This window comes from Neltuma alba, unplaced genomic scaffold (genome assembly GCF_004799145.2).
Source record: "Neltuma alba isolate B1F8T4 unplaced genomic scaffold, ASM479914v2 tig00011498_pilon, whole genome shotgun sequence".
In the NCBI taxonomy this organism is placed as follows: Eukaryota; Viridiplantae; Streptophyta; class Magnoliopsida; order Fabales; family Fabaceae; genus Neltuma; species Neltuma alba.
In genome coordinates this window covers 1-71050 of record NW_021636166.1, presented here as the reverse complement: position 1 = coordinate 71050, position 71050 = coordinate 1, and the positions used below count along the sequence as shown (strand labels likewise).

The following is a 71050-nucleotide window of genomic DNA, read 5'->3' as shown; positions in this document are numbered from 1 at the left end:
TTTGATGGACTTGATGACACTCAGAAGAACGTATTTCTTGATCTTGCATTTTTGGTGAGTGACGTAAGGTCAATTTCTGTGGATTGTGCAAGATGTTTATACGGTTCTCTGGCAGATATTGACATGAGTGAACTTAAAGACAGATCCCTCATCTTTGTTTCTGGATGTGGTAATATTCAGATGCATGCTCTACTAACGAATATGGGTCTTGAAATTTCAAAGCAACAATTAAAATCTGATCCTGAAAATCCCATTCGGCTGTCGGGGCATGAGAATATTTATCGTTATTTTTCCAACAATGACAAGGTAATAATTTGTTTTTTAGACTTCATCATATTTTTATTCTCTTAACATTTAATTTCGTTGTCATTTATTTTCCTAAAAGTTATTTGCTTATCCATTAAAATCTTCAGTAAGTCTCAATGTGTGCCGAATCAGACTTTTTTAATATATGAAAAGGTCCTTTCTTCGACTAAGATTGTTTGGGGAAATAGTCTTTCTATTAGGTATGATTCATTATATTAATCTTCTTAAACTTTTGAAATATTTGTTGTCTTGAAGTTTTGAGATCGAATATGACTAGCATGATATGAGGCTTTTTTTTTTTTTTAAAGTTACGGCATGAATGATCTTCAGTAAATTATAAAGTTATCCACAAAGGTTGACCTTTTTTATATTTCTCCTCTACTCGTTAATAATTGTTAAGTTGATTTTGGTTCTAAATATAAGACCTATTTATCATATTTATCAGTTTTTTCTAAATTACCTCTATTAATACTCCGCCAATCATAATCAATTAAAAGAGGGAAGAAGGATATTAAGGAAGATAATTACGGTGTTTTAAGGAAAAAAATATCATATTTCTTATAATTAACTAACTTACCTAATTTCCTTAATCCAATCAAATTAGTTAAATAGGTCTTATATTAAGGATCGGAGGAGTAATTGATAACTGATATAGCATAAAAGTGATTGGGGGTATACTTACTGCACATGCATACTCTCACCCTCACGCGTTTTGTAATAAAAATTTAAATTTAATTTACTTATTATGAAATCTGAACAATTTTATATATGCGGGGGGTTTTATATACACTAGTTTTTCTTTAAGAAGTAGCAATTATATGAAGAGTTAATATAACTTTTGGAACTTCAAATTTGCATGAATTTTAATTTTAATTCCTCAAGTTTTAAATAATGAGTTTTGGTCTTTTAAGGAGCAAAATATTCCAAGTTTTTGTTAAATCACAAGAAGCAAATATTTTAAATAGAAAGAAATTTGAGAGATTAAAACGTATGATTTAAAATTTAAGAGATTTAAAAATAAAATGAGAATAAACTTAAAAGACAAAAAATTATGTTAATCCTTATATGGAATATAAACGTGTGCATGTAAGCCTGTTGGTATGATTGTACCCGCCAGCCTGCGTGTGTATCTCCAATTTATTTATTGGAAGATAAAAATTGTTTGAATAATGTGCACAAAAACATATTCATTTAGAAATTTCTAAAACAAATATATTTAATTGTTCTATTTATTATTTGATCACCGCTGACATTTTTTTTTTTGGGTGGTTGCCTGAGATCACCTTTGACATATTACGTATTTTTTCCTACAATTTGATCAGTAGGCGGCTGCGGCCATTCAATGCTTATCCTTAGACATGAGGAAGATAAAGAGGATTACATTAACAACTAGTAATTTTCAGAAGAATTATATTTTAAAAGTAGCTGGGACTTTTTTGACAAATGTTATTTTATAAGATAAAATTAGTCCACAGAGAATTTTTGTTAAGTGATATATGCATACGCACGTGTGAGCCGGCCTAACTAACTGTTATTTGAAGTACAATGTGAAAATCGGGGGGGGGGGGGGAACACTTTTTGCCTTTGTAGTTATGCTATAAATATGTGCATATGCATGTAGGTATATGCATCGGTGTGTCAGCATATTTATGATTTTTGAGAAATTCACATATTAAGAGAAAAACATGAATTGCAAGCAATTTTGAATAAAATGCGTATCATGGTGTTAATTTGGATACTTTTAAAAGTTGATATATTTGATTGTTCTATGGTATTTATGGTTATTTTCTAAGGAAATGATAATCATGTGTTCCATTGATTTGATATTATTATTAGGGAATTGAGGCAATTCGATGCATGTCATTGGATGCAAGCAAGATAGAAAGCATTACATTAACGGCTAGTCATTTTCGAAAGATGCATTATTTAATGTCCCTTAAAGTTTACAAGTCAGATAAGGGAAAGCGTTCAAAGTTAAATATTTGTGAAGATTTGGATTATCTCTCAAAAGAATTAAGGTTTCTTAGTTGGGAAGGATATCCACTACCATCAGTGCCATTACAATTTTGTGCTGAGAATCTTATTAAGCTTAATTTGCCAAAGAGTAATATCCAACAGCTTTGGAATGGATACCGGGTACGGATAGTTTTTCATACGTCATAAATTTTTTTGCTGTGATTCTAAGAAACATTAACTAAAATAATTAACAGTGCAAATGTTTGCTCTATTACTATCATTGAATTGATGGTTGAGTAGTAATTGTACTATTTGCGGGAGAGTCCAACTGCTGTTGTAATTGGCATGAGAAAAATTCTTGAGTAAATTGTACGTATGAATAGTTATGTAATTTATTTAACACTACTGCTTTTTTTTTCCTTCCCCTAGCAATTTCCAAACCTGGAGGAAATAAGTCTATGGGATTCAAAAAATCTTAGGGCACTCCCGGATTTGTCTCAAGCCCCTAAGATTGAACGGATAATTCTTCGTGGTTGTGTGAATTTGGGTCAAATCCATTCTTCAACTGTCCCAGAAAAGGATATCAATTTATTTATAAAAGATTGTGGGCCAATGCAAATAAATGTTGGGGGCAGTATGCACGAGAGAAGTTCATCAGGGTTAGTGATTGTGCACAATTCTTTGGATCTTGCCGATTTGGCATTCAATAAAGTGACAATGAAGGTGATGTTATACGGCAAGATGATATGTGGTGTTGGATTTAAGCATGTGAGAATGCCATTGAAAGAGACGGCAGAATTCATGAGAATGGGAATACAAAGTTTGGCGACTTTACTTCCATTTGTGAGGAGAGTTAAATGGTTAGAGAGTCCAATTGAGTTTGGGCATGATTTCAAGCAACATTATACCTATGATGTTAATCATTATTACAATGGAAATACATACTTTAGTATTGCTGTGTGGGTGAGAAGTGATGGAGAAGAAAGGGGGTAGAAGATGATGAAGAAGAGGATGAGGATGAGAGAGAAATGATTAGTGAGAATGAAAGAGAAATGAACAGTAAAGGTGATCAAGTAGTAGAGACGCCATTATTATTAATGGAAGATGAACAAGAAGAGGATGATGATGAGAATGATAGTAAGAGTGCTACCACATTAATAATAACAACACTTATTCTCAACACCATCCCTTGCTGGTCATTATTGGTTCGAGTGACATTAAAAGAGAGTGATATTATTATTGGGAATAATGCAAGTTGCAGCAGCATCCCTCAAGTTTCAATTATCCTCAAATCACTTATTGAAGATTGTAGAAGGCGGATTCAGCCTCTCTTAGTAGTACAACTCTCTTCACCAATATCCCCTTTACGTCATCATTCTTTCGGAGTCTTTTATAACTACTTGGAGAGGATGCCACACGATCCTCGTTTTCTTTGTTTCCACAGCGAATACTTGTCAAACAATCATTTCGATGATCATGATCTAGTTGTTTACTATGCGGAGCATTATTGATGACATTAATTATCATTTAAATTTTTCTGGCCATAAAATTATTATTTGAATCAGTCTCATTTATCTTTTCATCGCACATTCACATTATGTTATTATGATACATTACTTTTTTGTTTTTTTTCATATGTAATTCATGGAGGGCCTCCTTACAACTTTAGAACATAAAAATTGTCACTCTTATTTTGGCTTCACAATGACTGCGCTTGTTATGCATGTTACTCTCCTTGTGATGTAAATATAATATCTAGTGTGACAAACAATTTCCATACTAAGCTATTTTATTATAAGAAAGTAGAATGATTACTTATGAATTAATTAACTCAACTTGTAAATGTCAAAATGTTATAATATTTAAATTGTAAATTGTGAACTACCTTAAAATAAAATATATTTGTTTGACTGGCCACTGGTCGATCATTCCAAGTTGATCAACGTGGTTAATAGGCAACGTGGTCATTTATATTTTTTTTTTCAAAATAAAAAAATCCAATTATACTTGGTTTTCTTGCCTGAGGTCTAGTAGTAATTTTCCCTTTACATTATGTGACATTAAAGATATATTTTTTTTAAGTGAGATCCATAAAGCGTTTCCTCACAACTTTGGAAAATACTCTTGAAATTATTAATCTTAATGTTGCTTTTCAATAATTGTTCTATTGCTCGTTACTTTCCGCATGTGTATGTTCCATAACTTATTTAATAATTGTTGATAAAATTTAGGGTCATCTAGAAGTTTGGGATCGCCATCAATATGAGTTTCCTGAATAAATTTGAATTCATAACTGTCATGTTGGAAACAAATATTGATCTACGTTGCTAAGCACAAGCAAACAGAACAGGTAAAAAGGATACTAAAATAATAATCAATAACAAAATGCCAAGCATTAAGAGTATGAAGACATAAATTCTATGATTGAAACACTTGATTGGCTTCCTTTAAAACTATTACATAGTACATACCAAAATGACTTGCTTTTGTCTGCACGATTCAACATGGAGAAAAACATAAAGGTTCTGTTTTAACTCAATCAGCAATGAATTTGACTAACCTCTTCCTTAAAGTTATCCTTGGTCTCAAGAATCTGAAGACAATGCTAGTGACGGTGCATGCAGAAATGAGAAAAAAAGTTGGTGGTTATTAAACATATTCTTGATGTCAGTATACATAGACCGAAAGGCACTCAAAAATTAGAAAAGAACCAAAAAAGCCTGAATGGGTCTGACTTTATGATTGTGAGAAAACTGTAAACTGAATCATGTTTCAAAAACAAAAAAGACAACATTGTCTTGCATTTCCAAATATACTAACAGCAGATGTTCTCAGCCTCATTTGCTTGATCATTCTACTGGCATCCCTCATGTAAGTAGCAACTTGGTAGCTTATATCCTGTAACGTACATGTTAAAGGTAGCAGCATCAGTTGTCACTTGCATCATCCTCTGCCATTTGTTGATCGACCTATCTCTGAAAAGTGCCAGTCTGCAAAAAGCAATCATGAATAACATCAATTAGGTCATAGTGTCTATCTAATCAATTTTATGCACATGCACGCGGGTATAAGAAATTTAAAATGTCAAAAGGGTAGCTGGAACCCAAAATCTTAAGTTGCTAAGTGAAGACCAATAATCAGCTTTAGTAATATTTTCTAGCACGTCCCCTAACACAAAAGATGAAAACAGGAACAACAAAAAGGTTCGATCATGACCGAAGTCTAATATAGAGATCACTGTTGCTTAGAAGGATGACTAATGCATCATCAGGTTGCACCCTAACAATAATTTCTCACATACAAAATCATCAATGAGTGTGGTTTATTCTGTTTCTTGGCCATATCAAAGCACATAAATATGCGACAAAAAAAGAACTTTTTGCCAAAAAGATACATTTTCAAAGAACACCATAAAAGCACCAAAGCAAACAATCACCCCAATACCTTGAGAGCTCTCAAAGAAGAAAGAGATGTTGGTAAATAACGCTCCCTCTGTTTTATGTAAATCATCTCTACTTCTTTCTTTTGAAGTGATTTTTGTGTGCACAGTTTTTCTCTTTTGTCTTTCAGGGTGTTACATGGCAATACTAGTAGCTGGTTAGTTGCAATAGAAGAGTTATAACTCTATTCGTCAGTTAAAACAGAGCAAACATGAGAGAAACAATATAAGCATCTCATATGTTCTCATTCTATATAAGGTGTGGAATACGAAATTACTACAATTATATAAAAGCTATTTTAGGAGAATTTACGCATTGGTTGCGCATATTAAGAATCCTTTTTCACAAATAATTATCTGAACTAATTTTTTAATCTTTTAAAATTAATATTAGACATGTAGTTCTTATATTTAATACGGGACAGAGTAATAAGAAGGTTGGGTATTATAATAAACATTGGAAAGAGGTGGGATATTAGAGCCTCCAAAATATGTATTTGTATAGTCATCAAACAGTGCAGTGCGCATAAAGAACATAACGCTATGTCTGCCACAATAGCAATAGCTTGGAAATTTCTTTGTAAAAGAAATAATAAAGAAATTAAAGCACCATAACCATTAAAACAACTTTAACACGCATACTTATACTCCCTATAACTAGTTTTAAAATAAATAACGTTGTTGTTGATTAAAAAAAAAGCATGAAATAAATAAGTAAAGTTTAGTTGTCTCGCAACCTCGTGCCACTTTTGAAATATTTATAAAGAGAAAAAGAAAGGAAAAGAGAAAAGAAGACACACCCTCACCCTCCGAACGAGCAAATGGCCAAATGATAATACAATGAAGCAACAGGGCAATCCACAAAAGTGACAAAACGCGGCACGACTTGACTTCACTTGTTGCCTAGAAGGGCTGGGACCAATGTTTTTATTGGACTATAAGGACATTGTTGATGTTCTGATGTTGAGTTTTGATCGACTCGATGACAAACAGAAAAATCTTTTTCTTGACCTGGCATTCATAATCAATGCAAGAGTTTATAAGTCTTTTGATCTGATAAGACAATTACACGGCTCTTCTGTGCGTACTGAGATGGGTGTTCTTAGAGAGAGCTCACTCATTTCGGTGCCTCAAAAACGCAAGATTGGGATGCACGATCTTGTGTTGGAAATGGGCTTTGAAATTGTTAGGTAGCAGTTATTCCTCAGTCCTAAAACCCCTATTCGATTATGAAGGCATGAGGACATTTATGATTTTTCAATTTGTGACAAAGTGATGATTTATTATGTTTATTATTATTTTATCTTTTTGTCTTTGTCATTTTAGTTGTTAGATTCCATGTGATATTTGTTTTTCTTTATTTTTTTACTCGTTAAGATCTTTGGTGATGGTAAGTGTCAACATTTATCTCGAGGTACCTCTGTTTTATTTTTATTAATTAGATTATTCCTATAAGAAAATCTTTCTTGATTTAAATGACTAAGGTTGCATTAGAAATATTGTGACGTGTTATTTTAAAAGATAAAATTGGTGTTCATAGAATATTCACTAAATGATAAACGAAATGATTCCCAAGATTGATTTTTCTCTTGCTAATTGGTATAGTACGTGTAAGTGTGTATATCCATACACATGCGAGTACAAGCTATTACCATAGCATATGAAAATTGAAAACGAAGAAAGTGTATCTATTAAAGGCTATAAAATGGTCTACATTCATCCCGGCTCCAAATCTTTTACTTTTCGTACTGATTTTTTGGCGCATGAGATTAAAGGGGTGTTTGGATAGAAATCAAATCATGGTTTCAGAAGTGCTTTTACGGTTTACGAAGTAAATATGTGGAGGAGTTTGTCTCCTTTTACGGAAAAGTACTTCTGAAACCATAGTTTCATATTGCCAAACACCCCTAATTCTTAGGGATACTCGTTTTTTTGTATTAACTGGTCTTCTCGTACTGTTTCCTTTGATTTGACGTTAATAGGGGATTGAGGCAATTCCATGCATGTCATCGGATGTGAGCAAGATAAAAGGGATTACACCGAGAGCTAGTAATTTTGAAAGATGTATAATTTGGTATTTCTTAAAGTTTACAAGTCTGATCAGGAAAGGCCTTCAAAGTAGAATAGTATTTGTGAAGACTTGGATTATCTTTTAGAAGGAATGAGGTTTTTCAGTTGGGAAGAATATCCACTACTATGCGTCCCATTACATTTATGTGCCAAGAATCTTATTACACTTGAAATGCCTTATAGTAATATCTAACAACTTTGGGATGGAAATAAGGTACATACCATGTTTTACATGTCATAATTTTTTTCACGAGGTGATTCTAAGATCTCACCTCAAACACTGATCAAGTCATTTACAATGCAAATATTTGCTTCACGCCTTTTAAATTGATGGTTAAACAGTAGTTGAATTTTTTTTTTTCCATGGGAAATCCAATTCATCTTGTAATTGGCATGTGAGAAATTATTGATTAAATTATATGCGCGTGTAGTTATCTAATTTATTTAACTTTGTTTTTTTTTCTCCTTCCCAACTTTTTCCAAATCTAAAGGAAATCTTTCTATCACATTTGAAAGACCTCATTGCACTCCCAGATCTCTCTCACATTCCTAACATAGAATTTATGTCTCTTCTTGGTTGTGTGAATTTGGCTGAGGTTCATTCTTCAACGATCCCAAAAAAGAATGTCCAATTATGTATTGGTGGCAACACTGAAATTCTCCAAAATCCAACAGATCTTCCACCTCCTCTATAATGCTAGGCAAACCCTGTTGACAGCAACACTTGCAGAGAAATGGTAAATTCGAGTCGTGTCTCACAGACACTGTCCTTAAGAGCTATTCCGCAACTACTAGCAAAATAAGAAGCGGCACTCCCCAGGATTAAATGGATTCTTCCTATAAGAATAGGGTGAGCAGAATAGCGAAAGATAAAAGAACTGAGCAAGGTAGAATACTAGAGGAGGGAAGAAAGTTACCCGAAAGCTCAAAGCTCAATCGTGGTGAACTTTAGTTTCATGTCCCATTTCTAGGCCGCGGATCACAAGGGAGCATTGGACACTTAAACAAAATTAAGTTTCGGTTTCAATATCATTAACTCACTTAATGAGGATTTGCAATTATTAAAGACGTCAGTTATAAATATTGAAGAGGCATAATGGTGATTAAAGAGGTGTATTAATTAGACAAATATTTTTCATAAAAAATGCCCAATATCGCGTTTGACTCATGCACAGGTGCCGAGGGGAAATTGCCGGATTTGTCTCCAGTGGCCCATTGTGCATACGAGTCCACTCCTCCTCTTGGCCCATTTAGCAACCCAAAACCTCTTATTACTTGGACCCCCCACAATCCCAAGCAATGTGGGACTCTTTCTTTGACACACCCACACACATTATTTACAACATTATGTATAGATGATGGTGGGCCAATGCAGACAAACACTAGGGGAACTATTAAAGGGACAAGCTCCGGATTATTGTTTGGGTACAATTATTTGGATCTTCGCAAGTTGTCATTTAATAAAGTGACAACGAAACTCTTCGCACGTGGTAAGATCATATTTGGTGTTAGATTTAAACATGTGGTAATACCGTTGGCGAAGATAGCAAAATTGAGATTGGGAACACAAAGTTTGGCGTCTTTACTTCTATTTACTGGGAAACTTCTTTGGTTAGAGAATCCAGTTGACTTTGGGAATGATTTCAAGCAACACTATACCTATGACCCTCATTATGCTTACTATCAATGTCGTGGTCCTGACTTTAGTCTTAATATGAAGGTAAGGGGTGATAGAGGAGAAAGGGATGTGGTGGGGCCATTGATGACAAGACAAATGATTACTGATGATGAAGAGTGGATGCCATTAACGGAACTTGAAGAAGAAGAAAGGTACAGTAAGAGTACAACATTATTAATGTAGAAATGAAGAAGAGGATCGGATGAGGTAATGGAAGAAAAGAGTGCAATATTATTAACCAGACTTCCCAACATTATCACTTTTTCGTCATTTTTGACGCATCTGGCATTGAACAACACTGATATTATTGGGAACGCAGGTTGCAGCATTCCGCAAGTTTCAATCTTGAAATCACTTTCATCACTCTGATGATTATTGCTAAAGGATTCAGCTTAACTTAGATGTAAAACTCTCTTTCAACATTCCACCATTGGCTTTACATGTGATCTATTGTCATTCAAAGGTCAAATTTAATACTCTAGATTAGGGAGGAGATGAGTCAACTAGAGGTCGATCTCAAGAAGCCTTAATATCTTCTGGAATTTAACTAATTAGTAGTTACAAATTAAATTAACAAACAAGGATGTACCTTCTGGAATTAGTTTCTGTCATGAGTTGTTTATGAAAACTGATTTTCAAAAAGAATGAGAGAAGAACAAGATGCAAAAAAGAGTTTGAAGAGATATTAATGAAGTAAATTCCCTTTGATTTGCGATTTCACCTTCCTTGCAACTTAAAATCAGATTTTTATTTCTCTTAGGCAATTCATCAAACAGTAGGTCTGCAATAAACTCTAATGATGTAATTAGATAATTTTCAGGATGAAAATTAACCAATTCACCTCAGATTCATCACAACAAATAAGTTCCAGGCTTAACCAAATCAGAAACTGAATTAAAGCTACTCAGAAAAAGGAAATTATAACCTCTTAAACACATCACAACTCAGAAATAGCTGAACCTAATGAAATCTCAGATGAGTTATATATCTAAATCTCAAACATTGATTTATAACAAGATCCAGATATGAAAAACAAATACAAACTCAAGAGAAAAACGAAATCTCCTTGACAAATCAGTGCTCTGGATCCATCACAGCTCCTCCAGAATCAATAGCTTAGCTGCTCATGTTGATGGAGGAAATCTGGCCAAATCTCCTCTGAATCTTTATGGCAGAGTGCAAAAAAAGAGAAGAAGATGAAATCTGGAAGTTGAGAGAATCTGGAGAGGTGAAGAAAAGAAGAGAAAAGATGAGAATGATGGACTTCAGTGTTCAGATGCGTTTTTCTTCTCCTTCTCCACGTTTCTGGATTTCTACCCGCGTTTCAGTCATTCAAAAACACCATTTGAAAGTCTTCCACTGCTGCGTTTTAGTCTCCCTACTGATTACCTTGAGCTATGCGTTTTGACAAGCAGAATTTCTCCCTCCTTATTTGCCAAAACTATGCGTTTCACGAAACTAAGTTTCCCTCTCCAAAGCTGTGCGTTTTGGTTCACTCCCTCAGCCCCTTAAAACACCGTGTTTTGATTCATTTTTTTGAACCTTCAAACGCTGCCTTTTGGCTCATTTAAATCAGAATCCACAAGAGCTTTGCTGCATTTCTTCAACTTTGACTTGACTCTCATTGCTATTTCCAGGAATTGATGAGAACTCCTTCACATATGTATTAATTCATCAAATTTTCACAGTATCATTTCTTATCAAATATTGAAAATCTGAAGTTAATTCCACATAAGAACATTTTAAATCCAATGGAAAATCACATTATTTAACTGTTTGAAATGTGGTTCATCAATGTGATTTTGCTCTCTATATCCGTTATAACTTGGACGTGAAGCGACAATGTTCCTATATTGGCACTCTTTGGTTCAACTGTTATGTTGATAATTATAGGCCTCTTTATCCTTATTATGACTTGGTCGTTGAGTATGATGACTGGTCCTAATCTCAATTAGGCTCATTTACTTTTGGTGAATACATTAACATAATGTTTTATGAAATATTAATTTTTCCCTTTTTTATTTGTAGTTTATGGAGGGCCTGTTCACAACTTTATACCGTGGGTGATGCAGAAGTACGTGGGGGCCCTAGCTTTATAAGGGTTAAGTTGTTCTCTGATTTTATGGGAGCCATTGAAAGAAAACATTCAAATATTATAGACTGCATTACAATTATGGGCCACCACCTTAGTAATGGGCTAATTGACCCGGAATGTGTGCAAGAAAAAAATTGTAAACGGCAAATGCCCCAAACTATGATACAGAAGTACGTGGGGCCCCAGTAGTGTAGTTTTTTATTTTCCCCAAAAATAAAATAAAGCATCGCGGCGACGCGCAACAGTGACAAACGCAGGATGACTTGACTTTTTGACCGCAATGGCATGCATGATATAAGAGGAGGGACTGGGGTCTCAAAAAAGTCAAATCCATTTTCATCAAAAGCCTCTCATGTTTATATATTCTTCATTTTTTTATTAAATTAAGGTGTTTAAGTATCTGAAAATATCCACAAAGGAACATCCAATATTTATAAATTTTTTCTGGCTTTTATATGTTCTAAAAGTTTATTTTAGTAGCAAATATACCTTAGATGTTATTCACCGATAAATTTGATGGATAAATTATATGGTTTAACTCACATTTTTACCGGTCAAACTTAACTGTAGATAACAATTTTAAGTAAAAATGCTATGAAATAAAACTTTTCAGGTGTATTAAAGCAAAACAAAACTTCTAGATGCTTGATACTTTTTGGTGATATTTAAGGGTATTTAAAAACCTTAATCTTTTTTAATTCTCCTATATAAAAAAACTTCTTATTTTTTATTTCCTATTCTTAAGGATGGTCACAAACGCGGGACGACTTGACTTGTTGACTGCAATGCAATGGCACGCAGTTACACATGACAAAGGAGGGTCTATCTGGAGTTCCAAAGAGTAAAATCCATTTTCATCAAAAGCCTTTCATGTTTACATATTCATATCATTTGTTTTTTTCCTCAATTCTTTTTATGCTTCGCGTAAAAAATAAAATCTTTTTATGCTTAAATATTCTTTATTTTTCATTCACCTATATAAAAAATATTTTCTTTATTTCCTATTTATTTTATACTTTTTTTTTTAAATTTCATGCCATTTGCTTTTTCTCGATATGTTATCTCCTCCTTGGCCTTTAAATGCATTTTTCAATCCGCAGAGGGTAATGGAATTAATACAGAAAAATTGAGAAACAAAATAAAAGAAAGTATATATGCTAAATTCAAAACTGAGAAAAATAAATAAATATCAGCAGAAAGATTTCCTTTATTGAATTTGAGGAAGAAACCTGTGAATTGCCTTTCGAGTATTACACTTTTAAAAAACGACATCATTGTTTGTTGATTTTTATGGTAAATTATTCTACTCCCTCTCTCTAATTCTAATTATAAAAGCTAATAGATTGGTTTATATTAGTTTTTTTTGGAAATAGGTTTATATTAGTTTTAAATATAACATATCAATAATTTATCATGTCTTCTAAATTTATAATTTTTTTTCTTAAACTCATTTTATTCATGTTTATATTAAGAGTATTTTCCATTTAAAAAGTAATATCCAATGAAATTAATTGATAAAGAGGTATTGAAGAGAAATTAACATACTACTTTTTTTAATAAATAAGTAATTTAACTATTTTTTAATATTTATAAATCAATCATTTAGTTTTTATATTTAAAATTGAAGGAAGTAATTTGTACCAAGCGGCAGGTCTTGGAGCCCTACTCAATACTAGGCGTGTCATCTTACTCATGCTAATTTTTAGCCAAATCCCCTCATAATTTAGAGAGAAAATGTTGTGCAATATAAAATCATTTAAAATATCCGTTATTATTCAGAAAACTTTTACGAACTGTGGGACGCTAAAAGAGAAATTTTTTCGACAGCCGTCCAAGACGAAGCGGCATATTATAATGCAACAAGGCAGCACCGTCCACAAGCGACCTTCCAAGAAACAGGAATAAGGGACTGAAACAAAGAGATAAACATTAATATGTGAAAAAGAGGCACTTGTTGATCTCTGAATCTGAAGAAACTCGTTTGAGGAGAAAGCAAAATTCTGCAAATTCTCAGGCTGCCATTTTTGAGGCCTTTGCTTGAGACCTATTTCTTTCTTTCGCTTCCCTCCGCATATCCAGGTCAATCTCTTCTCTTTTACTTGTTTCATCCCATGTCAATCGCTCCATCTACTGTTTTGCAAGCCTTTTTTCCAGAATTTTCACAAAAAATCTGCATAAGATTTGCTGTTTTGTTCTTCTTGTGCTAGCTGTTGATTATATATTCAATCTCTTCCTTAGCTACCTTACTCTCGTAGATCTTATAAAACTTGAACGTTTTGAAATTTTTATACTTTAACTTCTGAAAAAGAAAGTCCCAAAACCTTCGAACATATGGGTGGCCTTGATCTATTAACTACTTCATTTATTTTAAGAACTTGTTTGAAGAGGAGGAAGTCTGCAGATCTTTGCCATCTTTGCGAACTATCTTCCCTTCAGATCCAGGTTAATACTTACATTCTTCTCTTTTTTCTTCCACTTGCTTCATCCCATCGATTTAGTCCTTTGCAAGAATTTTTATCTGAGGTTCTAGGAAAGAACAAAAAAGGGAGCAGGATATTAAACCGATTAAGACACTGATTTAAGGGTTAGTGGGTCAAATCGGGATCAGACCGGTAATAATTAAAATAATATAATTTAGTTAAAATTAATAAAAATATTCATATTCTAATTATAAAAAATAATATTTAATTTTTAAATGGGTAATCATCTTACAAAATATTTATGTATATAAATATTTTTTATTTCTCTTTCTTATTTTTTTTCTTTGTTCTTTCCTGTGACCTTTTTTTCTAAAAAAAAATTTTATCGTTTCTTTTCTCTTCCTCTTTCTTCTCTCTCCCATGTGCACTCCTCTTTTTCATTTTCCTCCTTATATCACGCATCACGAAGCAGTTTTTCTATTTTCTTTTTGCCTCGGACAGTGAACAAGCAAAGTAGGATAGACTATCAGCTATGGGTCTTGCCTCACACGCATCATCATTGTCCCTTCTCTCTCAAATTGCTCCCTGCCTTCTTCGCTTCTCTTTCTTTCTTAAATGGAGAAACAACAAACTCTAGCACCATTTTTTCTCTGTACACTTCATCCATTCCTCCTACTCTATTATATTTTTGCTTGTCTTCCTATTTGCTATGGTTATGCTTCGAAGCGGTGCAAACAAAGTTCTATCTTCCTCCACCTTCATGATCTGCTCTATTTCTACCACTTGTCTCTGCAGTATTCATCTTCTCCGCAAACGGTAAGGCATCCGGCGAACAGTGAGAGATAAAAAGAAGGGGGAAAAAACAATTGGCCAGCCCAATCAAACCAGCGGTTTGCCCTATTTTTTCGGTTCATTCCGGGTTGATTGGGGGCCAGTTTTAAGTTAAACTAGACCGGACCTCAGACCAGTTCACTGGTTTTCCGATTGACTCGGCAGTCCGGTCCAGTTTTTTTCTCCTTGGGTCTTAGAGTTTGTTTACAGAAAAAATTCTGCAAATTAAAATCTTGCTTGATTTTCTTTTTTTGCAAAAATTATGCAACTACCTTGTGGTTATCTAACGAAAGTTAAGTCTATTTGGTTTGTGTTTTTAAGACAGTTTTCTGTTTTTAAAAAAAGCATATTTGCAAACACATTTTTTAAAATTTATTATAAAAACAAAAAATACAACATGTTTTTTTCAATGTTATGTTATTTTTGAAAAAATCACAAATAAAGACTCCCGAATTTCCAAAATTACATAAAGGTCACCTGTATAAGCAAAATTATCATGAAGGACCCGTTCCCATATTGCAAATATGAAATCTTAGTGAAATGTCTGAAATACCCCTCAGTCAAGTGACAAGTTGACTATAAGAAATGACAAGTTCACTTTAGTGAACGACAATTTCAATAGACTAAATCACAACTTGATTGAAAGGATGTCATCAAATAACAAGTTGACTATGAGAAATATCAAGTTTATTTTAGCGAATGACAACTTCAATAGATCAAATTACAACTTGGCTAAGGGGCATTTCAGACATTTTACCAAGATTTCATATTTACAATGTGAGACTAGATCCTTCATTGTAATTTTGCTTATTCAGGTGACCTCTGTGTAATTTTGGTAATCCGGGGATCTTTATTTGTCATTTTTCCTATTTTTTTTCTAAATATAAAATTAGAGAAGAGCCTGATAATATTGTACTTTCATTAATAACAATCATACAAATAAAACAAACTATTCTTTTACCCTTCGCTTTATCATTTTAAATATTTCAAAATAATGATTCAGATATATCTATATATATTTTAAATTTTTTATTTTAAAAATTTATTTTACATGATTGTTTTTAAAATATTAAAATAAATTGAGCTAAAGGTTATTTTTGTCCAACTAGTTTTGATGGAAGTTATGAATATCTGCAACCCAAACGGTCAGCTAATCACTGTGGCAATGTGGAACTTGCCCGAGTAAACCCAAACTGTGAACTGATCAAACTCGATCTGGCTTCTGCCTTTCTCGGGTCTAGGGGATTTAGATTTTCTTGAGTAGCTTTCGTTGGGGCAAAGGCTAGGTCTCTTTATCCTTCGCTGCTTCCATTCTTGGCACCTCCGTCGGCAGCGTCTCGGCCACTCGCTTCTCTTTTGCTTCAATCGGTGCCTCTTCGACACTGACTGCCGTTGTTTCTCTTGCTCGTAATTGAGAAATGGGCACCTTCTTCTCGCTAGATCTGACAGCTTAGGCATTCCCATTGAGGGAAATTGAGGAGAGAGAAGCCCTTTCGGAAAAACTGAGCAATGGAGGTCTCGGGTTTTGTTATTGAACTCTTCATTGTGGCAAAACGATCCCTTCTTGTTTAAGATGCATTAAGATCTTCTCTCGAGTTTTCATCTGTTCCTATGGTTTGAAACGGAGGAATCGACACCGGCAGAAATCCTACGCGTTTCCCCCGTTTTGAAGAGCTTCGACATTCCGTTTCTCTCTCTCAACATGACTACATGAGGGGGACGCGATAGATTCAAATTGGAAATAGGTTCGGTGTCCATCATTTTGACTATAATCAGAATTTAATTTTTTTATTTATTCATAATAATTATTTTAATATGTATAGAATCTAAAATAGAGATAACCTTTTAATTATTATTTTTTTAAAAAATAATTAATTAAAGATGTTAAATTTAGAATATTAAAATTAATTATAAATTATCTAGATTTAATGAATTTAGGATGTTGATCAAGACGATCAATACTGAAAGTGGTTCTAATTCAAACTCCATTCTTATCTTGCCGACGACGATCTCATTGGATGGCTCTTTGATGGCACGTTTGGTATTTTATATTTATTACGTGGCATAATATGTGAAATACATGTGGCATGCTATGAGAGAGTCAACTCAGCATTTTTGTCCCTTTGCATCTGTTTGGGTATTTGGGTAAGACTGACATTGGAAAACTTGTCGCAAAGTACAGGAAAAGGAATATAATTATTTAAAAATTTTAGTAACTATAAAATAATAACAAATTTTAGTATAAGAAATAAGAACTGCTCATTTATTATTAAAATTTATTAGTAATTCTCCTATTAAGATTTCTACGGTTTTACTACTTTCAGCACAGTATTGTTGGGGGGAAAAAAATTTTCGAGTACTCAACTCTTTTGGAAAAATTTGTGAAAATCCCTGGAACAAAAATGTTGTTTAACCCAAATAAAAAAAATAAAATCAAACTAGATTTTTTTTTTGGCCAGAAAAATCAAACACTTCAGGTTTGAAAACTATATTTCTATTTATGTTGTATATTGCTCAAAAACTATGTGACTTGTTTTTTAAAATAATGATCCAAACAATTTTTTAATTTTTTATTTTTAAAGTATGTTGTAAAAAAATTACTGTACAAAATTGTTCTAGAAACATAAAGAATAAAATCAAACAAGCCTATTTTCATGTCCTTTTCCGTACTGTTAAGTTCTTATAATTCAACAGGCATTTTCATTTTCACGATGTTGGTTTCGTTCATCTACGCATTTCATGCTCAGATAACAATCTAACATTATTCTAATTATAAGATCTAGTTCGTAGGAGCGAAGATAGTATATGTTAGCGCGCATGTTACAAATTTATAGGCGTTTGATCTTTATTGGCGGGTAACGAATGAAAGGAAGTTATCGTATAATGATTTCTTATTTACAAAACTTCGAACAATATTTTAATTTAAAAAATAAAAAACCGAATCTGTAATTATCGTTACTCATGATGCTCGCATTTTGTTGTGAAATGAAGCAGAAGACGGGGAAAAAAATAGATGCAGTGAGAAATGCTACTCTCTGTACTTTTTAATAAATTCATATTCATAACAAATATAATAATTATCATTCAACAATATATTTTTATTAATGGGTATATCTGAAGAACTTGTTTGAAGTGGAGGAAGTCTGCAAAGCTTGAAGCTGACATTTTTGAGAGCTTGTGAGCTACCTTTTGCTTCCCACCACATCCGCCAGGTTAATACTACCCATTATATTCTTTTCTTTTTCTCTTCCACTTGCTTCTTCCCATTGATATACTTTTTTGCAATTATTTTCTTTTCACAGGAAAAATTCTGCAAAAAATTTTGTCATTTTCTTCTTCCTTCTGGTGTCGAGTCCCGCCTCTGGCTACCTTACTGGCATAGATCTAATCAACTGGCACAGATCTAATCAACTTTTTGGTAGTTTCAGGTTACTGAAGGTTGAAGCTAGAAATTGCTATCACATGGATGGAACCATTGCTTTAACCCTCATAGAAGCTTTGTTGATCCTATTGGCTTTATCAATTTCCCAAGCTATCAGATACATCTCTCCTTCGCTTTATGGTAGCCAACCTGATGCTGTTGATGATAGGTAGCTAGCTTCTTCTAAATAACTTCATCAAACTCTATTTTCTTGTTTGATTTTTTCCTAAGCTACAACCGAATATTTGTTCACGGTTCGTTTCCATCTGTAGTTTTAAAGATGATGTGATTTTAACTCAAACGGTTTCCCCTCCTGCTACCAAGTATGATGTGTTCCTCAGTTTTAGAGGAGAAGACACTCGCCACACTTTTGCAAGTCATCTCTACAGAGGACTTCATAATGCAGGCATTCACACTTTTATGGATCATGAACTCCGCAAAGGAGAACAAATCTCACCAGTTCTTTTGAGAACAATAGAAGAATCTCAAATATCTATGATTATTTTCTCTGAGAATTATTCTTCTTCGAGATGGTGTATGGATGAGCTTGTTCACATATTAGAATGCAAGAAAAACTTTGGAAGGGTTGTGATACCTATCTTCTATAACATTGACCCTTCACACATACGCAAACAAAATGGGAGTTTTGGAAATGGATTTGATGTGTTGAAGCAAAGATTTAAAGACAGCCAACAAAAATTGCAAAAGTGGAGAAATGCTTTAATCCAATCTACAAGTCTCTCTGGATGGCATTCCAATGCTACCAGGTAGCTTCGAAAATGTTCCCTTTGTGTTGGTTTTGGAGATATATTTAATTAATTCTAACATTCTAACAAATTATTGTAGTTTTTTTTTAATTTTCTACCTATTAAATATTCCTTTTTTCTTGTTTAACATATTTGCTAGACCTGAATTCAAACTTGTTGAAGAGATTGTTAGAGACACTTTGAGCAAGTTAAGGTACAATTCATCATCTCATCTTGAAAGACTTGTTGGCATTGCTGTTCATATTGAAAATATTGTAAAACTTCTACCAAAGGCTGGCATTGTAGGAATATGGGGCATGGGTGGTGTTGGTAAGACTACACTTGCTAAAGCCATATTTCAAGAGTTAAAAGCTCAATTTGATGCTTTCTCCTTTATTGAAAATGTCAAAGAGCAATTAAAAAGAATTAGTTTGGATGAGCTACAGAAAAATTGCCTCAGAGAATTATTAGAAGATGAGGACATTAGTATCTATGACATAAAATCTACTTTTGTGAAAAGTAGGCTTCGACGCAAAAAGATTCTTCTTATACTTGATGATGTGGACAATTCAAAAATAGCTGACAATTTAAGCAAAGTGTGTGATTGGTTTGGGGAAGGAAGTAGAATTATTATCACATCAAGAGACATGCAAGTGCTTAAGAATGCTTCTGCATTTTCAACATATCATGTTCCGGATTTAGATTTTGATGATGCCTTTCATCTCTTTAGTTTGAAAGCATTCAAACGAATTGAGCCGTCTAAGGATCATCTGGAGTTATCAAAATCAATAGTGAAATATTGTCAAGGAAATCCATTAGCCTTGGTAGTACTAGGTTGCTTTCTCTACGGCAGAGGGAAAGAAGAGTGGAAAAGTGCTTTGGAAAAAATAAATCAAGCTCCACCCAAGGACATCGTTGATGTTTTGAAGTTAAGTTTAGATGGACTTGATGACAAACAGCAAAATCTGTTTCTTGACCTAACATTCTTAATCAAGGAAAGGGTTTATATTTCTTTGAATCTAATAACACAGTTATATGGCTCTTCTGTGCACATTGAGATGAGTGTTCTTAAAGAGAAATCCCTCATTTCATTTAATAATCATAATGATTTCATTGTGATGCACGATCTTGTCAGAGAAATGGGCCTTGAAATTTCTAGCCAACAATTATACTCTAAACGTAAAACTGCTATTCGACTATGGAGGCACGAGGACATTTATGATTTTTTCATTTCTGACAAGGTAAGGATATATTTAATTATTATGTTTATTATTATTTTATCTCATTTTCTTTATCGTCCCAATTGTCATATTCATATATCATGCTTTTTACTCTTTTAAAATCTTTGGTGGCAAGTGTCAACATTTATCTTGAAGTTCTTCTGTTTTATTTTCTCTGATTAGAATATTCCCATAAGAAAATCTTTCTCGATTTAAATGACTGAAGTTGCATTGGGATGTAATATAATCTATTCGATCATCTATCCAAACTTTAAATATAAATTAGGACTATTGTAACATGTGTTATTTTAAATGATAAAATTGGTCTACAAAGGATTTTCATGAACTGATAAATGAAATATATCCTCACAAGACTGATTTTTCTTACTGATTAATTGGAGTAGTTTAAGTGTGTATATCCACACGCCTGCGTGTGCATGCTATTACCAAAGTGTATGAAAAATGAAAACAAACAAAGTGTATATTAAGGCGAGGCTATAAGGTGGTCCCATGCTATAAAGTGTAAGTATGTTTATGATTTTTGAGAAATTCACCAGGAAAACATAAATTGTAAGAATTCCGGAATAAAATACACATAATATCGTTATTAAGTTGGATGTTTCGAAGAGTAGAAATATTTAATTGTTCTACAGTATTTTTGATCATTTTTTAATTTAGGCCAATGATAATTCTGATTCGTCCCTTGATTTTCTATTACTAGGGGACCGAGGCAATTCGATGCATGTCATTGGATGCAAGCAAGATAAAAAGGATTACATTGAGGGCTAATAATTTTCGAAAGATGCATAATTTGATATTCCTTAAAGTTTACAAGTCTGATCATAGAAAGCCTTCAAAGTTGAATATTTGTGAAGATATGGATTATCTTCCAGAAGAATTACGTTTTGTTAGTTGGGAAGAATATCCATTGCCATATGTCCCATTGCATTTCTGTGCTGAGAATCTTCTGACACTTGAGATGCGTAATAGTAATATCCGACAACTTTGGGGTGAAAATCAGGTACCTATCATTTTTCACATGTCTTAATTATTTTGTTCTTGTCTGATTGTAAGATCTCGCATCAAATATTGACCAAATGCTTGACAATGCAAATGTTTGCTTTGCGCCCTATAAATTGATTGTTAAATATACTGGTTGTACTTTTTGTTGGGAATATCCAATTGATCTTAGAACCGGTTTGGAGCATCCAAAGCTCATCTTCTCTAGACTGTTTAGATCTAATTTGTACGATCCTGATTTAATATTTTTAATTAATTATTTTTAAAAAACAAAAATTATTTATTAAAAAAGTGATAGTTAAAATATTTTCTATACCCATTAAAATATTTATTTTAAAAAAATAAAAATGAAAAAGAAATTAAATTTGGATTGTCCTGATGAGATGAGCTTTGGATGCTCATTTTAACTTGTTCCATTGATCTTGTAATTGGCAGGCGAGAAATTCTTGATTAAATTGTACGTACGTGTAGTTATCTAATTTATTTAACACTATCTGCTTTTTCCCAGCATTTTCCAAATCTGAAGCAAATCAATCTGTCCGATTCAAAAAATCTCAGTGCACTCCCAGATCTGTCTCAGGCCCCTAAGATTGAAGTCATGGATCTTGAGGGTTGTGTGAATTTACGTCTAATCCATTCTTCAACTGCCCTGGAAAAGAATGTCCGATTAGGCATAGATGATAGTGGGCCAGAGCAGATAAACTTTGGGGGCAGTATTAAAGGAACAAGTTCAGGGTTAGTGATTGTGTACAATTATTTGGATCTTCCTAGTTTGTCATTCCATAAAGTGACAATGAAGCTGTTCGTATGTGGCAAGATCATCTCTGGTGTTCGATACAAACATGTGGTAATGCCATTGGCAGAGATAGCAGAATTGAGGATGGGGATACGAAGTGTGGCGTCTTTACTTCCATTTGTGAGGAAACTTGAATGGTTAGAGAGTCCAATTGAGTATGGGGATGATTTCAAGCAACACCATGCATACGATGTTGCTTATTCTTCCCGTTATAATCTTTTCGCCCCTGACTTTTCGCTTTATTTGAAGCTGAGAGGTGACAGAGGAGAAAGGGGTGTGATGATGGGGCCATTAAGAAGAAAAATGATTACTGATAACGGCTATATAGTGATCGCGACGACATTAATGGAAGATGAAGAAGAGGATGATGATGGTAATGAGTTAATGGAATATGGTTGTCACATCAGTGCTATAAGGGTTCCCAACAACATCACTCGCTGGTCATTATTGACGAGACTGACATTAAAAGAGAGTGATATTATTATTGGAAATAATAATGCAGATTGCAGCATTCCTCAGCTTTCAATCCTCAAATCACTAATTGCACTCTCTCATGATTCTTGCAGAAGGACGATTCAGCCTCATTTAGATGTAAAGCTCTCTTTACGTGATGATCATTCTTTCTTTGTCTTATATAATTGCTGGGAGATGACGCCACAACATCCCTATACATATCCTTATAATCACTGGTTCAGCTGTCGATCTAATAATTTCAGGTCAAACCACAATTCTGATTATTGTGACTTAATCGTTGACTTTGGAGAGTGGTGGTGATTTTTTAATTATTATTATTTAAATCAGTCTCTCATTTAGTTTTTCATTATTGTATATTAACATTTTGTTTTATCAAAACTTTGTTTTGTTTTTTTTATATAAATAGTTGGAGTGATGATATGAATTGTCAGGCCAATATATATATGTGTGTGTGAGAAAATACATTTCCAAAAACACTTGCCTTAAATTCCTTATATCCATTATATTAAACTTTCCAATATAAAACACATGGTGATGTGTGATCGAAAAATTCAACATAATAAATATTAGAAACTTGGCATAACTATTTTTCTTTTCAAAACATATTAGTAGGATAACATATAATGTTACGAAATTAGTTGGATCATTAAATTAGTCAACACACGACATTGTAGCAACCTCATAAATAATTGAATTATTGGCTATTTTAACTTTTATTGAACCGTTTCCTATTACATTTCAATTTCTCGAGTACAGGGCATATTTTTCTTCCTCTTTTTTTTTTTTTTTGGGTGGGGGCCTTTCATTTCTTTGTTGTGTTTTGTACACGATTCCATGTTTTGAGCTCCACCCATGAAAACCATCATAGCCCAGTTCTACTTAATTATATTCTTAGGACCAAAATTCATATTTAAGCTGAAGTAGCATTAGTACTAGCAGCAATTTTTGAAACTTAATCACAAGATATTAAAAGTCGAACTCGATTACAGCAGATGGAGACATTGACTTAAGGATTGATAGTTAGATCATGATTGAACCAAGGTCAGATCAGTCCTACTCAAGTATATTTTAGAATTGGATAGAGTAAATATATAAATTATTGGGAAGTCCAATCGGATAGAGTACTGTATTAATTATTAGGAACTCAGATTATCATATGACGTGACTGTGAAGAGTAGTTTTCATGTTATGTCATTCTGTTAGCTGTGCGTGATCAGGTGATTGATAAGTACCTTTCTCAAGCTATTTATATTGATAAGATTTTTTTTAATCTAAAGCAAATTATTTTTTTAAGTATCCTCACTGTAACATTTCTCAAATAACTAAAGGAATCTCCTAATTAACCAAGTAATCTCTTGTAATTAATGAGCTCCAGCTGACTAAATGAAAGCGAAAACTATCTCATGGCGTATTCTCTTTTTTCATAATCCACTTGCATTGCTTGATCCCATTGATCTCCAGTTTTATAATTACCAGCATTTTCTGGAACTTTTATGGTTTTATTTTTTTCGTACAGAAGAATTCTGCAAAATTTCTGCTAGCTAGCTTCTTGTTGTTGTGTTGAATCTCTCTGTCTTGCCGTCATTTAGCTAACTACTTTGTAGATCTATTGAAACATAGGCGCGTGAGATCTATAATAACCATACTTAGCTTGAGCATCTATAATTTTATGTAAAATATAATGATTAAAAGAAAAAGAATAACCAAGAGGTTGGGGTATTATAAGGAGTATTAGAAAGAGGTGAGACAATAGAAACACCAAAATGTATATGTTGTATAATCCCCAAAAGTTTCATTATATTGAATTATTAACAACTCATTCTGATTCTAAATAGAAGAGCTTATACATCTTGGTGTTACTCTTTAGTTTGCTTTTTTGTTTTTTTGGTTCTGTTCTATTTTCAGTTCAGTTGTTGTGTTTCTTGCTTAAGCATGGCTGTTTTTCTTGGGTGATTTTATTTTGCTGTTGTGGTTTTTTCATTTTTCAGGGTCGTCATCTTCCATTTGCACGAACTATGGTGAGTCATGGGGAGGCAACTAGTTTTTTGTGAGTGTATGAAGATACTTATAGACTTCCTACTAACAAGAGCCTCACATCAACAACGGAATTTGAACTCATGACTCTATGGGTTATGAGCCAACTCTTTACTCCCTTCGGTTCAAAATATAAGCTAAACGTTATCTATTTACGTTTATCAAGAACTAGTTAAAATTAATTTGAAACAATAAATATGTAAGCCATGTTTTTTTTCCCTGGATATGCCCTTATTAATGAAAAGAATAAATAATGTAACAAATGAATCAAAGAGGAAAGAGAATGTATGGGGATAAAATTGGAAAAAACTCATTAATACTTAGACAAAAGTAAATGTTATCTTATAAAAAAAAAATCAAATCTCTCTAACAAAGTTTAGTTTATATTTTGAACCAGAAGGAGTATTAAACTAGATCAACCTTTGTTGTCAACTCATCTTTACTCCATTTGGTCTTTAGTTTTTCTTTTATTTCTGGAATGTTTTATACGCATTGGGCCTTCTTATTCTGTCATGTAATACCACTATGCAGAGACCCACTTAACTATGTATTTTGTTGTTTAGGAAAAATAACAGAAAAACACCTATTAAATTTTGAAAAGATAAATAGGTCATACTGACTATTCTTGGAATGACTTTGACTACTCTTGTAATAGATTTCAAAATCTGTCAAAATCACTTATTTATCATTTTAAAATTTAATAGTTATTTTGTCATTTTCTCTTTTATTTAGTTTTGATAAAAGTTGTCTTGGAAAACAGAGGAAAAAAAGGTGGGAAAGAGAAAAGGAGAAACGCCCTCACCCTCTAAACAAGAAAATGGTCAAATGATGATACAATGAAGCAAAGAGGTGGTGCGGTATAAATTATATACAATGAAGCAACACGCCGGCAATCCACACAGCACGACTTCACTTGACTTGTTGACTACAAATATGTGAGGGAGGCATTTGTTGATCTTTGAAGAACCTGAATAACTTGTTTGAAGAGAAACCAATTCTCTGCAAATTCTGGAGCTGATGATCGATGTTGCCATTTTTGAGACTCAAGTTTGTGAGAGCTATTTCTTTCGCTTCCCTCCACAATCCACATCCAGGTTATTTCTTTCTCTTTATCCCATTGATCCATCATTCTTCTACTGTTTTGCCTGCAAGCCATTTGATCTCCCCCCCCCCTCCTAATGCTGTTGATTCAATCTCCTCCTTAGCTACCTTACTTTAACTTCTGAAGAACGAAGTCCTAAAACCTTCAAACATATGGTTGCACTTTATCTATTGACTAAGCTCTTCGTTTATTCTATTCAGATTTCTTTTTTAATGAAGTAAACGACATATTTATTTATTTTATCAAAAAAGCAAATTTCGTTATTATCACTCCCATTTCGTTATTATGCATAAAATTCTTCCAGTTTTTTATACTTTTACTGTAATTGCAGATATTGAAACATAAAGGCGTGAGATCTGATAACCATATTTACAACACTATGTATGGGCATGCAGCATATGAAATCTGATAAAATTAAAGCACAATTTTAGGGTATTTTTATAGAAAATTGTAAAACAATTTTAGGCTATGGTGCCACAATAGCAAAAGCGCAGCTCCTATCTACAGGTAAGTCGCTATAATTCAGGTGGCAAAGAAGAAAGTCCCTATAATTCAACTAGATATTTTAAAAAAAACAAAAAAAGAAAATCATACACACACACACACACATCAATTTATTTAGCCCAACTTCTTTTGATAAAAAAAAGAAAGAAAAGAAATTAAAGCATAACAACCGTTAACACATGGCCTACTACACCTTCAACACATGTACTTTTTTTAAAAATAAAGTTGGTGATAAAAAACGTCAAATAAATAAGTAAACTTGGCGACGAGATAGTTGACCACGTAATGAAATCTTTCGCACTGTTCGTTCCATAAAGAAGACACGTTCTTCATTTTAGCACATCAATCATCCATCAAAATGCTGTTGATCGTTTGAGTTCAGTAACTTGGTCCCCCTTGCTAAATATTTTTCCTGCTCTTTTTATCACGTTAATCATCAAGAGCTAAACCTTACCAGCCCCGGAGAAGGTAAAGCCCAAAAAGAAGCATTAGTTTAAGGTTGAAGCAAGAAACTAGAATCACTCACATGGATGCAACCGTTGCTTTAATGCTCATAGAAGCTGTATTGATTTTGCTGGCCGTAGCAATTTCTAAAGCCATCAGACTAATCTCTTCACTTGATGATAGGTAACATCTTCTATAAATGTTCACATTTTTTTGGGTTAAAAATAAAAATGTTCACTTTATATGGCTTGTTGATTGCCCAATTAATATTTATTATTCATGAATTCTTTCTATCTGTAGTTGTAAAGATGTTGTTGATTCGATTTCCACCGTTTCTTCTACTTCTCATATCATTTTTGCTCCTCCTACAACCAAGTATGACGTCTTTCTTAGCTTTAGAGGACACCCGTGAGACTTTCTCAAGTTATCTCTATGAAGCACTTTGCAAAGCAAACATTCAAACTTTTATGGATCACAAGCTCCAAAAAGGAGATCATGTCTCACCAATTCTCTTGAAAACAATAGAAGAATCAGAGATATCTTTAATTATTTTCTCCAAAGATTATGCTTCTTCAACTTGGTGTATGGACGAGCTTGTTCACATTATGAAATGTAGGGATAAATACCAAAGGATTGTCATCCCTATTTTCTACAACGTAGATCCATCAAATGTTCGGAAACAAAATGGGAGTTTTGGAGATGGATTTGCTAAGCTTAAGCAGAGATCAAAGCACAACCAAGAAAGAGTGCAGGAGTGGAGAAATGCTTTGATCAAATCAACAAGTCTATCTGGGTGGGATTCAAAGAATATCAGGTAGCTAATTCTTTTCATTTTTCACTCATTGTTTTCTTTCTTTGGATTAAACATAATCATTCTGTTAATTTATATTTGTGCCAGGCCCGAATATGAACTTATCAAAAAGATTGTCAAAGATATTTTGAGAAAACTGAATAACAAGTTATCCTTACATGTGGAAGGATTAGTTGGGGTTGATCATCAGACTTAGAAAATTGAAGAGTTACTAAGTGAAGTTCGCATTCTAGGAATATGGGGTATGGGCAGTATGGACAAGACCACTCTTACTAGAGCCGTATTTGACAGGCTGAAAGCTGAATTTGGAGCTTTCTGTTTTGTTAAAGATGTGAGACAAAAACTAACAAGGAATGGATCGGATGAGTTACTGGAAACATGCCTCAAAGAATTATTAAAAGATGAGGGCATTAACACTTACAATTTAAGATCCACTTTTGTAAGAAGGAGGCTCCACCATAAAAAAATTCTTCTCGTACTTGATGATGTGGACAATTTTATAACAGCTGAAGATTTAATCAAAGCAAGTGCATGGTTTGGGGAAGGAAGTAGACTTATTATCACATCAAGAGACATGCAAGTGCTTAACAATACTTCTGCATCCACAACATATCGTGTTCTAAAATGGGATCCCCGCCATGCCCTTCATCTCTTTAGTTTGAAAGCTTTCAAGCAAAAAGAGCCAATAAAAAGCTATTTGGAGTTATCAAAGTGGGTAGTAGATTATTATCAAGGAAATCCATTAGCCCTAATTGTGTTGGGTTGCTTTCTTGAAGGGAGAGGAAAAGAAGTATGGGAAAGTGTGGTGGCAAAACTAAATCAAACTCTTCATGGTGACATTTTTAATGTGTTGAGATTGAGATTTGATGGAATTGATGACACGAAAAAAGTTTATTTCTTGATCTTGCAATTTTTATGAACGAAGCATGGTTGATTTCTCTAGATTGTACAAGACACATATATAGTTCTTTTGCGTATATTGAGATAAGTGTACTTAAAGAGAGATCCCTCGTTTCAGTGCATGAAAATGGTTATATTGATACGCATGCTCTTCTAGTGGACATGTGGCTTGAAATTTCTAGGCAACAATTAACATCTAATTCTAAAAGGCCCATTCGACTAGGGAGGGATGAGGATATTTATCATTTTCTTGACAATGACAAGGTAATACTTTTTTTTTTATTTTTATTACATTCTTTATTCTCTTAATATTCCAAAAAAAAAAAGAATCTAATTATCAAAAGGTCTCAATAATAAATGATCAGCATAAACCAGTTGTCATTTCCTACATTGAAACTTGTCATACATGCTTCCTCAGTTGTCAATAAATTTTAGGATAATTAAATCTGTTTTTTGGATCTAATTACAATTCCCCCTTTATAAAATTATCCATAGAGGTTGACATTTTTTTATGTTAATTGATAATTGATGTAGTAAAAAAGTTATTGTGTGTATACTTATACACTGCATGTTTATGATAAATGAATAATTGCCCTAATAGTTATTAAATATTTGAGCCTTATTGTCTCCCTTATACGATTCGATTAACTATTTCTTAGCTGTTCTGCAGTTTGATAGTCATTGTTTAGGTAATGATAATTGTGTTTACTTTGATATGATATTACTAGGGGGCTGAAGTAATTCAGTGCATGTCTTTGGACGCAAACAAGATAGAAATGATTACATTGAGGGCTAGTAATATTCAAAAGATGCACGGTTTAATGTTCCTTAAAGTTTACAAGTCAGATTGGAAAAAGCCTTCAAAGTTGAATGTTTATGGAGATTTGGATTATCTTTCAAAAGAACTAAGATTTCTTAGTTGGGAGAATATCCACTACCATATGTGCCATTACCTTTTTGTGCCGAGAATCTGATGACACTTAAAATGCGTAATGGTAATATTAGACAGCTTTGGAATGGAAATCAGGTACGTATCATTCGATTTTTCATATATCATAATTTTTTAATTGGGGTGATTCTATGATCTGGCATCAAATATTGGCCCAGTAATTCGCAATTCAAATGTTTGCTTTACCACCTTAAAATTGATGGTTAAATAATACTTATACTATTTGCCGGAATACAATTCATCTTCTAGTTTTCATGAGAGAAATTCTTCATTAACATGAATAGTTTTTGCAGCATTTTCCAAGTCTAAAGCAAATCGATCTGTCAAATTCAAAGAATCTCACTGCGCTCCCGGATTTGTCTTATGCCCCTTAGATTGAACTTATCTTTCTTTATGGTTGTGTAAATTTGGCTCAAATTCATTCATCAAGTGCCCCGGGAAAGGATGTCATATTAAGCATAGAAGATAATAGGCGAGTGCAGATAAACATTGGGGGCAGTAGCAGTATTAAGGGGACAAGTTCAGGGCTAGTGACTGTGCACAATTACTTGAATCTTTATGATTTTTCATTCAATAAAGTGACAACGAAGGTGTTCGTATGTGGCAAGATCATATCTGGGGTTAGATTTAAGGATGTGGTAATTCCATTGGTAGAGAGAGCAGAATTAAGAATGGGAACGCAAAGTTTGGCGTCTTTACTTCCATTTGTGAGGAAACTTGAATGGTCAGAGAGTCCAGTTGAGTTTGGGAATGATTTCCAGAGGCATTTTAGCCATGTTCCTGATTATACTTCCTACTGGGGCCCTTGCTTTGCCCTTAGGATGAGGTTGAGGGGAGATAGAGAAGAAAGGGGTCTGGTGAGGCCATTAAGAAGAGAAATGATTATTAATAATGAGGAGTGGACGCCATTAACGGAACTTGAAGTTGAAGAAGATGAGTTAGTGAGAGAAGAAGAAAGGGACAGTAAGAATACTGCATTATCAATGGAAGATCATGAAGAAGAAGAGGAGGATGAGTTAACGGAAGAAAAGAGTGCAATGTTAATAACAAGACTTCCCAAAAGTATGGTCATTTTCGACGCATCTGACATTGAACGAGACTGATATTATTGGGAATGCAGGTTGCAGCATTCCTCAAGTTTCAATCCTAAAATCACTTTCATCACTCTCTAATGATTATCATTGCAGAAGGATTCAGCCTCACTTAGATGTAAAGCTCTCTTTCCACACCCTACCAATATCCGCTTTACGCGATGATCATTCTTTCCATGTCTTGTATAACTACTCGGAGATGACACCACATTCCACAACCTATCGATATCCTCTGTTCTTTGGTTCAAATGTCATTTTACTAATTTCAGGTCAGAAATTGATTCTGATTTTGACTTTATTGTTGAACATGAAGAGCAGTGGTGGTGATCACTTTACTTGTTATTATTTAGATCAGTCTCATTTTTTTATCCTATACTAACATTTTGTTCTATGAAATATTAATTTTTCTTTTTCTCTTTATATGTAAGATTAAAGCATTAAAAATACACTCTATAAACTTAAGGGAATAAAATTAAATTTGAAATAAACTTAAAGGATTCAGCTCAAAAGAAATAAACTTAAAGGAGCAAATATATACTCAAGTTAAAAACAAGGAAAAAATAATCACTAGCTGTTTATTTATGCATATTAAATGACATTTATCTAAGTTACTAGATCATCTCACATCATAGAATTGCTATTCAGCATGCAGGCAATGGATAACTGTGCCTCAACTGGATATAGATTGCTTATGGAAATATATGCTGTCCACGAGATGATAAATACAAATCCTCCTGGAATTAGAGGGAAAAACTAACAAATCCTCCTATAAACTACCTATCCTCACCACCACACTAAATTGTTGACTTCTAAGGAGAGAAAAAAATCCTCAATAAACAATATAGCGTTGGTTAAATGATTACAAATGCATTAAGATAAGTTTCTGCACAGAACCTGATGTCATTATCTGTTTTCCAAGCGTATGGTTATCTTTGTGACTTTAATCCGAACAAATCTCCAAAAAGTTTAGGGACCATAGGTGGAAGATCCGTGGACTCAGGAGCCAGAAAATTGACAATATTTTCACGAACATTATACCTTCAATAGCATATTGCACAAAATAAACAGCATATCAGTCCAAAATACATTACAAATTAAACAAAGGAGGATGTTCTGACTAGTCTAATATTCCAACAACATCAGAAGCAAAAATATGAACATAATATATAAAGAATACTTGTTCAGTCAAAAACGAGACGATTATTGGCATGCAGCTTGATCATTCTACGTACTAGGATCCTCATGTACGTAGCAACTTGGTGGCTTATATGTCCTGTGAGGGGACATGTTAAGAATAAAATAGCCTACCCATCACACAACAAAATCCTCAGTGATTAAAAGCCTGTAATTTGCCTTTAGGTCTCTCTGTCTGTCCAATTTCATGTGAACTCAATGCTTAAACAAGACAATACACTTTATAAGTGGGGTTCTATGCACATAATAAGTTAAACTAAATTATTAAAATGTACATACAAGTGCCAACGGTAAGACTATACTCCCACCTTATCCATATTATAATAAATTTAATTATATACTAAACCTTTTTAAGATGTATGAAAACGTTAAAAACAAGCTATAATAAGGAAATGACATGTGAGGGAGTACATTACAACAGTGGGAATGCTATGTGTTTGATTATATATCAATTTTTATACTGTTAGAACAGATTCTATTGTTATGACGAAAATAATTACAAATGAAATTCAAACAAGAACATATCTTTAAGGCGTGTTTAGAAAGTCTGAGAATCAAGTAAAAAAATTATTTTATGTTTTATTAAATAAATTTTTCTCGCATATTTATCTTATATAGTATAAAATACTTTTAAAAAAAATCCAAACATACTTTTAAGTTGTTCTCTAATTTTAAGGAAGCAATTAAAGGCATTCAAACATTATAGACTATATTACTATTATGGGCCACGACCTTAGTAATGGCCTAAAATCGACTTGGGCTGTGTATTACATCCAAAAAAAAGACCAAAGAAAGAAAGAAAAATCTAAACAAGCAAATGTTTTTTATGATACACGGATATTTAGAGTGCAGTTTTACCCAAAATTATGACACGGAGATAAGTGGGGCCGCCAAAGTGTAATTTTGCCAAAAAAGAAGAGGCAGTGGATAAAGGCTAAAGCAGCACGGCAATGCACAGCAAAGGACGACTTGACTTTTTGACTTCAATGGCACACGTGATACAGGAAATGGGAAGGAGGGTGCGGACTGCGGAGTTTCAAAAAGTAAAATCCATTTTCATCAAAAAGCTTTTTTTTTCTTCACCTGAATCAAAAAGCTTTTCCATGCTTATGTGTTCGCGCCACTTGCTTTTTTATTTCCTCAATTCTTTTTATGCTTAAATATTTTTCATCTTTCTATTTACCACCGGAAAAGCCCATCCTTTTCTATACTTAAATTGGGTTGATTATACTACTTTCTAATACAAGAACTAATTTAATTTTTAATTTAATTTTAAATATAAGATTTTAATTTACTTTGTTTATTATATTTATCTATTTTTTAAGGTAATCTTTATAATAATTGTTCCAAAGCAAAGGGATGGTGCGGTACAAATATACAATGACCCGACCCAGCAATTCACGTAACTCACGTGTGACGACTTGACTAGGCTTGTTGAGCCCAAAAGCGGAAATGATGGAGGGGGCAAGAGGTAGGGCGTACCAAGAAGTGATGCCTCAAAAAGTTAAAATAGCCAATTTATTCCTTTAATCCAAAAACATGTATTAGACGTTAAGTTACATAAAATTATTCTTAGATACCATTTATCAATTAAATTTTTAATAAAAAATTTATCCAATTTTTTTATTTTTAATCTTCAGTGAAATATAAAACATATATATATGAATTGCCTTCTCAATATTACGTTTTATATACCTCGTAATCAATGGCCTATTAAAGCCATAGCCCCGTTTGACCAATAAAAAACAGGCCATAGCCCCAGGTACACGTCTGCCCCTTTTAATTTTTTAAAAAAAAATCATTTTATAGATGGCTATATTCATTTTAATTTGTTGTCTATACAGTTTTTTTTCTTTTCTTTATTGAATCAACTTTGCTCCAGTAAAGTAAAGCAATAAGGCTAGCGATGAACAAAGCAAAGTTAGTGAATTTAATAAGGGAAGAAAAATATATAAATCACAATTTAAAAATTGAAAAAAAACATGGATATATGTAAAATCATTTTCCTTGTTTTTGGGGCTGATCTTATCTTTTGATATCTTGATTGGGTGCCAAGATTTGTTGGCCACGCATGGACATGAAATAGTTAAACAAAATGATGATGAGAGACACAACTCGAACACGTAACTATATCTGGATTCTAGTAAATTTATCAAAATGAAAAAAGGTTAAGATAATTTTTAATCGTTTATATGAATTTTAATTTTAGTTTTTCAAATTTTAAATCTTGAGTTTTAGTTTTTTAAGTGATAAAATGATCTGATTTTTTATTAAATTATAAGAACTAATATTTGAAATAAGAAAAACTTGAGGACTTTATTTTAAAGTTAAAAGATCAAAGTAAAAATAAAAATAAATTTAAAGAACAAAAATTGTATTAAAAAAAAGGAAAATTGAAAGGAACATGTAGGCAGAAACTATTTGTAAAGCCGTTCAAGTCGTACGATGTGGTGTAACATACAAAATATATATGTACTTAAAAGGAATTGTAGAAAAAATTATTAAATTAAATTAAATAATATTTTATTATTATTAAATAAATAAAAAGTTAAAGAAACAGCTTTCGCTAGAAAGCTGAATCATTTGCCTTGAGGAGGAATTTTGGGGAAAGCATTAAATGAGGAACGAAGAAAATGGAAGGAGAAGTAGTTGGGAGTTGGGAGTGGCAGAATAAAAGAGTGGGGAGACGGAAGAGAATGAGAGACGGAAGAGAGAGAGGGAGCGGAAGAAGAGAAGGAGAAAGTGAGAAGAGCTGCAGTACGTGACTTGAAGGTTAGAAAAAGTTTTAAAGATGATTTAGGTACATAAAATTATTTTTTATCAAATTTTTTTATAAATATTTTTATATATTTATAGTTTTATATTATTAGTTTCATTATAATATTTAGAGAAAATTTTATGGTTTGAGTATGAAGTAAATAGTAAGTTTTAATAATATATAATTGTAGAAATTTATTTAAAGATACATTATTAAAGAATTTTAATCGGTTTATATTGTTTAATGATTGTTTTGAGAATCTTAAATTAAAATTTTAGTTGAAAAATTTGTTATTCAGTGACATATAGAATGTTTTTACCGATTAAATTTAAGTTAAATAATTTATTTGGGTTATGTAGTATATTATTGAGATTTTAATCAGTTTGAATATTAAATAAGTTAAGGATCTATTTTTGAAATAATTTCTGAAAGTTTAAAGAATTGTAAATTGAGAATTTTATAAAAAGAAAAAAATTATTTATACTTCAAAAGAGTTGTTTAGCTGAGAAAATTTTTTAAATGAGAATATAATAAATAATTAAGATTTTAGTATGAAATATTTAGATTTTGAGTAATAAGTATATATTTATTTAAGTTGTTAAATTTAAATATTTTTATATAAAAATTTTATTGTCAAAATAATATTGTATCTATTATAAATAGCAAAATTTAGGAGAGTTAAAATATTTTTGTAATTTTAATTTAGAAGGTAGTCTTAGAATTTTAGAGTAATTTTAAGAATAGTTTTGAGTTTTATATTAATAAATATTTATGTAATTTTTTAAACTCTTGAGAATTTTGAAATAATCATTATGTAAATATTTGCAAGTTAAAGAGTACTAGGTAACTTTGAAAATTCTTTTATGTACGTGTGAATGATGTATGATTGTATTATATATGTTGCTTGATTTTGTTAGGATTTATTGCTATTAATTATGATCAATATTTAAATATATTGATATCTATAGAATTATCATGAGTTGCTGTTAAATAGTACAGAAATTTTATTGCTATCTTATTTTTAATAATATACTTAAGAACATATTTATGATGTAACATTATCTGTATCTGACATATGCATTGTTGGGCTAAGAATAAAAAGGGAGTTGTATGGATATAAATTACCACGTGGTATACCATCACTCAGTACATAGTGGATGGCACTTGTCAAGCCTCTTCTTCCATGTTTTCCTTTGGCCGGGAATTCATTAGAGTTGTGAGACATGTGACATCTCCTTATTTTATTCGCAAAGGAGAGAAGCCATAGTCTAAACTTGATCTCTTTATCTTTAGCCGGACATATCTCCAGTATCAGTGAGCTTAGAATAATTCAGTAAAATGGATTAGTTCCTATAGGACTATGTGTTAGCTTATGGCTCTAGTCAGCGGTGTAAAGGGGGACTGTGATATAAGGGAGGCTGCATATTGCATTATTTTTTAATATATTAGAAAAATGATGTTGGTATATTGTTGAATCAAAAATGAAATTGAGTTGAATGTATAAATCCGTGATTTTCATACATAAATATACACACACACATATAAACAGATTTGTTTATCATATACAGTTTGCTTGTATAAGTTAGAATTTCAGTAGTTATTGAGACGTTTGATCTCATCCCTTATATTAACATTTTTCAGGTGAGGGACCTAGTAGAAATTAAGGGAAGACACCGATAGAGTAAGCCGTGAAGGCTAATGTACTCTTCGAGCACCTACTATGTTATATTTTTAATTACCATGGCTATGACTTTAATGGTTTATTTTGTTGTGTTTGAAAAATATTTTGAAATAATGACCTGTATAGTGTATTAGAAATATGGATGGATTTTTAAATATATTTTATCACGTATATGGATATAATTACGTGAGGTGTTACACGAAACAGTGATGCAACGCGGCAACACCACCGACACACGAGTTTCCCAGGAGTTGGAATGACAATCTCTGAAACCCAGAGACAAATACGCGTTAGCGAGACATTTGGTGATCGCTGAATCTGAAGAGCTTGCTTAATTTCAAGAGAAAACAAGTCTGCAAGTTCTGAAGCTGCCATTTTTTAGGCCTTGGTTTGTGAGAGCTCTTTCTTACGTTTCCCTCCACATCCATCCAGGTTCGTTTCTTCTCTTTTACTTCCTTTATCCCATGGATCCATCACTCCATCTACTGTTTTGCAAGCTTTTTTCCTGGAATTTTCATAGAAAAATTCTGCATTAGATTTGCTGTTTTCTTCTTCTTGTGCCAGCTATTGATTATATTCAATGTCCTCCATAGCTACCTTACGGTCATAGATCTAATAAAACTTCAACATTTTGGAATTTTTTTAATACTTCTGAGAAACAAAATCCCAAAAACTTCTAAGATATGGGTGGACTTGATCTATTGACCAAAGTCTTAGTTTATTTTATTCTCTTTTTTTTAATGAAGGAAACGGTTGATTTATTTCTCATACTACTTCTACTTCTTAATATAAGATTAAGATTAAAAAATTACTAAATTATTTATATTTATCATTTATCTTCTAATTAATTTGTTTTACTAAGTAATCTTCTCAATTTCTCAGATTTGTCAGCTAGTTTTTATAATTAAGTATTATAAAAGCAAAGCGCTTGTTCTTTCTTTCATCTTAGTGCTTGTTTGGATCAGCGATTGAGGCTCTAAAAACTACTAAATTTTTTGATAAACCCATTTGAAAAGTTGGAGGGTGTTTGGCAAAGCTTATAAGTCATCTGACTTGGATCCAAAAAATTGGATTGAAACGGACTTTTACATAAGCTTATATTTGTAGCTTATGGGAGTCAAATCGGGCTTACCGTTGGAATTGAATATGTAAGTGGGCTCCATCGGAAGGCATGCGGTCTCATGAGTGGTTGACTGTTCTTCAGAATTAGGCCCACCATCCAATTCTGACCTGTCCTCTTCGTTCATTCCCCTCTATCAACTAATTGTTATTTGAGTACCATTGGGGTAACGTTGTTCTTTTTCTTCTTTTTTTTAATTTGATTTTTTGAATTAATTAAAAATTTAGAATTAAGCAGTAAATTGAAATATAAATTGTTTAAATATAATAATCCAAAGAGTTCAGGTTATGAAAAATAGTAGTAAGAATTTACTCTTCTTCGATATGAATAAAATTTTTTCATTTTTATATTTTATTTGTTGAAAATTAATATACTTTAAATTATGAAAAATGTATGATATTCGTATTCTATAATACGTATAATTCTTATAAGTTGGTTTGTAAATTTTATTTAACAAAAGTGTATTTTTAAAAAATTGCCTTTTTGAGGTATCTCACATATAAAAATTTCTCTTGGTAAAAAAAAAATCTATTTTAAAAAAAATTACTTGGTTGATGCGAAATATCCAACACCAAATGGATGTCTAGGTCCAATACCAAATTAATTTTAATTCATTATATTATGTAAAATCATTTTTTAATCACTTTCATTACTTATTAAAACTCATACCTATTTTGGTAATTTTATAAACAAACTTACTTTCACTCAATCATAATCTAAATACTCCTCCGGTCCTTATTATAAGACCCCATTTGACTTTTTATTTGGTCCTAATTATAAGACCCAAATCCATTTTGTCTCTTATATTTATGTATTTTTTTCCAAGATAATCCTTCTAATAATGATAGTTTTAGCCAATATACTTAATTAGTAAGAATATTTTAGGAATGACAACACTTATTTATTATAAATAACCAACTTAAATTACTTCCTTAATCTCCTCAAATAAGTTAATCTTATAATTAGGACCAATAACTTTTTACCAATCTCATTTTTGCAAACTAATTTTTCTGAACTCCAATCTAAACATAATTCAGCTTATCTAGTTTAGCTTTTACCCAACTTTACTTTTTCTATAAGCCAAATTGATAATAAGCTACTTTTTCAATCACTAATCCAAATGGACCCTTAGTCACTCCCCATTTCGTTGTTATGCGTAAATAAGGCATCGATCTAAACCAACAGGGCTTATTCTCTTTTTTTCATAATCCACTTGCTTTTAGCACTATTTTCCCTAGTATCTGTGTTAATACTAGAAAACTTCATAATACTGAATTATTAATTATTCATTAAATTTGTTTGAAGAATTTGATTGAAGAGGAGGATGTCTGCAAATTAAGCTCGAAACTGACATGTTTTAGACCTTGTGAGCAAATTAAGCTGACATCCGCCAGGTTAACACTATCCATTAATTCTTTTCTTTTTCTCTTCCACTTGCTTCATCCCATTAAAATGTACTGTTTTGCAAGCATTTCCTGAAAATTTTCAGGGTTTTCTTCTCACAGGACACATGTTCTGCAAAAAAATTTAATTTCTTCTTTCCTCTAGGGTTGATAATCTCGTCCCTGGCTACGTTGCTTGCTGAAGGATGAAGCTAGAAACGGCTATCACAACCATTGCTCCAGTGTTCCAAAAAGTTTTATTGATCGTATTGGGAGTATTAATTTCCAAAGCTATCAAACTCATCTCTCATTGGCGTAATGGTAACCAACCTGCTGCTATTGATGCTAGGTAGCTAGCTTCTTCTAAATAACCTCACACTATTTTCTTGTTTGATTTGCTCCTACATATAACGCAATATCTGTTCACTGTTTGTTTCTTTCTGTAGTTCTGAAGATGATGTTGTTTTGACTCATAGGGATTCTCCTCCAGCTACCAAGTATGATGTGTTTCTTAGCTTTAGAGGAGAAGACACTCGTCACAATTTTGGAAGTTATCTTTACAAAGGACTTCAAAATGCAAGCATTCACACTTTTATGGATCACAAACTCTGCAAAGGAGAATTGATCTCACCAGTTCTTCTAAGAACAATAGAGGAATCAAAAATATCTGTGATTGTTTTCTCTGAGAATTATGCTTCTTCAACTTGGTGTCTGGATGAGCTTGTTCACATATTAGAATGCAAGCGTAAATTTGGAAGGGTTGTGATACCTGTTTTCTATAACGTAGATCCTTCAAGCATACGTAAACAAAATGGGAATTTTGGAAAAGGATTTGATATACTGAAGCAAAGATTTAAAGACAACCAACAAAAATTGCAAAAGTGGAGAAATGCTATAATCCAATCTACAAGTCTATCTGGATGGGATTCCAATGTTATCAGGTAGCTTCTTAAATTCTCCATTTGTTGTTGGTTTTGGGGATTTATTCAATGAATCTCTAGGATTCAAACAAATTATTGTGGTTTTTTTATTCTTTTCATTTTCTTTCTATTAAATGTTCCTTTTCTTTTGATTGACATTTATGCTAGACCTGAATTCAAACTTGTTGAAGAGATTGTCAAGGACATTTTGAGCAAATTGAATCGCAAGTCATCCATTCATGTGGAAGGATTAGTTGGAATCGATCATCGAATTCGGAGAGTTGAAGAGCTAATAAGTGAAGCTCGCATTGTGGGAATATGGGGTATGGGTGGTATAGGCAAGACCACTCTCGCTAGAGCCGTATTTGACAAGTTGAAAGCACACTTTGAAGCTTTCTGCTTCATTAAAAATGTCAGACAAAAGCTAGCAGAAAGAAATGGATTGGATGAATTGCAAGAAAAATGCCTTAAAGAATTGTTAAAAGATGATGATATTAACGCTTACGATTTAAGATCTGATTTTGTGAGAAAAAGGCTTCAGTGTAAGAAAATTCTTCTAATACTTGATGATGTGGACAATTCTATAGCAATTGAAGATTTAAAGAAAGCATGCGATTGGTTTGGGGAAGGAAGTAGAGTTATTATCACATCAAGAGATAGGCATGTGCTTGAGGATGATTCTGTCTCTGCAAGTGCAACATATCATGTTCTGAAATTGGATCCCCATCATGCCCTTCATCTCTTTAGTTTGAATGCTTTCAACCAAAATGAGCCATTGAAATGCTATTTGGAGTTATCGAAGTGGGTAGTGGATTATTGTCAAGGAAATCCATTAGCTCTAAAAGTACTGGGTCGCTTTCTTCATGGCAGAGGCAAAGAAGAGTGGGAAAGTGCTTTGGCGAAACTAAATCAAACTCCTCACAATGACATTTTTAATGTGCTAAAATTGAGTTTTGATGGACTTGATGACATACAGAAGAATGCATTTCTTGATCTTGCATTTTTGTTGAACGCAGGATGGAGGATTTCTCAGGACTATGCAAGACACTTATATGGTTCTATTGCAAATATTGAGATAAATATACTTGAAGAGAGATCCCTCATCTCAGTGGATGATGGTATTGAGATGCATGCTCTACTAATCGATATGGGTCTTGAAATTTCTAAACAACAATTAAAATCTAATCCTGACAATCCCATTCGGCTGTGGAGGCATGAGGATATTTATCGTTATTTTTCCAACAATGACAAGGTAATAATTTATGTTTTTAGATTTTATTATATTATTTGTTCCCTTAATGGTTCATTTCGTTGTCATTTATTTTTCTAAAAGTTATTTGTTTATTCATCAAAATTTTCAGTTAGTCTCAATGTTTGCCAAATCAGACTTTTTTTCCCCAATAAAAGAAGTCCTTTGTTTGACTAAAATTGGCTGCGGTCATGGTCTTTCCTAAAGTTTTGAGATAGAATATGACTAGCATGATATAAGGCGCTTTTTTAAAAAAAATTTAGATAATGAGATCTTCAATAAATTATAAAATTATCCACAAAGGTTGACCTTTTTTCATATTAATTGATATCTGATGTAGTATAAAAGTGAATGTGTGTATTCTCACACACTGCACATGCATATTCTCACCCTCACGCGTTTTCTTATAAAAATTTAATATTGCAAAAAAGTACTTATCATGAAATCTGAACAGAAAAATAAATTTTTAGAAATTTTATAGATGCCGGGGTTTTTATATACACTAGTTTTTCTTTAATACGAAGGGTTAATATAACTTTGGTCCCTTAAATTTACATGACTTTTGTTTTTAATCTCTTTAGTTTCATACCATGAGTTGAACAAAATGGTTTAGGTTTTTATTAAATTATAAGAATCAATATCTTTTTTGGTAAAGAATAATCAATATTTTATATGAAAATAAACTTGAGAAACCAAAATCTATAGTTTAAAACTTGAGAGATCAAAAATTAGATTAACCTTTCTATGAAATGAAATGTAAGTCTGCCCGTATCATTGTCCCCCCCATCCTGCGTGTGTATCTGTTTTGTCCGATTTATTTTGCAAGATGAAATGAATTGTTTGAATAAAGTGCACAAAAGCATATTCATTTAGAAATTCCTTAAAAAAATATTTAATTGTTCTATTTATTATTTGATTACCTTTTACATATTACTGATTTTTTCCCACAATTTGATCAGTAGGCGGCTGAGCAATTCAATGCTCATCATTAGACATGAAGAAGATAAACAGGATTGCAATAACAATTAGTAATGTTTAAAAGAATTATAATTTAAAATTAGCTAGGACTTTCGTGATGTCTTATTTTAAAAGACAAAATTAGTGTACAAAGAATTTTCATTAAGTGCTACATGCATACGCATGTGTGAGCATAACTTACTGTTATTTGAAGTACAACGGGAAAATAAAAAACAAATAATTTTTTGCTTTTATGATTATATTCTAAATATCTGCACATGCATACAGGTATATGCATCAGTGTGTCTGCTTATTTATGATTGTTGAGAAATTCATATATTACGGGAAAAACATGAATTGTAAGGAATTTTCAATAAAATGGATATAGCGGTGTTAATTTGGATAAAAGTTGATATATTTAATTGTTTTATGGTATTTATGGTCTTTTGTTAGGTAATGATAATTGTGTTTCCCTCGATTTAATATTATTACCAGGGGATTGAGGCAATTCGATGCATGTCATTGGATGCAAGCCAAATAGAAAGCATGACATTGAGGGCTAGTCATTTTCAAAGGATGCGTTATTTAATGTTCCTTAATGTTTACAAGTCTGATCAGAGAAATCCTTCAAAGTTGAATATTTGTGAAGAGTTGGATTATCTTTCAAAAGAATTAAGGTTTCTTAGTTGGCAAGAATATCCACTGCCATCTGTGCCATTACAATTTTGTGCTAAGAATCTCATTGAACTTAACATGCCTCGTAGTAATATCCAACAGCTTTGGGATGGAAATCAGGTATGTACGCATTGTTTTTTCAATGTATGTCATAATGTTTTTGTTGGTGTATGTGATTCTAAGACGTGGCATCAAACATTGACTAAAATAATTCACAATGTAAATGTTTAATTGTTTTTGTGTTGAGAATCTTATTGAACTTAATTTGCCAAAGAGTAATATCTATCAGCTTTGGGATGAAGATCAGGCACGTATAGTTTCTCATATGTCATAATTGTTTGTTCTTGTGATTCTAAGAAACATTGACTAAAATAATTCAAAATGAAAATGTTTACTCTATTACTATCTTTCAATTGATGGTTGAGTAGTAATTGTACAATTTGGGCATGAGAAAAATTCTTGATTAAATTGTACGCATGTGGAGTTATCTAATTTATTTAACACTACTACTTTGTTTTTTTCAGCAATTTCCAAATCTAAAGAAAATATATCTATGGAATTCAAAAAATCTCATGGCACTCCCAGATTTGTCTCAAGCCCCGAAGATTGAGTGGATGAGTCTTGGTGGTTGTGTGAATTTAGATCAAATCCATTCTTCAACTGTCCTGGAAAAGGATGTCAATTTATTTATAAAAGATTGTGGGCCAATACAGATAAATATTGGGGGCAGTGTGAAAAGGAGAAGTTCATCAAGGTTAGTGATTGTGTACAATTATTTGGATGTTTCCAATTTGACATTCAATAAAGTGACAATGAAGGTGTTGGTATGTGGCAAAATGATGTGTGGTGTTGGATTTAAGCATGTGAGAATGCCACTGGGAGAGACGGCAGAATTCATGAGAGTGGGAATACAAAGTTTGGCGACTTTACTTCCATTTGTGAGGGTAGTTGAATGGTTAGAGAGTCCAATTGAGTTTGGGCATGATTTCAAGCAACATCATACCTATCATGTTTGTCGTGCATACACTGGTCTTTCAAGCTGGAATGACTTCAGGCTTTCTGTAAAGGTGAGGGGTGATGGAGAAGAGAGGGGTGTGGAAGATGATGAAGAAGAGGATGAGGATGATACAAAAATGATTAGTGAGAGTGAAAGAGAAATAAGTAGTAAAGGTAATCAAGTAGCAGAGACAACATTATTATTAAAGGAAGATGAACAAGAAGGGGCCGATGAGGATTATAGTAAGATGGACAATGCATTATTAACAACACTACTTATTCCTAACAGCATCCCTCGCTGGTCATTGTTGGTTCGACTGACATTAAAAGAGAGTGATATTATTATTGGGAATAATAATACAGGTTGTAGCATCATCCCTCAAGCTTCAATAATCCTCAAATCACTCAATGAAGATTGCAGAAGGAGGATTCAGCCTCTCTTGGCAGTACAACTCTCTTCCCCAGTATCCCCTTTACCTCGTCATTCTTTCACAGTCCGTTATAACTACTTGGAGAGTACGCCACACGATCCTTCTTTTCTTTATTTCAGCAGTACATACTGGTCAAGTAATTATTTTGATAGTCATGGCTTAGTTGTTCACTTTTTGAAGGACCACTGATGATATTAATTATCATTTAAATTTTTCAGGTCATAAAATTATTATTTGAATCAGCCTCAGTTATTTTCTTATTACATATTAATATTATGTTTTTATGAAATACCAATTTTTCTGTTTTTTTAATATGTAATTCATGTACAGAGGCCTCCTCACAACTTTAGAACATAAAAATTGTTAATCTTATCTTGGCTTCACAATAACTACACCTGTTGTGTGTGTTACTCTTCATGTGATTTGAGTATAATAACTAGCATGACAAACAATTTCCTTACTAAGCAATTTTATTATAAGAAAGTAGAATGATTACTTTTGAATTAACTCAACTTGTAAATGTTAAAATGTTATAATATTTAAAATTGTAAACTATGTTAAAATAAAATATATTTGTTTGATCGGCCGCCAGTCAATCATTCCAAGTTGATCAACGTGGTTAATTGGCACTGTGGTCATTTACACTTTCTTTCAAAAAAAAAAATCTATTTATACTTGGTTTTCTCACTTGAGATCTAGTGGTAATTTTCCCTTCCCATTATGTGACATCAAAGATATATATATATTTTGAAGTGTGATTTTTCGAGCGCTTCCTCACAACTTTAGAAAATACTCTAGAAATTATTAATGTTATTGTTTCTTTTCAATAATTAATAATTATTCGATCGTTCGTTACTTTATGCGCGTGTACATTGCATAACTTATTTATAAATAGGTGGAGAAATAATTTTTTATTGCGAAGCAATTTCCTTGGGATTATTCACTATTTACCATAAATAGAGTATCCTCTAACTTGTACTTCAAAAATATGTACAGTCTACTTGCATAAAATAGATTTTACTAAATTAAATTATAATAGAACGTATTACCATAACTCATATTTTATTACAATAAATTGTTCATTTCATGAAACGTCATTATTTTTTTCACAGCAAAAACCACGTCTTTATTCATTAACTTTGTTTGGTTAAATGATAATGGGAGAGTGAAAAATTTAATAAGTTTGATTTTTTGTGAAAATGAAGTAAGGTTAAAAGATTTTAATTAATTTTTCTTATCTCTTACTTTTATAACTTCTCTCGGTTAATGGAGGCACAATAATACCTATCATTTTTCGACAACGACAAAGTAATATTTTCTTTAAAAAAATTATTCTATATTTTATGCTCTTAATTTTTGGTTATTTGTTAAAATTTTCAGTTATATGTTAACTTGAAGTGCCTCAGTTTTATTTGTTTGCATGTTGAAATTTTTTTTCGATAGACTCAACTTTAAAAAAAAATCCTTTCTTTAAATATGACTAAAATTGCTTGGGGCATGTATTTATGTTAGGTATGATTTATTAATCAGCTTTGAAATAGTTATTTTGGAAATGTGGTGCAAGTAGCACTAAGACTAGCAGTTAATTAACAAAAGTTCCTGTTCACATTGATTTTACTTACACGGTTGATCAATCTTTCCAAGTTCATGACACGGGTAATAACACCAGTCTTTTCACTAAATTATTGAATTTATCCTAGTTGCATATAGATTTAACCAAAAAAAGTATAACATATATGCTTAGTCCTTTAAATCTGCGTCAAATTTTAGTTTAATCTTAAATTTAAGATGTTAAAATTAAGAAACTAAAAATACACTTTAAAAACCCTAAAAATTAAAATGAAATTTGATGTAAACTTAAAGTAACAAGCATGTAAAAAGGGGGAGATAATCACTTGCTATTAATGTATGCATCTTAAATAAGATTTATCTAAGTCACTGCATCATTCCACATAATGGAATTGCTATTCAGTATGAATGTAATGGATAACTACACCTCAGTTGGATAGATTGCTTATGGAAATATATGCTGTCCACGAAAGATAAGTACATTAAGAATAGAGAAGATTTGAAACTAAAACCTTCTATAAACTACCAATCCTCACCACTACACTAAATTGTTGCCTTTCGAAGAGAAAAATAAAATTCCTCAATAAATAATATAATATTGGTTAAATGAGTACAAATATAATATGACAAGTTACTGCACAACACTTGATGTCATTATCTGTTTTCCAAGTGTATGATTATGCTATCCCAACAGATGATCTCTGTGACTTTAATCCAAACAAATCTTCAAAAAGTTTAGGAACCATAGGTGGAAGATTCATGGACTCAGGAGCCATGAAGTTTACAATATTTTCATGAACATTATACCCTCAATGCCACATCGCACAATATAAATCGCAAATTAGTCAAAAATCTCTTTTTCAGTTCTGGAGAATTTAGCAGTATGTATGTATATACACGTGACAAAAAGTAATGGTACAAAACAAGGAAATGCCATCTTCATCAACTAACCTTATCTTGCGACCTTTTTGAGGCCCGACGATCAACAATTTTCCTTTTCTTTGGTTGCATCTTCTTCAAGGCATAAAGTGCTTTCTCTGTATGATTCACAATAGCAGAAAATAAGAAAGTGGCTTCTGCTTGCATGGTATAAGGTTAACACTATGATTTCTAGGAAAGCAGCTCATGCTAATTCTAGGCTCAAAAAATTTGATCAAAACTTTTAGATAGGGGGGAAAAAATCACTACTAATTCTACAATCTTTCTAGGAAACCTTTCATGCTAAATATCAAGAATCATTCGGTCATAATTGCCAAAATACATTATAAGTTAAACAAAAGAGGATGTCTTGACTAGTCTAATATTCCAATGACATAATCAGAAGTAAGAATATGAATACAATATATAAATAATGCCTGTTCAACCAAAACAACACAATTATTGCTTACCGGATGATGTAGGATCAACTGTCTCGAAAAACTCTTTTAGTAATTGCTGATAAAATTCAAAGTCATCTAGAAGTTCGAGATCACCATCAATATGAGTTTCCTAAACAAATTTGAATTCATAATTGTCATGCTGGAAATAAATATTGATCTACGTTGCTAAGCACAAGCAAACATAATAGATAAAAAGGATATTAAAATAATAATTGATAACAAAATGCCAAGCATTAAGAGTATGAAGACTTAAAATCCATGATTGAAACACTTGAATGGCTTCCTTTAAAAATATCACATAGTACATTTGTCTGCATGATTCAACATGGAGAAAAACACAAAGGTTCTGTTTTAACTCAATTAGCAATGAATTTGACTAACCTCTTCCGAAGACAATGCCAGTGACGGTGCATGCAGAAATGAGAGAAAAATTTGGTGGTTATTAGACATATTCTTGATGTCAGTATACAGAAATTGAAAGGCACTCAAAAATTAGAAAAGAGCCAAAAAAGCATGAATGGGTTTAACTTTGACTCTGAGAAAACTGTAAAATGAATCTTGTTTTAAAAACAAAAAAAGACAACACTAACTTACATTTCCAAATATACTAACAGTAGATGTTCTCAGCCTCATTTGCTTGATCATTCTACTGGGATCCCTCATATAAGTAGCAACTTGGTGGCTTATATCCTATGATGGACATGTTAAAAGTAAAACAGCCTGCCTATCACACAACAGAATCCTCAGTGAAGTTATAAAGCCAGACCTAATTAAAAGCCAATAATTTGCCTTTAAAGGCAGCAGCACCAGTTGTCACTTGCAGCATCCTCTGCCGTTTGTTGATCGACCTATCTCTGAAAGGTGCCAATCTACAAAATGCAATTATGAATAACATCAATTAGGTCATAGTGTCTATCTAATCAATTTTATGCACATGCATATAAATATAAGATATCTAAAATGTCAAAAGGCACAGTTGGAACTCAAAATCTTAAGTTGTTAGGTGAAGACCAATAATAGGCTTTATTAATATAAGTGCAAAAACTGGAAAAAGAAAAAGGTCACATTATTTTCTTCTGAAATTTAATTTGAAGTAGATCACTCCATCAATCCAAAAGGTCTAGATAGTAGTGAAGATCCATGATTTAGGGGTGCTTACAAGTTGAGTTAGTTTTGTGTGCCATGTCCCCCCCCGGGGGTTTTCTGGGGGGCGGGTGCTTAGCACAACAAAAAGTAAAAAAAAGAAAAAAAAATGCACACCAAATACATAACAAGGTAAGTTTCAAATATTACTGCCGCAGGTAGGGTTCAAGTGAAAAAACTTAGAAGCCTGAATGATGATGTGTTGTGAGGAAATGAACATCTAGCAAAATAAGAGTACACTAAGAAGATGATGATGAAAAATACCTCTTATGCATTTGAGAAATCTATGACCACTCTTCATCAAAATTGTCATCCAAATTCTTAAAAATGTCTAAATGTTCTGGTGATCTTTCTGAACCTTTTAGAAGATAAAACAAACTCATGTTAGTTCAGAACACCATTCAAGCATATATGCGACAGAATAGAAGTTATAGCACATCCCAAAAGAATAAAAATAAAAATCCTTTCAACAACATGCACATACAAGAGACAAGGCATCTATTTCCATTAGTGCAAAATATTGCCCTTTCGCTTTATTGACCAACAGAGAAGGATATGTTAATGTTGCAGTTAAATTACGAGGGAAAACAAAGGACAACAAAAAAGAAATCAATGACCATATGAGACTTGGGCAATAGATGGATTCCGGGCAAGCAGGGCCTAATATAAGGAGAAAATTATCAGTGCATAAGAAAATTAGAGAAGTAAAGACATAATATTATAGATAAATACAGTTTCTGTTGGCATGAAATGTAAGGGAACAGTTCTACATTTTCTTCTATATCTAGACCCCTTGTAGTTCCAATATAGAATCTAACGTCTCCTTGGAGGAGGTCATAAGATCTGAATATGCTACACTAACACCCTTATCAGAACCATACAATGAAGACCTGACTGGCTCCTGCAAAAAGTTCATCTCTTTGGCACAAAATTCTTTTGTGATAAATAAAAAGTCATAGTAATCTTTCAAGTGCAATAGGAAAATACTTGGGGTAACCTATTTGAACTTGAGTATGGCTTCTGAAGTAAGACTCTAAGCTCAAGGATCTTGTACTAGAGTGCCTTCAAGAAAAACAAACATAATATGATTACAAACTAAGCAAAGGAGGGAAAACGTCCATTGAACTATATACAAATTATGGTAACAACTATAACTGAAAGCACTTAGAAAAGAAATAATAATAAAAAATTCCATGTTACTATAATAAGGAAGAAATGGGTCGTTCAAAATAACAATTTAAAAAAAGGAAATGGATCCAGAAAAAGATTAAGTAGTTGGAAAATAATTAATCATTACTCAATAAAATAATTTATATCAATTTAAAAATCAAATATATGTACGTGTGTCAAGGTATGAGTTAGTTAACGTTATACCTTCTGGTTTTTCACAGCTTGACCTTTAAGGAGATCTTCATCTTTATGACGCTTCAAACTCTTTTAAGGTATCTCTAAAGGTAGAAAAAGAATTTTACATGCATAAGAATTTATACACTCTTAAAGATAAAAAACAGGAACAACAAAAAGAACCATCATGACCAGAGTCTAATATAGAGATTACTATTGCTTAGAAGGAATACTAATGCATCATTAGGTTACCCCCTAACAAAAATTTCTCACATGCAAAATCATCAATGTGGTTTGCTCTGTCTCACAATCGTAAATATGGGGAAAAAACACTTTTTGCCAAAAAGATACATTTTCAAATAACACCATAAAAACACCAAAGGAAGTGAGTTAAAGTTGGAGCATTGGAGTTCAGGAAAAAGGAGTAAAGGGATCGCTTACACATAATAATTGGAAGCCAGTTCCAAAGAATTTGTAGGGAAAGAGAAAAACAGGCACATTCTTTGGAAGAAAGAAGAAAATAGTGCTGCCAACATAGAAGAAATTTATGTTACTGTGCCACGTGCTATGGCACACTCTACAAATGTAGCTACCAGCCATGTCATAGACATGCATATATTGTTAAATCCAAAACAACCTTCATTTTCTTTTTGAAATGGCAATTCTTCACAAGGTCCAGCTGATTTCTGTGTGTGTAGTTTTTTTCTCTAGTTTTTTGGGTGTTACATGGCAATAGCAGTAGCTAGTTAGTTGTAACAGAAGAGTTATCACTCTATTAGTCTGTTAAACCAGAGCAAGCATGAGAGAATCAATATAAGTATTCCACATGTACTCGTTCTAAGGTGGGGAATAAGAAATTACTACATTCTATCTCTACTTTTTTCTCTTCGATACCATTGATGCAGGTAGAACAAGGAAAGTAATAGAGAAACTATATTTGAATTCCAAGACACCTCATGCATGCACTATTATCCTCTACGGATACTAATAACCTTCTCTAACTAACTAACAATTCTCTTAACTAACTCTAATTTTAATAATTACCATGTAACAAGGGGTGTAATATAAGATTAAAGTTTAAAGTTTAAACAAACAACAAAAGACCATCAAGACTAGTAAACAATACAGCACATAAAAATAACAACTGCAAAGAAAAGTCTCCCACATATTAACTTCATTGAGAAACTTCAAATCTAGCAATATAAGTCATGTCACATCCATAAAGATGGAAATCTTACTGCTCTTGCTTATAGAGTTCCCTATACTCTTTCTCAAGCTGTTCCATCTCATCATTATTCCATTTATCTTCCTCTACTGTATCATCTTCTTCATCATAGGTTCCCTCCTCGTCATCTTCATCCTCCCCCTCATCATCATCATAATCCTCTGCATCAGACTCTACCTACATCAAAATATAATCCTCAATCACCCAAAAAGAAATCATAAATATTACATTGGAAGATGATGAAACTCCCAGCAAATACTTGCCTGTTCATTCTCAATATCACTGTAGTCATCCCAATCAATGTCATTGTTTTGCGATTCTCTAGATCTCTTGCCAGATAAACCCATCTTAAACCTAAATGGAAAAAATCTGACATCAACCAAACACATACATTAAAGAAAAAACTAGTAATTCAACCATGTCCTCGTTATAGAGACACTCACAAGTCCCAAAATTACACCAAGTACTAAATAATGCCCTTTCCAAAATTGTTATAGCTTTTTCACAAGTCCACAAAAAGGACAAAGCAATAACTAAAACTATTAAAGCCTTTCATGCTGGGTTCCTATCCTAACAACAAGTTTGCAATGGTATTTTACTTCAATACAGTCGTTCCAATTACAGCAAAATTGTAAGAACAATTTTTTTCCATAAACATAATCAATATATAGTTTCCCTATACTTGCTTCCGGGCTTATTCTCAAGTAGTAGCGGTTAACTCCATAAAAGAGCTTACATATGAATATTATACCTACTAGTATGGATACAAACCTATTTGAAAGACCGAAAGAAAGCTGGGGAGTTAGCTTAAGAAGTGAGGCTATGGGTGACTGCCCCATGACAAAGAAGCAATTTCCCGGCCAGTAGTAGAGAGAGGGAGGCATCGTGCGTGACTGTGTGAGTGAGTGAGTATGAAGTCCTTAGGCAGAGGGGAAGCGAGGATGAGAGATCAATAAGTGACTGGTAGAGGACGAGAGTTGAGAGCGAGAGGCATCGTCGCCACCTAAGGGCCTGTTTGATTTGAGGGGAGGATAGGGAAGGGAGGGGAGGTGGGGGATGGAAGGGGAGGGAAGGTTTTATCCTCACCTTATTTGGTTTGATTAAAAAGAAAGGGAGAAGAGGATATTTAATGATCCCTTGTTTGGTTCAAGGAGGGGAAGGGAGGGATAGTAATAATCAATTTACCATTTTACCCTTACATATTAGTTTATATTTTTTATTGATATATTATATAAATTAATTTACATCTTAATTTAAATTATATAATTTAATGAAAATTCAGTCTTATCATGTTAATATGTGCATTAAAAAATTGGTACAGTAATTTTTTATCCTAATTAATATAATAATATATTTAAAATAATCAAATTAACAAATTTTATATGCTCTAAGAAAAATGAAATTTTATTCTCTTTAGGCTATCCTTTTTTTCAGCTTTAAAATATATTTAATAAATAATATATTTATTAAAAAAACAATTAATTTTATAATATTATAATTTTTTATTTAAATAATTTTTTATAATATATTTTTTAATTATAATAATTCTGAAGATACTATAACATTAGGTTAGCAATGCCTGAGATATCGTATTATATAGACAAATGTATTGTGCACTTGCTAACTATTTTTGTCTTATCTTTTTATCATCACGTGAATTAAGAAACAAACCATACCCCCTGCTGGGAAGGTAAAGCCAAAGAGCAAGTATTAGTTTGAGGTTGAAGCAAGAAATTACAGTCACATGGATGCAACCATTGCTTTAATGCTCATAGAAGCTGTATTGATTTTGCTGGCTATAGTAATTTATAAAGCTGTCAGATTAATCTCTCCACTTCATACTATCCGTCCTATTTCTATTCATGAGAGGTAACATCTTCTATAGCAATTCCTCTTTGTTCCGTTTGCTGATAGCCCAATATTAATTTATGATTTCTTTCCATCTGTAGTTCTAAAGATGATGTTGATTCGATTCCCATGGTTTGCTCTCCTTCTAATATCATTGTTGCTCCTCCTACAACCAATTATGACGTCTTTCTTAGCTTTAGAGGGAAAGACACTCATGACAGTTTCTCAAGTTATCTCTATGAAGCACTTTGCGATGCAAACCTTCAAACTTTTATGGATCACAAGCTCCACAAAGGAGACCATATCTCACCCGTTCTTTTGAAAACAATAGAGGAATCAGAGATATCTTTGATTATTTTCTCCAAAGATTATGCATCTTCAACATGTTGTATGGACGAGCTTGTTCATATTATGAGCTGTAGGGATAAATACCAAAGAGTTGTCATCCCTATTTTCTATGACATAGATCCATCAAATGTTCGCAAACAAAATGGAAGTTTTGGAGATGGATTTGCTAAGATTAAGCAGAGATTTAGCCACAACCAAGAAAAAGTGCAAAATTGGACAAATGCTTTGATCCAATCAACAAATCTCTCTGGGTGGGATTCAAAGAATATCAGGTAGTTTCTACTCATTCTGCACTTATACCTTCTTTCTTTGGGCATTAAAGATGATTGTTCTTTTAATTTATGTATGTGCTAGGCCTGAATCCAAACTTATTAAGAAGATTGTCAAAGATATTTTGAGCAAATTGAATGGCAAGTCGTCCTTTCATTTTGAAGGATTAGTTGGGATTGATCATCATATTCAGAAGATTGAAGAGCTATTGGGTAAAGCTCGCATTGTGGGAATATGGGGTATGGGTGGTATAGGTAAGAGTACTCTTGCTAGAGTTGTATTCCACGTGTTGAAAGCACAGTTTGAAGCTTTCTCCTTTGTGGAAGATGTAAGGGAACAACTAGCAATAATTGGGTTTGACAGGTTACAAAAAGAATGTCTCAAAGAATTAATAAAAGATAAGGACATTAATGTCTTTGATATAGAATCCTCTTTTGTGAGAAGTAGGCTTCAACGCAGAAAAGTTCTTCTGATACTTGATGATGTGGACAATTCACTACCGGCTGAAGATTTAACTAAATGTATCGTTGGTTTGGAGAAGGAAGTTGAATTATTATCACATCAAGGGACATGCAAGTACTTCATAATGCTTTTGCATTTTCAACATACTCTATTTCAAGATTAAATTTACATGATGCCTTTCATCTCTTTAGTTTGAAAGCATTCAAGCAAAATGAGCCACCTAAAAGTTATATGGAATTATCAGAATCAGTAGTGGATTATTGTCAAGGAAATCCATTGGCCCTTGTAATGTTGGGTTCTTTTCTTCAAGGTAGAGGAAAAGAGGAGTGGGAAAGTTTTTTGGAAAAAACAAAAGAAGCACCACCCAAGTACATTATTGATGTTCTGAAATTGAGTTTTGATAGACTTGATGAGCGCCAAAAGAATATGTTTCTTGACATAGCATTTTTCATCAAGGAAAGAGTTGAAGTTTCTTTGACCCTAATAAGACAATTATATGGCTCTTCTGTAGATATTGACATAAATGTTCTTAAAGAGAGAGCCCTCACTTCATTGGATCATAACGGCTATATTGAGATGCATGATCTTGTGAGGGACATGGGTGTTGAAATTGCTAGAGAACAGTCATTCTCCAATCCTAAAGGCCCTGTTCGACTGCAAAGTTATAAGGACATTTATGATTTTTTCATTAGTAACAAGGTACTAATTTAATCTATCTATTCTTTTTTTGTAATCTCATTTTCCATGATATTTTGGTAAATTTTTATGTTATAATAGTTGTTCTTTTTTTCCCCTTAACGTGCTTACTAGGTGACTGAGTCAATCCAATGCTTGTCATTGGACACGAGCAAGATAAAAAGGATTCCATTGACAGCTAATGACCTTCAAAGATGCATAATTTAATATTTCTAAAAATTTATTGGTCTGATTGGAGAGAGCCTTCGAAGTTGATTATTGGTAAGGATATGAGTTATCTTCCAGATGAAATAATTCAGGGTTGTTAGTTGGAAGAATATCCTTTACCATCTGTGCCGTTAAGCTTCTATGAGGGGAATCCTGCTGAGCTTCAAATTCCTAATGGTCATATCAGGCAACTTGGGAAAGGCCATCAAGTATGTATCATTTTCTTTATCTAATTCTAAAGACCTCTTTGAACTTTTGTTTTAGATATCTCAGCCATCAAACATTGACCAAATGAACGGTTGATATTTGAGTGCACCCCCTCAATTTGGAGAAATTACTTGTTAGCTGTGAGAATTTCAGCATATTGCCCTCGTTAGCCCTAAGATTGCGCAACCCCTATACATATACATATCCGGACCCAAGTTTACCAATCAGCAATTTTTCCAGCTTTATAGACCTTTTTTTTTCCTTTCCTTAAATCCAGTGCTCTTCTGAATGCATTGACTTATTTCCTTTAAAGTCTCCTGTTTTTAATTGTCATGAGTGAAATTCATGGTTAAATTGTGTAATTATCTAACGTAACATATTGCTTATTTTTTCAGCATTTTCCAAATTTAAAGAAGATCGACATAAGCTGCTCAAAATATCTCACGGTACTCTCAGATCTGTCTAAGACCCCGAATCTTGAATGCTTAAAAGCTGATGGCTGTGTAAGTTTGGATCAAATCCATTCTTCAAACTGCCCTAGTCAAGCTTACCGATTTATGTCTTGAGATATGATGGGCCAGAGCGAATAAACATTGGTGGTACTGTTAAAGGGAGAAAGAAGTTGATCAGGGTTAGTGAATGTGCGTGATTATTTGGATCTTCACAAGTTGTTGTTCAATAAAGTGACACAATGAAGATGTTTGTGTCAGGAGGGATCATCTCTGGCGTTTGATTTGAACGAGTGTCAGAAAGTGGCGTGGTGGTACCATTAAGAAGAGAAGTGGGTAATGATATTGAGGAGAGGATGAGATTTGAAGTTGAAGACGACGAGTTAATGGCACAAGCGGAGTGTTGTACAGGTAACACTAATGCTAGTGTATTAGCACTTGTTCCATTATTGGAAACGCAAGAGGTTACATTATTCTACAAGTTTCAATTTTGAAAAGCAAAAAGATTCAACCTCTCGTAGATCTAAAACTGCGTTTGGACATTACAGAGTCCCATATGAGTAATTATTGTGGTTGCTTCTCTTACTCTGCTTCTCATAGATCAACCTCAAACCTCCCAGGCTCCCCTGCTTTATTGATGACCCTCTCTCTCGCCCTTATACTCCGATTGTAGCAATGAAAGTACTCTTCTAGTCCCGAATGTTGAGACTTAATTAATTAATTTGAGTAGATTAAGGATATTAGTTAAATTAGTTAATATGATATGTTTTTTCTAAAATGCCTTAAGTATCATTCTTAATTTTTTTTCCCCTTTGCACTCACCATATTGGTTAACAAGGGTCCTAATTTTAAGTTTTTTTAAATATAACTTTTTAAGTATAATCAATGTATCTTTTTTTAAAATTGTTTAATAAAAGTCTAAATTACATGTTGTAATTTTAATATTTAAAGAAACGTTGTCCGTTGCATTTAATTGAAAGTAGGAATAAAGCAAAATAATTTTTACATATCACATATTTTTTACTGGTTTTTTAGTCTATATGTTTTTTTTAAAATTAAGACTTATAATAGGGGACAGAGAGAATATCAAATATAAAACACTGCTAGTTGCTTTTTCACATTTATTTCAATAAATAAGAGGTGAAAATGAAAAAAATGAATCAAAATTAGAATAGTGATTTGTCTTTAGGATCCAGTAATTAAACATTCCTACAATCAAAATTATATTTAAGAAACATGATCTTTCCTACGTGTATAAATCATCTGTCTGTGTAGGCCTTGCTTTCACAAAATGAATGCGTACACTTGATTCAGTAATGATGATACGTGAATGCGAAACAAATTATCTACACATCAATCCATAACAGTGAGGCATCAGAAGTCATCATCACCTGCTGCTGCTACTTCTTGAAAACCATAAAAGAAACGAAATGGATTCGTGATCTAAGCGAATGGGAAAATGAACAAAGAAATCTCCAGCCAATTCTTGCCATATATCGATGCTAAAATTAGGCATGTCCCATTTTGTTTCTGCTACAATATCATTATTGCCACCCCATATCGTTGCTTCTTTATCCAGTGAAATTCTTATATCTATGACAGGTTTAATCCTACTGCAACAACAAGATTCTGCAAGTGATTTCAACATTGAAATCCCAGGATTGTCCCAAACTTCACACCCAGTAATTTCACTTTTCTGCAATGTCACCTGTGTCAGTAATGGCCAGCGTGTGATGCTATTAGGAGCTCTGATTAATCTATTATTGCTTGTACTGCAACAGCATTCCATTATTTCTGTCATTATCTCTTCTTCGATCTCCAATGGCTTCCTTTTTCCATGATAATAAGAAGTGTAATCTGTGATCACCTCTTCTGTTATTCTCTTTTCTTCAACCTCTAATGGCTTTCTCACCATCGCTCTGAGTTCGTTGACTACATCTTTGGCATGGATATTCTTAAGCTCTTCATGTTCAGAAAGAAAGTTGAAACGTTCGCTGAAATTGCCAAACTCCATAAGATCTAACCAGCGAAGCGAAGTAACAAATGGAAGCAAAGATGACAATTTCAACTTTGAACTCTCAGTATTGTTCATGTACTGATCTGTTGATAATATCTCTGACAATGATACTGACACGAGTTTAACCCGAAAACCAGAGAAAATATTGCCATCGTTTGAGACAAAGAGCTTCACAATCAATTTATGGAACAACGAGTTGCCAAGATCCAGAAAATTGTAGACAGCTACTAACCCAGAACTTGTCTCCTTGATATTGCCACCAATGCTTATATGTCTCAGGTCTTTGCAATCTCGTATGGATAAATGGGAAAGCTTGCTCAAGCTACTTGAAGAATAAATTTGAGTCAAGTTCACACATTCATCAAGATATACCATACTCATATTGGGGGCTTGAGAGAGATTTGGAAGCTCAGCCAGATCTTTTGACGCAGTCAGATTCATCACTCCTAAATTCGGGAAATGCTGAAAAAGAGAAACAACGGAAATAAGTTACATAACAATTAAATTCTCTATATATATATATTGTGGGGAAATGATATTTATATGTACCTGATCTGCATCCCAAAGTTGTTGGAGTTCATTATGAGGCATTTCAAGTTCCATGAGATTCTCTGCACAAAAGCTTAGTGGTACAGATGGCAGAGGATAATCTTCCCAAAAGAAAAACCTTAGTTCTTCAGGGAGATTATCAAGACCTTCATAAACATACACTTTTGAAGGCTTTTTAAAATCAGACTTGTAAAACTTGAGAAATTTTAAGGCATTCATCTTTCTGAAGGTATTAGCCTGCAATGTCATCTCTTTTGTCTTGCACATATCCAAAGATATGCATCGAATTGTCCCACTCCCCTAGTCAACAAATACATATGTGACACAAAAAAGCTTCAAAATTGAACAAGGAAGAGAAAGTAAAAATATGAAAAATGTATAAATTGACAACTTAGTACCTTTTTATTGATGAACAAATGATAAATATCGTTGTGTTTCCACAGCCGAATAGGTCTTTCAGGATCAATGATCAATTGTTGTCTACAAATTTCTTGACCCATTTCTCTTACAAGATCATGCATCTCAATTCCACCAAATTGATCCATCGAAATAAGAGATCTTTCTTTGAGGACACTTATCTCAATATATACAGAAAAGTCATAGAAGCCTCTAATAAAGTTTAAAGAAATCTTATAACTTGTTTCGCTCGATAAATGTACCAAGTCAAGAAACACATTCTTTTGCTTCTCATCAAGTCCATCAAAACTCAATTTGAGCACAGTAAAAATATCCTTGTGCGGAGCTTGTTTTAGTTTTTCCAATGCACTTTCCCACTGTTGTTTTGTTCTATTGTACAGAAAGCAACCCAACACTACAAGAGCTAATGGGTTTCCCTGACAATAATCAACAACCAACTTTGATAACTCGAAATAACTTTTAAATGGATCATTTTGCTTAAATGCTTTCAAACTGAAAAGATTTAGAGCATGACCGAACTCTAATTTCTGAACATGATATGTTGCAGATGCAGAAGCATTCTTGAGAACATGCATGTCTCTTGATGTAACAACAATTCTACTTCCTTCTCCAAACCAATCACACAATTTGGTTAAATCTTCAGCTGTTAATAAATTGTCCACATCATCAAGTATCAAAAGAATCTTTTTTTGTTGGAGCCTGCGTTTCACAAAAGTGGATTTCATGTTGTAGATGTGAAGGCCCTCATCTTTTAATAATTCTTTAAGGCTTTCTTCCATTAATTTGTTCAGACCAATTCTTGCTAGTTGTTCTCTTACATTTCCAACAAAGGAGGAAGCTTCAAATTGTGCTTTCAAATTGTGAAACACGGCCTTGGCAAGTGTAGTCTTACCTATACCACCCATGCCCCATATTCCCACAATCCGAGCATCAATCAATAGTTCTTCAATTTTCTCAATTTGATGATTAATGCCCACAAGTCCTTCAAGATGACATGATGACGATGTACAGTAGTTCAATTTGCTCAATATATCCTTGACAATTTTTTTAACGAGTTTGATCTCTGGCCTAAAAAAAGCATGTTTAATAGACAAAAAAATTAAGTATAAACTACAAATGCTAGGACAATTGGGTAGACTTATGAAATTAAAATGGATGAGCAAAATCTATAACACTATCAGTTCATGAAAAAGCTCTTTTTTTTCGTACAAGGCAAATGATCTGCACTGGAAGGTACCTGAAATTCTTGGAATCCCATCTAGCGAGGCTTGTAGATTGGATCAAAGCATTTTTCCACTTCCGTAATTTGTTTGGGTTGTCTTTAAATCTTTGCTTCAGTTTAGCAAAGCCATCTCCAAATCTTCCACTTTGTTTGCAAACATTTGATGGATCAATTTTGTAGAAAATAGGCATCACAATCCTTCCAAATTTTTTCTTACATTCTAATATGTAAACAAGCTCATCCAAACACCAAGTTGAAGAAGCATAATCTGTAGAGAAAATAATCACAGATATCTCTGATTCCTCTATCGTCCTTAGAAGAACCGGTGAGATATCTTCTCCTTTATGGAGTTTGTGATCCATAAAAGTTTGAATATTTGCTTTACAAAGTGCTTCATAGAGATAACTTGCAAAATTGTGACGAGTATCTTCTCCTCTAAAGCTAAGAAATACATCATACTTTGTAGTAGGAGGAGTAGGAGGAGAAGAAACCTTTGAAACTGAAACAGCTTCACCTTCGAAACTAAAGATATAGAAACAAGAAATGGATAATTAATTAGTTAATCGAGCAAGAAGATAACGAATATGGGGTTTTTAGAAGCAGTAATTAATTACCTCTCATTAACAGCAGCAGGATGGTTAACATGAAGTGATGAAGGAGAGATAAATCTGATAGCTTTATTAGTTGCTATGGCCAATAAGATCAAGAAACCTTCTATGAGCGTTAAAGAAATGGTCAAATCCATGGGATAGGTGCAAATTTCCTGCTTCGGTCTTCAAATTCAGCAGTCAAATAGCATTAGAATCAGCAACGAGATGAAAACAAAGGGGAGAGAAGAAGGAAATTAACTGGTTTCCTTATATATAAACGAAATAAACCGCTTCTCTTGATTAGAATTAAAGCTGTATTATTTGCATTGCCTAAGTCCGTGATTAAAGAAAGACAAAGACACAAGTTGGTCATTTAAATAAACCATAAATTACTTTATTCGAGATAATAATATAATGACTTATTCTACGGTCAAGAAGGAGATCATGTGGAATCCATCAAAAAGATTTAAAAACTCAATTGCTATTGCTGATGAGTGATCAGTACTAATAATATTTATTTGGACTTCATGGGTTGGTGGATAAAGAAAGGGCAAACACATGTGTGAATATTCATATAACCTACAAACAAAGTTAGAGTGTAATAGATAGATAAATTACTTTAAATGTCACCAATAATTGTGTAGGTTCGCTATGGCATGTGTGCCTTAGTGGCCGTTTATATTTGCTGAAATTAAATAGATATTTTGTAGAAGAAGATAGTAGTACGAAACCTTGTTCTTTTACTACCTCCACTCCTTAATATTAAAGTTAGTTTGACTTTTAATTTAGTCCTAAATATATTTTTAATTCACTTTATCTCTCATATTTATCTATTTTTCAAAGTAGTTTTTGTAATAATTACACATGTTAACAAAGGTTCCATCAAATAGTAGTTTTAGCTAATACACATGATTAGTAAGAGTATTTTAGTAAAGAAAATACTTACTTATTACAAATAACTAGTTTAGTTAATTTTTTTGATCTCCACAAATTAGTCAACTAGATTTTATGTTAAAAAATGGAGGTAGTATTTTTCAAGAAATTTCCAGGCTATAGTTAGCCGTTGTGACCGACATGAACTTTAAAAGGATTGCCCTTGTTTACCTTTCTCAATAAAACGCGTCTTGATCATTTAAAAGATGAAATGGCCGAGAAGGAGACTGAGAGACATTCGGAAAGCGGAGGGAAGCTACCATCATTCTTATATTACACTTCCTCCCGTTAACAAAAAGTTTGACTATTTTATGAGAAATTCTCGAATAGTCTGAGTACCATCTCATTTATACTTCGGCCAATGAAATTACTAGCTCCGATCTTAAATATAAGAATTACTTGATTAATTTAAGTAGATTAAAAAAATAAGTTAAATTAGTTATTTGTTATTAATAGGTGTTGTATTTCTAAAATATCCTTACTAATCAAGTGTATTGATTAGAACTATTATTATTAAAAAGATTAACTTAAAAGAAATAGATGCATATGAGAAATAAAGTAAATTAAGATTTTATATTTAGAACTAAAATAAGATTAAACGAGATCTTATATTAAAAACCTGAGGTAGTATAATATTAAGTATTTGATTGAAATTTATACAAATGTGAGAGGGAGTAATTTATGAGAGAAGGGATGAATTTTAAGAAAGGTATAAAATTACAAGGATGGAGGCATGAAACACATATTTCTAAACTTTTTTTTTTTTTGGCCTGAGCCACCAGTCAGAAACAAAGACCTAGAAAAGTGAAAATAGAACAACAAAAATAACAATCCAAAAACATCATCCGTTATCATTTGTCAACTGTAAATGAAGAGGGGGCCTCACACGCAGTTAAAACGGCCTGACTCGACCCGTTCAAAAAAGCAAATATTTCTAAACAGAAGTTATTAAAATTTAAAATAATAAAACAAAATGGGGCTATGTAAATCGACACATGGGACAAATGAAGTCTACAAATTGATGGATAGATATATTTGATTAATAAATAAAATTGTATATTTTGAAAATCATGACTTTAAAAATTAGAATGCTCTATAATAATGTGTTTAATTTTATCAAAAAATTAATTCTGGCAAAAGATTATCCGTTAGTATAGGAATGGGATACCATATAATACTCGTATAAATTACCCTTCAATCTTAAATATAAAACCTATTTTATAATATAAAATATTGGTATAAATTACCCTCCAGTCCTAATTATACTATAAAATGGGTTTTATATTTAGGATAGGAAAGAGTAAAAAATAATAATGCTTTCATTATGTGAATTAATAAATTAAAATACCAGATTAAAAAAAAGAATTAATAAATTAAGCAAATGAATTATAATTGCAACAAGCATAACAAGCACACCACACTTGGTCGAGCTCGCCGTCGGACGCCGTTCACCGTTGTCAGCCTGGCGTGGTTGTTCTCCTGCAAGTATTCAAGAAGGTTCGCGCTTTGCCTACTCCCAAAATCCGGTGACAGTGATTTGTTCAGTCCGACTTTGAATCTCTGTTTGAATTTGCTCCCCGCGTCATCTGTTCCCCGCGTGGTTGCCTAGCCTGTGTCGGACGCCGTCGTACGGTTTCTTGCTTTGTTTTAAACTTCTTCATTTTTAATTTGTCTTTCAATCTGGTCGTGTAATACTCGTCCGGTTCTTAATATAAGACCTATTTGTTGAGTTGGTTTTGGTCCTAAATATAAGACTTATTTATCATATTTATCAATTTTCTCTAAATTACCCTTATAGATACTCCTTTAACTATAATCAAGTAGAAAAGAGAGAAGGTATTAAAGAAGATAATTATGGTGTTTTAGGAAAAATATTTTACATTTCTTATAATTAACTAACTTACCTAACTTCTTTAATTTAATCAAATTAGTTAAATGGGTCTTATATTAAGGATCAAAGGAGTAGTTTGAATAGGGACGCCTTTGAATAAAGATTGATTTTTTTAAAAAAGAAAAATTCGATTACTAGTTTTTTGCTTCACTGGAATGTAATCGGCTATTATGTTTCTGCCCTCTTCTTTTAATTACTATCGAATTATATGCTCCGGATTGTTTAGTTGTCCAATATTTGGAAAGTCTAGTGAGATCTTGAGTGACTTAGGTTCATTAACCAGAAGAATTTACAAATAAATTAGGTAATGAAACAATTTAGACAGATTTTCTGTAAATGTGAAGCATCATAAACAAGGCTGTGTTTGGGATCGTCGTTTTGTAGCTAAACATATGCTTCCACCGGCAAAAGCTACTTTTTGGATTTTAAAATGTTTGGATCAATTTCTTTTTGTGATGGATTTCTGGGCTCTAGTCAGCTTTTGAGCAGGAGCTACTTTTTTGTGCTTTTGGGGTGAGGGACTGTGGGATGTGTAGGAGAGAAAGAAAGAAGAAAGAGAATACATGATATTACATATGAACAGTTTTTTTAGGGGGTGACATTCACACGTAAAAGTTGAACAATAAATTGAGGATAATATTTTTTTTTAAGTAAATACTGAACATAAGTTATCGAAAAAAGTAAATACTGAATGTAAAATTGGAGGGGGAAAAAAAAGCACCATGCCATTTTTTCATTTATTTACCTAATGTTTTTTTTTTTGTAAAAAAATATCTTTTTGTTTTCATTTTATTGCTTTGGACTTACCATATAATTATATAATACTCCCTCCGTTCCTTATTATAAGAGATAAATAACCGAAATACGTTGATAAAAAAAACAGTTAAAATTAGTTAAGAACAATTAATGTGTAAAAAGTATAATTTTTTTCCAAAAAGGCCCTCATTAATAAGGAGAGAGAGCATGAGAGAGAACAATTAAATTATTAAAAGAAAGAGAAGTGAGAGGGAGAGAGAGTGTGAGTTGGAGATAATAAATATGGGTAAAATAGTAAATCAACACAAAAAAGTAGAGACAACTTGTAAGTGTCTCTTATATATAAGAACATGTCATAAGCATCAAATGTCTCTTATAATAAGGAACGGAGGGAGTATTATTTAGTTAACATTTTATTTTCAATATTTTCTTATGATTGTTACATTATAATATTACTTAATAAAATTTATGTCTTTTTCAGTCATTTTATATCTAAACTTACATTTTCATAATTCGTCTAAATAAGTTTCAGCTTCTCAAAGTGACTTTTCACAAAAGTTAAGACAAATATAAATCACATCATCCTATCTGACTTTACAAAATTCAGCTTAAAAAAAAACTTCTCCCACTGTTTATCCAAATATATTCTAAATCAGACAACGAAACAATTATGTAAACTTCCACTTCCCAATACGACAAATTAGAGGAAAAACAGAGCATGTTCATGATGACATTAGCAACAGTGATAAGGATAACCCATTCCCAGCATTAGGCCCATTTAAAAAAAACTGTCTTTCGGCCCAACCAATATCTTTAGGCTAAACGCAGCGTTTGATTGAGTTGGCTTCATTCGCTCGAGTGCACCGCCACACACAGACCCTCAGCAGCCGCGCATAGTCACATACTCAATTTCCTCCGCGGCATCCGCCGGCGACAGCTTCGCTGCAACATCACTGCAACCGACGGTAAGAGATTGTTTATCCTTTTCTTCTCTTGATTCTTCAAATCTAAACTGTGCGATCCTTTCATTCATATGCGCTGCTTACTCAAAGGCGCAAAATTACTATCCTGCAAAGTCTACATAGAAGATTGATTCCAATGTGCCAGATAAAATGTGTTGGTTTTTTATTTATTTATTTTCTAGACTTGGTGTGCATTTCGCATATTTCTGTGCAAGTAGGGTGAATTTAAGTTGCTTACTGGTTTAACATACAACGGGGTTGGGGCATGCCGCTAGGGAAGCTCTAAATATGAACGGTTGATGTGTGTATTGAATTAGCCTTATTTCGGGTTTAACACACTATAGGAAAGCTTGTCACTTTTTTGGGGGAGAAAAAGAAGTTACAAGTGCGAACATTAATTTTCGGATTTTAATGATCAATTTTTTTTTCCCCTCTCATTGTTAGCAAATGTGCTGTTAGAATAGTTGAATAGCTTCATTTATTCCTGCAGAATAAGCCTTGTGAATTGAAGAACTTAATTTCTCAAGAGTAGGAAGAAAGAAGAACAAAGAAGACTGATGTCTACCTTCATTAGACGTGCATTCTCCCACAGAAACCTTCTTCTCCTTCGGAGCTCTACCCTCTACGGTCGTGATCTCTCATGCACTATCGAAAATCCCATCAACATATGTAACTCTAATATTGAGAGGGTATTCAGTGTCCCAGCGGCTAATTTTATCATAGAAAGTCGCAGAGGCTTTGCCAAGGGACGAAAGTCAAGTATGCCTTTCTGTCTCTTCTCCAACTTGAACATCTAGACAGACCATTCCTTCTCGAATCCTGTTAATCTCAGGATATAATTTATGTTGATTTAGGGAGGGAAATTAAATATGCTAACTCCTTTGATTTTTGGTGTTTTCCAAGTGAATGGACTTATCTGCATATGATTGCACAAGTTTTAGCAGTAGGACTAATTTGTCTTACTGCTGTATATTTGATGTTTCCTTTTGACTAAACAATAAGCACATGACAAAAATTCAGGGAGGGAGCATTCAAAACAGAAAGTTCTCTATGGCTAAAAATGATAAGTGAAAGAAAGTTTGTGATTTTTCGGAACTGAGTGAATCTGGTTTCTCCAACTCTGGTTGTTGTATGTTTTGTGCTAATTGAATTGGGTTAGGGTCTGTACTTGAAGCATAAAGGTTTTAGCAGCAGGAGTTGTAGACTTAAGATCAGAGCAAGGTTGATAGGGTCAGACAGAATCATTTCTCTGGTTGCAATCAACTAACTCCAAGCACTCACAATATAAAGTTGATATGAGATTTTTCTGTAAAAGTATGCCAATGACTTGCCTAATTAAACTTCCTTCTGCGCAAAACATATTGTCTTTAGGTAAGTTAATTCTTAAAAAATTGTGTTAATTATTTTATTTATGTAATTTAGAGGATGGAGGTGGTGTTAGTACAATTGAAGTTCCTCCGGATGTTGGGCCTACTATTAAGGCAAACGCTATTTCACAGATGGAGGCAGCAATGTCTGCATTATCAACAGAACTAAACAAGCTACGCACAGGAAGGGCATCTCCAGGTATATTTTAGGGCATCGTTATGGTGAAACTTTATTTTTTTGTTTCCATGATTGTTAATAACTAACTTGTACATGCATGATGATATGTTTCTACAGGAATGCTTGACCATATCATTGTAGAAACAGGAGGGGTAAAGATGCCTTTGAACCGAATTGCTGTTGTTTCAGTCATAGATCCAAAGACCTTATCTGTAAATCCATATGATCTACAGGTACTCTCCTGAAACAGACATACGTACATACATCTATCTCTATGCTAATCATTGTTTGGACCAGTTTTTATTCTAGCTTTCTATGGTTTAACTCTTGCAGTCAGGATCTTATTCAAAGTTTAATTTCTTAAATTTGTTTTCTTTATCATGGACTTCAACAACAACAAGCCTTATCCCACTAGGTGGGGTCGGCTACATGAATCACACGACGCCATCGTGCTCTGTCAACAACCCAATCCTTAGATATGTTATTGACTAGGAGGTCTCTTTCAATGACCTCATTCAACGTTCTTCTCGGTCTTCCCCTGCCTCTTTTTATGGGACTCCATCTTGTTTGATCCACCCTCCTCACCGGGGCCTCCAAAGGCCTTCTCTGCACATGTCCAAACCATCTTAAGCGATTTTCAACCATTTTCTCTTGGATAGGTGCCACACCAACTCTTGTCCTGATCTTTTCATTTCGAATTCTATCTTTTCTTGTATGACCACACATCCATCTCAACATCCTCATTTCTGCTACTCCGACTTTGTGCTCTTGTTTTCCCTTTATTGCCCAACATTCACTACCATACATCATAGCTAGTCTTATAGCAGTCCGATAAAATTTTCCTTTAAGTTTCTCAGGTACCTTCTTATCACAAATAACTCCGGTAGCTTTCCTCCATTTTAACCAGCCAGCTTGTATTCTATGAGAAATGTCTCCATCAATTTCCCCATCCTCTTGTATAGTGGATCCTAAGTATTTAAATTTCGATACTTGAGGAATAATTTGTTCTCCCATCCTCACCTCCAGATCCCCATTACCTTGCCTCCCTCCAAAATCACAATGCATATATTCTGTTTTGTTCCTGCTCAAACGGAAACCTTTCGATTCCAAAGTCCTTCTCCATAACTCCAAACTAGTGTTAATCTCTTCTTTTGATTCCGCCATAAGGACAACATCATCCGCGAAGAGCATGGACTTAGGGATTCTTTCTTGAATAGGTTCAGTTAGAACATCCAGAATAATGTTGAACAAGTACGGACTCAGAGAGGAACCCTGATGTAGGCCAATCTTAATAGGGAAGTCCTTTGTCTCCCCTCCAGGCGTCCTTACACTGGTAGTTACCGCCTCATACATATCTTGTATGGCTTTGATATAAGCAACCCGTACACCTTTCTTTTCCAAAGCCTTCCACAATACTTCTCTTGGCACACGATCATAAGCCTTTTCCAAATCAATAAAAACCATATATAGTTTTATAACATTTCCATTTACTTAAGGAATCCATTTATGTTCACTTGTAATCCAGAGCCATTGGAGATCAGGTTTATGTTTCTGTTGAGGTTAATTGCTAAACTAGTATGACAGTTGAATCCCTATCACTTCTACAGACACTTAAACAATTAGAGAACGCCATTGTTTCCTCTCCGTTGGGGTTAAATCCTAAAGTGGATGGTGAAAGATTGATCGCTGTTATTCCACCGTAAGTTCTGAAACTGATGTCTGTCAGGATGAAGTTCATTTGGAGTTTTGGCCATTAAAGAACGATAAAATACTTGCTCATTGTAACTTACTGATTTACTTCACCATGTAATGATCAGATTGACCAAAGAGCATATGCAGGTAAACTAATAATACCTTTTCAATTTATATGTGTTTTCAACTTTTTCCCCTTCAGCTAAAATTTATGGCTTACACACATAATTGCTGCTATATCTCTGTGTTGAGCATTTATTCAGGCTATGAATAAGTTGGTCACCAAGTCATGTGAAGATGCCCGTCAAAGCATTAGAAGGGCCCGACAAAAGGTATGGTGGAAAGCTATTCCATTTCCTTGATCTTTATGTATGTGTTGTTGAGAAAAAGTGGCATAAACAACTATATCATTGCAACAAAACATGTAAAGAACAATGCCCCCCTGAACTTCACAGTACCTGGAGTTGGGTAGATGACTGTACTTGTCTATGGCTTGGGCTGGCCAACAGCTTTGGTCTCCATGTGGCTTTGTGAGGGCCTAATTCAGCTCGCTGCAGGTAGCTCAGGCCGTCATCTTCTGTCATAAATTTTGTCCGAGTTTCCAGTGCTGACAAATTTATGGAATAAATTTTTAATGCTTGACCTTCACTTTAAGTTGTCAATGTATACTATCGGAAATTGTTTGCTTTAAATAATTCAAGGAAAGGCTTCAGCTCAAGTTGTCCAGAATTCTCACTCCTGCTAGATGTTTTCATCAGTTTTTCACCAATTTCAACTTTGGTTTGGTAATCGAAACCCCTCAAATATTTTATGCTACTCTTTTGATTCTTGACATTGAAGAGTTCTCAAATAGGGTACTAGTGGTCACGTTTTCCTTTTCATGCTTTACACTTAAAAGCCCAGCATAATCTTGTCCTAATCAATACCTCTAATGTTTAGCTTTTCAAGTTATTAGAATAGAGAAAGTCTTCAAAATTTCTTGAAACAATGCAATCAGATCTCCAGGCCTGTGTCCAAAGGGTTTTGTACTTACATTGGTTGTCTCCCCTCACCATATATGCGAAGTGGAGCTGTACCATAATTTACTGCAAATTGTGTCTAAGGATGTTATTCTACAGGCAATGGACGCAATCAAAAAGCTATATTCAAGTCTCCCCAAGGATGACATAAAAAGATTGGAGAAAGAAGTAAGTTACAAGCCTATTCCGTTTGAGTGGCCAACAAGATTGCGTAGCTCCGATTCTGATACATTTTCCTGCCTACAGGTTGATGAATTGACCAAAAAATTTATCAAAAATGCGGAAGATACATGCAAGGCAAAGGAGAAGGAAATTAGTCAAGGTTGAGCTCTACTGGTTTTCTGAATTTTTGTGGAGGATTCAACATTTCCCTTCGCCACCTAGGATGTATCTGACCTTATTTAAGCGTTATTTCATTAGTCTTGTGATAGAAGATGAATCCCTTCCGTACCTTCCGCCATGTTGATCTTTGATAGGATCTGTTACCGTTAAGAAAATAACTGCATATTAGTGCATTCGGAGAAAAATTTAAAGAGAAAAGATGAGCGTGATGACTAGAGACGTAGAGTGAGCCATATATATAATCGCACTATTCTGTGTTCTTTCTCTCTCTAAAAGCATAACAGGATATAACTATAGGGAATCCAAATTTGTTGATTTTATTATCAGTGAAGGAAAGATTATTATGAGGGTTAGAAATGCTGAATTGGCACTTCCTCCTTTTGTTGCTGTTAATTTTCATATTGTTTTGACTACGGTAGCCCCCTTTGTTTGGTCCAAACCACGTGGGACAATATCTGCTTGCTTGATTTTTAGTTTGCAGGCACTTTAGTTGGGTGGCAAATTGGCATATCACAATCCTGTTGAGCTTACGTAATATATGTAGATAAACGAGGTACACTAACTGCTTTCAATTGTGTTTTCCATTTTTTAAAATATTTTTTAATCCTATAATTCTGACACAATTAACGAAAGATGATGATAGTTAATATTTTAAATATTGATAAAATATTCTAATGTATTAAGTTTAATATTAAAAAAAATTGTATAAAAATTATAATTTGAGATTAATAATGTTAGGTTTAAAAGACCGAAAACACTTATAAAGTTAAAGAATTAAATTGAAGTTTACATAAAGTCAGAAAATTAAATTTTTATTTTTGTTCTCTTAATTTGATTGCCTCTTTGGCGTTAGAATTTCGAAGACAACAAATACAATTTTTTAGATGTTTAGATTTTAATAATTTCAATCAAAAAATTAATTTTCCAATTTTTTTAGAAATTGTGCTAATTAACTTCATTCAATTTTATAAGGCTGTAGTACGAATTTAATCAATCAAATTAATCCATCCTATATCAACTCAAGAACAGCCATGACAAGGCAGAACTTGATACGAATTTGGTCAAAAGGTTTATGAGTCAACACTTCTAACAGATTCCGTTCTGAGTCCATATCCTCTCAAAATTCATTTATTTTCCCTCTTAGAATCCATTCTCCATCCTTAAATTAAAAAATGAATGGCTCATATGTAATACTTTGCAAAATATTATTAAAATATAAATAAATAAATTCAAATTGGAAAAATTTAATCTGGACTATTGACACTCTTAAATTAAAAAATAGATGGTTCATATGTAATACTTTATAAAATATTATTAAAATATAAATAAATAAATTCAAATTGCAAAATTTAATCTGGACTATTCACACTTGTAGCATAAAAAATTTAATTTACAGAATATTTTAATATTAGTTTTATAAGACATTACATCTAAACCATTCTTTTTTGGTCCAAGGGTGGAAAAGGAATTTTGAGAAGAAAATGTATCCTGAACCTTTTGCTCTCCTCAAACTCAATAATCTCCAATCCTCAATCAAAAAATACCGCTTGAAGTTCAACCCATGATAAGTGCAAGAGTGACCATAGTAGTTTAAATGCAGTTCAATTGCTTCCATATGGAAACTCAATGTTACCTAGATCTCATATATGCATGATTCAATCGTTATATAATAATCTAGATTTTTGTATTATGTATTTGATTTTTGGATCTCTAGCATTAACTCCAATAGAAGTGTGATTCATAAGAATATCACTAATGCATAAAAAAAGGCATTTCGTAACTCTCAGCTAAACAAAGGTCATAATGAATAGAAGTTCTTGCATCAAGGAAAACCAGCATGTGACAGTGAGCTTTATATCTTTGACGTTTGATTGAAACAGCATAATTTTTTTCATATGATACAAGGATGCATCATATAATATAATATATGTATATATATAGCCTCTGATATTTGTCTCTGCCCTTTTAGAAATCATCCACTCCAAAAGTTTCATCCCACTTTGGCAGCTTCCTGATTGAAATATCACCATAAGCATCATGCTGCTCCGCATCCACAAAATCTGTGGTTTTCAAAACCTGCAAAATTGTAATGCAGGAAACAACATCAATATGCGACAAATATATCAATATATATATATATATATATTAAATAAAATCTATATCAACATGCAAACTTTTACAAGTGATGAATGGTACTGCCTCCTGGTCCTTAATGTAGAATTTAATTTTAGGAGTTAATGTTAATCTATAAATGTAAGATTTATTTTAACTGTTTATCAATGTTTTTCCAAATTAACC

The 71050-nt window shown here is 32.9% G+C and overlaps 7 protein-coding genes, 2 long non-coding RNA genes and 1 pseudogene across 13 annotated transcripts in view; 6 read left to right on the top strand and 4 right to left on the bottom strand.

The window, feature by feature from the left end:
- The window catches only part of LOC114714308 (TMV resistance protein N-like), a 4840-nt gene extending 1585 nt beyond the window's left edge, over window positions 1–3255 (top strand). Inside the window, exons 4-5 of the mRNA XM_028899034.1 lie at window positions 116–306; window positions 2692–3255. Coding sequence (XP_028754867.1) covers window positions 116–306; window positions 2692–3255 — 755 coding nt within the window. The remainder of the gene's footprint in view (window positions 1–115; window positions 307–2691) is intronic.
- Window positions 3256–39687: 36432 nt separating this feature from the next.
- On the top strand, window positions 39688–43002 carry LOC114714307 (disease resistance-like protein DSC1). Its single transcript, XM_028899033.1, has 4 exons — window positions 39688–40614; window positions 42064–42363; window positions 42768–42969; window positions 42998–43002. Exons 1-4 carry the CDS (start codon window positions 39688–39690, stop codon window positions 43000–43002), a joined length of 1434 nt encoding a protein of 477 aa, XP_028754866.1.
- On the top strand, window positions 42963–44059 carry LOC114714300 (uncharacterized). Of its 2 annotated transcripts, XM_028899029.1 has the most exons (3): window positions 42963–43742; window positions 43785–43855; window positions 44015–44059. In XM_028899029.1, exons 1-3 carry the CDS (start codon window positions 43056–43058, stop codon window positions 44025–44027), a joined length of 771 nt encoding a protein of 256 aa, XP_028754862.1. In that variant the 5' UTR covers window positions 42963–43055; the 3' UTR covers window positions 44028–44059. The 2 variants fall into 2 exon arrangements, with proteins under 2 accessions (XP_028754862.1, XP_028754861.1); XM_028899028.1 differs by having other exon boundaries at window positions 42963–43855.
- Window positions 44060–45916: 1857 nt separating this feature from the next.
- LOC114714301 (uncharacterized) lies at window positions 45917–47041 on the bottom strand. Of its 2 annotated transcripts, XR_003737433.1 has the most exons (3): window positions 47000–47041; window positions 46628–46727; window positions 45917–46276 (listed from the first exon to the last, which is right to left on the bottom strand). It is a non-coding gene; the product is annotated as an uncharacterized LOC114714301 (long non-coding RNA). The 2 variants fall into 2 exon arrangements; XR_003737432.1 differs by lacking the exon at window positions 47000–47041 and having other exon boundaries at window positions 46628–46948.
- A 173-nt stretch (window positions 47042–47214) lies between these two features.
- Window positions 47215–47808, bottom strand: LOC114714303 (uncharacterized). The gene is made up of 3 exons (XR_003737434.1): window positions 47778–47808; window positions 47385–47487; window positions 47215–47308 (listed from the first exon to the last, which is right to left on the bottom strand). It is a non-coding gene; the product is annotated as an uncharacterized LOC114714303 (long non-coding RNA).
- Window positions 47809–48523: 715 nt separating this feature from the next.
- Window positions 48524–50601, bottom strand: LOC114714306 (putative uncharacterized protein DDB_G0270496; annotated as a pseudogene).
- Window positions 50602–51943: 1342 nt separating this feature from the next.
- On the top strand, window positions 51944–53276 carry LOC114714305 (TMV resistance protein N-like). Its single transcript, XM_028899031.1, has 4 exons — window positions 51944–52199; window positions 52280–52798; window positions 52881–53124; window positions 53244–53276. Exons 1-4 carry the CDS (start codon window positions 52075–52077, stop codon window positions 53274–53276), a joined length of 921 nt encoding a protein of 306 aa, XP_028754864.1. The 5' UTR covers window positions 51944–52074.
- Window positions 53277–53322: 46 nt separating this feature from the next.
- On the top strand, window positions 53323–54161 carry LOC114714304 (disease resistance-like protein DSC1). The gene is made up of 2 exons (XM_028899030.1): window positions 53323–53957; window positions 54069–54161. Exons 1-2 carry the CDS (start codon window positions 53367–53369, stop codon window positions 54159–54161), a joined length of 684 nt encoding a protein of 227 aa, XP_028754863.1. The 5' UTR covers window positions 53323–53366.
- A 2043-nt stretch (window positions 54162–56204) lies between these two features.
- On the bottom strand, window positions 56205–59495 carry LOC114714299 (disease resistance-like protein DSC1; the record flags this gene model as incomplete). Its single annotated transcript, XM_028899027.1, has 4 exons — window positions 56205–57296; window positions 57384–57683; window positions 57782–58868; window positions 59038–59495. Coding segments are annotated over 4 exons (2937 nt in total), but the record flags the coding sequence as incomplete, so codon positions are not given.
- Window positions 59496–64065: 4570 nt separating this feature from the next.
- On the top strand, window positions 64066–69109 carry LOC114714298 (ribosome-recycling factor-like). 3 transcript variants are annotated; one of them, XM_028899024.1, is made up of 9 exons: window positions 64066–64157; window positions 64645–64913; window positions 65577–65720; window positions 65817–65932; window positions 67307–67398; window positions 67517–67538; window positions 67655–67723; window positions 68510–68578; window positions 68657–69109. In XM_028899024.1, the coding sequence occupies exons 2-9, from the start codon at window positions 64712–64714 to the stop codon at window positions 68735–68737; spliced, it is 795 nt and encodes a 264-aa protein (XP_028754857.1). In that variant the 5' UTR covers window positions 64066–64157; window positions 64645–64711; the 3' UTR covers window positions 68738–69109. The 3 variants fall into 3 exon arrangements, with proteins under 3 accessions (XP_028754857.1, XP_028754859.1, XP_028754858.1); XM_028899026.1 differs by lacking the exon at window positions 64645–64913; XM_028899025.1 differs by lacking the exons at window positions 64066–64157; window positions 64645–64913 and adding an exon at window positions 65195–65468.
- Window positions 69110–71050: the final 1941 nt, after the last annotated feature.

What these genes read in the sequence shown, in the direction of transcription:
- LOC114714298 (XM_028899024.1), top strand. Translation starts at nt 64,712, where the DNA reads ATGTCTACCTTCATTAGACGTGCATTCTCCCACAGAAACCTTCTTCTC. An exon ending in TAAATCCATATGATCTACAG is followed by an intron (nt 65,933 to 67,306) that starts GTACTCTCCTGA and finishes TCACTTCTACAG; the next exon opens with ACACTTAAACAATTAGAGAA. An exon ending in TAAAAAGATTGGAGAAAGAA is followed by an intron (nt 68,579 to 68,656) that starts GTAAGTTACAAG and finishes TCCTGCCTACAG; the next exon opens with GTTGATGAATTGACCAAAAA.
- LOC114714304 (XM_028899030.1), top strand. Translation starts at nt 53,367, where the DNA reads ATGCAAGTACTTCATAATGCTTTTGCATTTTCAACATACTCTATTTCA. An exon ending in ATTTTTTCATTAGTAACAAG is followed by an intron (nt 53,958 to 54,068) that starts GTACTAATTTAA and finishes CGTGCTTACTAG; the next exon opens with GTGACTGAGTCAATCCAATG.
- LOC114714300 (XM_028899028.1), top strand. Translation starts at nt 43,056, where the DNA reads ATGAAGGTGTTGGTATGTGGCAAAATGATGTGTGGTGTTGGATTTAAG.
- LOC114714305 (XM_028899031.1), top strand. Translation starts at nt 52,075, where the DNA reads ATGGATGCAACCATTGCTTTAATGCTCATAGAAGCTGTATTGATTTTG. An exon ending in TGGGATTCAAAGAATATCAG is followed by an intron (nt 52,799 to 52,880) that starts GTAGTTTCTACT and finishes TGTATGTGCTAG; the next exon opens with GCCTGAATCCAAACTTATTA. An exon ending in CTTTCTCCTTTGTGGAAGAT is followed by an intron (nt 53,125 to 53,243) that starts GTAAGGGAACAA and finishes TGTGAGAAGTAG; the next exon opens with GCTTCAACGCAGAAAAGTTC.
- LOC114714307 (XM_028899033.1), top strand. Translation starts at nt 39,688, where the DNA reads ATGGGTGGTATAGGCAAGACCACTCTCGCTAGAGCCGTATTTGACAAG. An exon ending in ATTTTTCCAACAATGACAAG is followed by an intron (nt 40,615 to 42,063) that starts GTAATAATTTAT and finishes TATTATTACCAG; the next exon opens with GGGATTGAGGCAATTCGATG. An exon ending in AGCTTTGGGATGGAAATCAG is followed by an intron (nt 42,364 to 42,767) that starts GTATGTACGCAT and finishes TGTTTTTTTCAG; the next exon opens with CAATTTCCAAATCTAAAGAA.